Source organism: Aricia agestis, chromosome Z (assembly GCF_905147365.1).
Source record: "Aricia agestis chromosome Z, ilAriAges1.1, whole genome shotgun sequence".
Taxonomy (NCBI): domain Eukaryota; kingdom Metazoa; phylum Arthropoda; class Insecta; order Lepidoptera; family Lycaenidae; genus Aricia; species Aricia agestis.
The window spans coordinates 23,080,644-23,136,878 of record NC_056428.1 but is presented as its reverse complement, the minus strand read 5'-3'; the positions used below and the strand labels follow the sequence as shown (position 1 = coordinate 23,136,878).

General features: G+C 35.0%; 1 protein-coding gene across 2 annotated transcripts; it reads left to right on the top strand.

The window, feature by feature from the left end:
- The first annotated feature begins 1,933 nt into the window (after positions 1-1,933).
- Positions 1,934-55,979, top strand: LOC121738626 (sodium/potassium/calcium exchanger 4-like). 2 transcript variants are annotated; one of them, XM_042130812.1, is made up of 11 exons: positions 1,934-1,997; positions 17,487-17,577; positions 28,333-28,554; positions 35,263-35,399; positions 37,595-37,765; positions 42,010-42,235; positions 44,253-44,348; positions 45,722-45,943; positions 50,654-50,755; positions 54,604-55,513; positions 55,615-55,979. In XM_042130812.1, the coding sequence occupies exons 2-10, from the start codon at positions 17,514-17,516 to the stop codon at positions 54,933-54,935; spliced, it is 1,572 nt and encodes a 523-aa protein (XP_041986746.1). In that variant the 5' UTR covers positions 1,934-1,997; positions 17,487-17,513; the 3' UTR covers positions 54,936-55,513; positions 55,615-55,979. The 2 variants fall into 2 exon arrangements, with proteins under 2 accessions (XP_041986746.1, XP_041986747.1); XM_042130813.1 differs by lacking the exons at positions 1,934-1,997; positions 17,487-17,577 and adding an exon at positions 27,059-27,077.
- The last annotated feature ends 256 nt before the right edge of the window (positions 55,980-56,235 follow it).

Below are 56,235 nucleotides of genomic sequence, written 5' to 3'. Positions count from 1 at the left end.
ACAGAAATCAGAATACTTACATGATAATATTAGTTTAACAACTTAGGGTCAATCTATACTAACTTGAAACGTACAGCGTCAGAAGTTAGAATTAACTTAGTACAATTTAAACGTTGTAATGTATATTGAATTACTAACTTAAACAGTAGTTTTAAGTAGTTTAAGCATATTTTTTAAATGTTCAGCTAATGTTTCCATGCGAAAACGCTATAGAACAAAAGTCACAGAACAGACCTCATAAACAGCCTCTAGAGGTAGGTACATTATGCATATTACACCTATATTATGCTTGGAGTTCTTTAAGGGCCACCGGCCACAACCACAAAACGCCGCTACCGGCATATTTCCTGTAGTTTTCATACGATTTATATGGACTCGCCGCACACGGTTGACGCCGGTGACCGCCACACGCTACATCGATACACTGAACGATCAATAGCTATGTCCACACTGTGCACTTTCATCTGCAATTTTCGTCATCAACTTTCATATTAGCGCGTTCAATAATTGAATGTGTCAAGGAACGCAACGCCAATATTGTCATTTTTGAAGTTTTGGATACGGTCAGAGGGCATGCGTCGCAGGCATGCGTCGCGGGCATGCCTCACGTTCGCTGTTGACTGCGTTATAACGCATGCCCTTGACGAACAGAAAAAGGCACAGTGTGGACAAAGCTAAAAGACACTGCGTTTGTGGCTGTGCGTGTGGCCCGTGTGCGGCGACACTAAGAAATTCTGAGGCGGTAGTGAACGCAGAATTCAGATAATGAGTTTTCATATTATGACGGAATATCCTGGTCTCCTGGATCCAAACTCACTAAGCAGAACACATTAGTCTTTAGAAAGCCTTATAGATATTTAAAAAGAGTGAAAATATTATTTTTAACAAGAAAATAAAACCGACTCCAAATGAAAACAATATTATATGTTTTGAAGTCGGTACCGGCCCCAAAAATTTAAAATATATTGTCATAGAATTCACGATTCTGAGCTGGTACCGACTTCAAAATAATGAAGGTACAGAAATAGTTGAGATTTAGGGAAATTCTGAAAGAGTTAGAATTATTTAACACTTACTTTTTAGTTCTTGTAAGTAATGTTACATTGTTTTCACTTGGAAGTCGGTTTTAATTTTTTGTTAAAAATAATAATTACGTAAGCTTTCGATTCTTAGAATTTTGTTACATAACATTTTTAAGTATATTATGCCATAAAAATTAAGGAGATGAAAAATTCACTAAATTATCAGTTTTAAAAAAAAGTATTAATTAATTGTAAATTATCAAGTTCAGTAACATGATGTTTGCAGGGATATTAAAATTCAAATAGAGTACTTTTATTATATTAATAATTAAACCTTATAGATAAATAAAAGGCAAGGGTGATTGACTTGTAAATCAAAACAGGATACTTTTGAGGCTCAAAGTATCCTGTTTTGATTTACGAGTCAAAAAAAAAATTACACTTGTTCTTGACGTATCCACCCCAAAAATCACCCCATTTAACTCGAGGGCTAGGAATTTTTAGGGAGCAGAGGCTACGTGGAGGTTTTTTTTTCTTAGATATTAATCCTTGAGCGTTTGAAATACTTAATGAGTACCTTAATAGGTACTCATTAAGTATTTCAAACTCTCAAGGACGCCGTTAAAAGATAGTTATTTTATATAAGGCTAGAAAGCTCTTTATTTGCTACGTACAATAAAATTTTTGCGAAATATTAAAATAAGAAAATATTTTACCTAAAGTTTTGTGCAAGTGTTCGTAATTTTTCATAATTTCGCATTGCTCGCTACTCATTGTCACAATTAAAACGAATCAAAATAGATAAATTTGTCGTTTATTCATCTAATCGTTAACAACTTCTTATCAATTAAGATTATCTGTTTAAAAACCCAACGCATTTCTATTATTATTTCAGTATTGAAAATTTTATTCTCGCAACGCGGTTGTGTCAAAACGGGACAATGTATTTTAGATAAAAAGACAAAAGTGACATTTGTAAGTATAGTGATCGGTTATAATATTTATTATGCTTGTTTACTGAAGTATCAGGGCTTATAATATCTTTATTGGCGGAGATAATAGCATTTTCCTTTCGTTTCGAATACAACAGCTGAATAGTCACCTGCGGCTATTAGCAACAAAAGTGTTGTGTGTTAGTGATCAGTGCAAATTAAATCTATTGTTGTTATGCAAATAGTGAAAAACATGGCCTGTGTTATTGTGTATTGCTTATGCGACTGCTACGTTTTGCTTTGTAAAAGTAAAATAATTGATTTTTATTTGTCTGTTAATTTAATAACTTTCGCGCGGCAATGTATGGAATATATTTAATTGAGTACTGTATTGCACCGAGCAACATTTTTAATTTCATTTTATTAGTGGGCCACGTTTTTATTCATATTTGTCTTTAAATGTTTATTCCTGACGTCATAACGTTTGGTTCAAATCCAAATATTATTATACTTATTTACATTAAAAAACTTGTACTTGTAAAGCAAAAAAAAAAAAAAAAAAAAAAATATATATATATATATATATATATATATATATATATATATATATATATATATATATATATATATATATATATATATATATATAAATTAATGTGGGGTAACCGAAAAATTATCTTTATTTTATTAGGGATCCGAGATTTCAATATAGAACTTTGGGATGAAAAAATAACTGCAATTTTAAACGGAAACATATCCGTGTATTGCGAGACATAATATTATCATGACTCATAAAGATAATTAGTTATAAAAAGCTTAGTTAATACACATTATTAAGAGATTAGAGACGTCTAGTCTTTAAAAACAAAGATGTGGCATTACTCATCGAACTATAAAAATAAATAACCAACATAAAAATTGACGCTGTAAAGTATATTTTACTTAAGTAAAATGTTTTAAGAATTTTCAAAGAAAAAAATATATATTATGTATATGTTACGCTCAAGGACCGAAAACGCTCAGTGAGCGAAAAATAGCTCACAACGCGTTGTGGTCACAGTGAAACAGCCACGACGCGAAATTCGCGTTGTGGCTCTAATGAAAAGGACCACGACGCGTTCTGGTAATCACAAAAAGACCATAACGCGAAATTCGTGTCGTGACTCGTGGGTGATATGCTATTCATTTTTCTTGGTTTGTTCTTGCTTGATTAATCGTCCGTAGGTATGGAAGATTATATTTGAATTACCACGCGTACTACAAAATATTTTTTTTACTAAATCGCTGCATAACGTGTTTAACATTATTATTTATAAAATAATAATGATAAACACGTTATGCAGCCTAATATCCATAGTTCCATACTATCCGTACCAATATTATTACTGTCTGTCTATCTAGCGCAACGTGTTGTTTTTTTTAATATAAAGTAATCTGATCTCGATAAATAATAAAAATATAGTTAATCTATGTATATTAGCTCCGTGGACTCGAAAGCCACCTTTACGAGCACCATTTAGTACAGTTTACGTAATTATTTGATTATTATCTACAAATTTATTTTTGTATACCTACTGCCCATATCTGTAAGCGATATCTTAGCAATTGACGTGATATTGAAATTGCAATGATTTTATGTAGATTATATTATGTTATAGATTTTAAATAGATAATAGGATTATATGTATAGGATTGAAATATAATGTTTAATTGATATTTAGTACTTACCTAATATTTACACTGAAATAATGATTAAAATCGATAGCCTATAATCCTTCACGTGGTCTACTTCTTATCTGTGCCAAATAACATAAAAATTGCTCCAGTAGTTCGCGAGATAAGCCCTTTCAAATAATTTGCCCAGTGTTTTAAATATTAAAGGGAACAAAGGGACATGAGGAAAAAAAAGCGTTTTATAATATTACTAGCTATTTGACCGAGCTTCGCTCGGTATTCGATAAAACACGAATAAAATGACATTTTCTAAAAATGATTCCTAGCTAGATCGATTTATCGCCCCCGAAACCCCCTATATACTAAATTTCATGAAAATCGTTGGAGCCGATTCCGAGATGTACGAAAAATGTACTTTCTATCTAAATCTTTGTCCAAATCTATGTCTATCTAAATGTTTTTGGTATAAAATACATTTTAAAATATGTTTTTCTATAAATAACATACACCATTACCCATTTCTATTAAATTGTATACATAGTAAGTTAAATAAATTCAATAAAAAACATTTAAAAATTATAATTATATATATAAATAATTAACTATAAAAATATTTTGAAAATCCGTCTAATCTAGTCGTATGAAAAGTGAAATGTCCCAATTTCATATCCTTTGCAAGCAATTGATTGTATTTGTAAGGCCTTGCGGAAATTTTTGAAACAACTTATGTATTTATTTAGGGCTGCAAAACCATAAATCATTTAAAAATAATATTTGTTCGTAATAGAACAAAATTATTTAATTAATAATGTTTTTATTGTATCGGGGAAAAAGTTCCTCTTTGAACTTCCTTTTTTGTGACCATATTTTTTTTAAATTGTGCTGTCTATTTTGGTACAAATATGTTTTAGTATAGTGGCAAAATTGTTAAGCTAGATATAAATCTTATGTTCGTTTTGATATTTCTTTTACGTTCCACGTGCGCGAACAGAAGGTCATCTATTAGCGTAATGGTCCAAAAAATTTCCAGTCTTTGTTACCCAAGAAACGCAGATAAGCTCTAATATTATTATTATTTCGCCTTTAGATCCATTAAAGCTTTCAATTTTAATTTTGTAAGTCAAATCATTAAACGAGTATTAGTATTAGTTGTATGCGTATACAAGTTGAAAAGTTTATTTAACTTGATTCGTTACTTCCTTTTTTGTTACTTTTGAGTGGTAACGTAATATAAGGAAAATAAGGTAACAAAATAAAAAATTGTAAGGCAGAGTGTTGACTATGTGATTATTATTATAATAATTATGAAAATTACATAAGTCGTAGAGACCCTTTTGAAGATTTTATTAATTTGCTCATCTTGTTTTGACATAGGTAATATTATAATTTTAAGCAACATTGATATTTTTGATTATTATGTAATAAGATTAGACAAACAATATTTTGTTTCAGATACTGATTTATTAACCAAAGGATCGTAAAGAAACAGAAAAATGATACTCATATTTAAACAGATTTTTTATTTGTACTATGTGTAAACTATGTTTGAGAAATCCTAATATGTGTAGCTCTACAAAATAATTTTCGTTATAAGCCGATATCTGCAAGCGATATCTTAGCAACTGACGTGATATTGAAGTCGCAATAACAGGGGATTTAAATATAATGTTTGATTAACTATAATCGCATCTAAGGCTCAATTCACACCGGATTCCGGAATGGCAGAGGCGAGGCGAGCAGTTTCAGCAATGATATTCTATGTTACTAACGTAACTAGATTGGAAGTTTACGGTAGCAAACTTCGAAGATCCCTGCAGGCATATCTCACATACATAATGACATAACGAATATATGACTTGACATTGTCTTTTGAACAAAAAAGTGGTTACGCATTTCTGAGAATCTTTTGTAAGACATTGCTACTCTAGTATTTTAGAAAGTCATTGAGTTTCAGTGTCATATTATGATTTTAAACTTTATCTTCATTATTGTAATATATAGTATCGCTTGAGAAATCGCCGCCGCTGGCGGCCGCGAGAGGCCACGAGCGGCCACGAGCGTCCACGGGCGGCCGTAGATTTCTCAAGCGATACTACGTATTACAATAATGAAGATAAAGTTTAAAATCATATGACACTGAAACTGCTCGCCTCGCCTCTGCCATTCCGATGTGAATTGAGCCTAAGATTACAGTGTTGCTAGGCTTATTTTTGTAAAAGACTATCAAAATCAATATAATCCGTTAATGTTGGTTTTGAAATTAATATCCTTTGGGAATTGGGACTATCCAGTATCCATAGAATGAGACTGACAATAGAAATACATTTTCTGTATTGCGCGCACACATTGAGGTTGTAAAACGTGTGGCTGCTCGACCTCCCCCATATACTTTTATCATTTTTTTTAATTCCTAACAGTTGTTGCTATTGCCTATTAGAATATATTGCAACAACATTTGTACTGGATACTGGATCCAGATATATCTGGATATGCAAGATAGGATGATAAAGGTATTAATTATCAGAGATGTGACTTATCTAGAAGATACTTACAAGTATCTGAAACACAGATATAATTTACGTTTTTTCATTTTGTATATAAAATACTTTTTAATAAAATACTTTTTAAGAATTGATTTTGTATTCTTGTATTTAAATATATTTTGTTTAGTATCTTAGTATATTATAAATATTTTTTCTGATAAAATACTTTTAGTAATATAAGAAGAGAAGTTAGTAGAAATTTATAAAAAATACTAATTAGTTCAACATCACATTGGTAGATGGCCACTTGTTTTTAGAGGATTCTGATTTCTCCATTGCAAGTGGTGAAAACACGGCAGCTACCTACTGCCAGCAGTGCTGACTTAGAATCTCTGCAATACCTAAACAATAACGATATTAGCTTAAAGAGCTTAAATATACTTAGTACCTACCCTACAATAACATTTTCTTCTCTTTTACTTAAAAAGTATTTTACTTAAAAATAATATTATATAATACTTTGTTTTGTCATAGTTCAGCGATTAACGCGATTTATTCGTAAATATCATTAATATCATTCGGACCTACTTATGCATACCAAATCCAACCCACACGATGACAGTTCTAAGAAAAAGCCGTTTTTATTAAATTGTAGTATTATTTAAAAGTGATTGTTATTTTAAGTAAAGTTAATTTACAATAGTATATTTTGTAATTTATTCTATGCGTACAAACATATTATTAAACTTTATGTTACTACTAATTTATGAAATTTTTACACATTGTGTATTTCTGATGCCCGTACGGAAAAAATACTGAAAACAAAATATTATGATTAATATTTAAGAAGGGCTTCCATACAAAAAGCTGATATTATATTGGTCTATTCTGGCTCTATAACGGTAGGAATCTCTTGGTTCGTGAGTCCAACTCGCACTTGGCCGATTTTTTTTTAAATTATTAGCAGTCACGTCAAGAAATAATATGGGGTTTTTACCTATTTCCTAACTATTTTTATAAATACAAATTTAACTAAAGTTGGAAAACAAAAATAACAATCTAACTTGAGTCTCAATCACTAAAATACTTTTGAAAAAAAAAACATCGATTTTTTTTGTTTATTTTTTTATTATCGTTAGTGACAGTAATATTTATTCCAAAATGATATTATTTGTATACATAGAATATTAGGCAGTATGATTAAATAATGCTAGGGACCATTGCTACGTGGATCTTTAAAAAAATCCATTCTATTTTTAGGACTCCGTAGCCAAATGGCAAAAAACGGAACCCTTATAGATTCGTCATATCTGTCTGTCTGTCTGAAACTATAAGAGTTATACTATTGAAACTTGGTGAGTAGATGTAATCTGAAAACCGCATTAAGATTTTGATACAAAAATGGAAAAATTATTAAAAATTTTAGGGGTCCCCTAGGTACAACTGAAACAAAAAAAATTTTTTTCATCTAACCTATGCGTGTGGGGTATCTATGGATAGGTCTTTAAAAATGATATTGAAGTTTCTTATATCATTTTTTTGTAACGTTTGCGAGAGAGACTCTCCCAAAGTGGTAAAATGTGTGTCCCCCCCTCTAACTTCTAAAGTAGGGGCATGATAAGTCTAAAAAAAATATATATTATGTACATTACTATAAAAACTACCAACAAAAATTGGTTTGAACGAGATCTAACAAGTGGTTTTTTTATTCGTCTTAAATGGTAAACCTTAAATTAACTTTCATTAAATCAACTTTGATATAAAAATAAATCATAAACCTTTTAATTGCATAAAAATAAACTTTATTGCTGCTGCAGAACCCTTCATGGGCGAGTCCAACTCGCACTTGGCCTATTTTTTTCAAAACATTGGGTGACCATGCAGCTTGGTTCTTGTTTGCATAATAAACATCGGCTTATAATTAACTGATCACCAGAAATAGTAACATTTCACAGACAAAAATAGTAAACGATCACCAAAATACAGACCACCATTTTAATGTAAAATGATAACCAAAGATTTAACATCTTAAAACCAAAAATAGCAAATGATCACCAAAATAAGTAAATGATCACCAACATTATACTAGCATTTTAAAGTAAAATGATCACCAAAATTAGTAACTGATCACCAACATTATACTAGCATTTTAATGTAAAATGATCACCCAAATTAGTAACTGATCACCAACATTATACTAGCATTTTAATGTAAAATGATCACCCAAATTAGTAACTGATCACCAACATTATACTAGCATTTTAATGTAAAATGATCACCCAAATTAGTAACTGATTACCAACATTATACGTTAGCATTTTAATGTAAAATTATAATAACCAAATATATTTTTATTTAGCAAATATCCTATTAAAGAGAAGAAGATATATAGACGGACAGACAGACATTAAATTCTTAGTAAAAGAGTCCTGTGTGTACCCTTTGGGTACGGAACCCTAAAAACGGGACTCTATTCCTGAGACTTCGATATCTGTCCGTCTTTCTCTAGGGCCTAGGCTGTATCTCAAGAACCGCTCCAGCTAGACTTCTAAAAATTTGACAGATTATGTATATCTGTTGCCCCTATAACAACAAGTACCTACTAAAACAAAATAAAATTATTATTTAAGGGGCGCTCCCATACAACAAACGTTATTATTTGTATATGATATTGAATGTACCGTAACTTTTTGGTGGAAATTCATGTTTCACAGTAATAATATACACTTTTCCGGTTTCGATAAAATCATCATCAGGTGATGATTTTATTGAAACCGGTCGTGTAAAACATAATTGTTTATTAATAAAAGTGGAAAAAGTGCATGAAATATTATTACTGTTATTTTTTAGGCCGTTTTTGCTCGATATCAATAATGGCAACCGGTAGGCACGTTGATATTTTCGCAAATGCCTTGATTATATCATGTTAACTTCAATAATTAGGTAATAATAATAATAAAAAAATAATTTTAAAGGGGCTTCCATACAAAAACACAATTTTAGGTCTAATTTTGTTGTATAACGGTACGGAACCCTCCATGTCCGACTCACACTTGGCCGACTATTTTGTTAATAATATGCTTACATGTTTTGTCAATCGTAGTGATTTATTTGGACAGATATATCGCATTGATTTGCTCACAAGGATTTGGTGATCATTTACTATAATATTTGGTGATTATTTACTATATTTGGTGGTCATTTACTATATTTGGTGATCATTTACTTTATTTGGTGATCATTTACTATATTAGGTGGTCATTTACTATATTCGGTGATCATTTACTTTATTTGGTGATCATTTACTATATTTGGTGTTCGATTACAATTTGAAGTGTTGTCATGACTAAAATAGCTGGTAGTATTGCAATTTTAGACTTTATTTTTTTTGGTGTTAATTATCTTTTTTTGGTAAACAAGTGTAGGGTATCAGTGCATTTTTTGGTGATCATTATATTTGTTCCCATAAACATCTGTTAGAATGTGGGTTGGTAATTTAATTTGTGAAAATATTTTGTTCTGGTATCTGAAATACCTACTTAATTTAAAGTATGTTGCATTTTGTATTCCAGATAAATTGTACAGGGTATTTTATATATCTCTGTTAATTATGTACCTTTCAGCATGCAATTTGATGTAACGAATAAGCGTGCTAATTTTCTTTTATATAAATCGATACAATTGTGGTTATCATTGATCCTTGGATTTAGATTTTATGTATATTATTAATAAACTATTTGACTGAAAGTAAAGAACTTTAAAAATATATTCAATAAAAAGCCTCCTCCATTATTCTTTAACATGGAAAAAAAATATGCTAGATATTTTACACGAACCAAAAAAACATAAGTACAACTTCCTATTTTTCTGTACCAATTCCACGAAATTTAAAACATAATGTGCGCTTTTATAATTCTGGACCCTATGCTATCGTTTTACCGCGGACGTCCACCATATTACCGTCACGTCCAAAATTATAAATTTTGCACGTTATAGGACATCAGAACGTCTACATTCTTCTGAACGTCTTCACACAAAACGTCCGCGGTGCGTAAAATCAAAAGGGCATTTGACGTACCCCACGTTTTATTGTGCAAATCGGCGTCCACGATAACGTGACGCCCAGAATTGGGTATAATAGGTTGAGGAAAAAGTCTTTTCGCATTATAGTATGTATGAACTTGTCATAAAATCTCTTGGGCTATAATACCAATAATTGTATATTGTGGCTGATTTTAGTATATGATATATTTAGTATTTAGTTCCAAATTCAAATTAGGTAATTGTGAGATTTTCATTTGTTTTTCTTATTGTTAAAATGAGTGATTCTAATGAATAAATTCGATGCATTTTAAAATTTTATTACAAAAAAGGAAAAAATGCAACACAAGCCGCGAAAAAAAATTGTGATGTTTATGGACCTAATGCAGTATCTGTGAGAGTAGCGCAAACGTTTTCAATCCGGAAATTCTGATATCAAAGATGCACGTCGCTCTGGTCGCCCTGTTACGGACAAAACTAATGCCATTTTTGAAAAAGTGGAGTAATATCGGCATATTAGTAGTTACAATGTTTTGTGGTCAATCCCCAGCTGAAGAACTGGGGATTGACCACAAAACGGTTTTGGCGCATTCAAAAACAAACAGGAGGGTAAGCCAAAATCTTTTCGTTTTCGCTTTGTTATAGAATCACCGATGAAAATGTATGGAATTGTCATAGGCGTTCGTTAATATTATGACGTTGACGTTCGACTCGTCTTATGTCAATTCCATACATTTTGATCAGCGATTCTATAACGAAGCGAAAACGAAAATGCTTAGGCTGGGTAGGTACACAAAAAAGCTCGATATTTGGGTGCCTCATGAACTAACTGAAAGATACCTAATGAACCGTGTACCTACTCATTTGTGATTCTTTATTATAACGTAATGAAACTAAACCATTTTTGAAGAAGCTGATAACTGCCTGCCTAGCATATACGCCAACGAGATATCTCACTCTCGAGACAATTAAAAACTACTCGTCTTATAATGTCAAAATCTCGAAATTATCTCGACAAAACTCTATAAAAATGTGTTATTTCGATGATTAGATAGATCTACGCGAGAAAAAATTATAGTCATGCTAGGGTCAATAGAAATGAAGAGACAAACCATCAAACATCGAGAAAACGTGTAGAGTAAGATATCTCGTTGGCGTATGCTAGGCAGGCTGGTGATGAAAAGTGGACCACGTACGACAAGAACGTGGGAAAAATATCGTGGTCAAAGGTCGGTCAGGCTTTGCAGACTGTGGCGAAACCGGGGTAACTCGCAACAAGGTGATGCTGTATGTGTGGTGGGATTGGAAGGGCATTATTCAGTATGAGCTATTACCGCCAGGCAGGACCATTAATTCTGAACTTTACTGCGAACCACTGATGAGATTAAAGCAAGAAGTTGAGAGAAAGCGGCTGGAATTAATCCACAGAAGGGGTGTGGTTTTTCACCATGATAACGCTTTAGACCTCACACATCTTTAGCCACTCTGAAAAATTACGGGAGTTTGGCTGGGAGGTGTTAATGGCATCCGCCGTATAGTCCTTCTTGCTTGCACCTTCAGATTTCCACCTGTTTCGGTCGCTGCAGAATTCCATAGGCAGGGTCAGGTTGACATCACGAGTTTCACAAGAGGACTGCCAGAACCACTTATCGCAGTTTTTTTCATCAGAAGCCCCAATTTTTTTATAGCGCTTGGATCATACCAACCAGATGGCAAAAAGTTATCGAACAAAATGACACCTAGATACTTTAGTCAATTGTAAATAAAATTTATAAAAATCTTTTGAATTTTTATATAAAATGCGAAGAGACTTTTTCCCCAACCTAATAAATTAAAAGCGCACAATGTCTGTATGATTGATAGTCTACGTATTTAGCTATCAAGTGCTTTTTTATTTTCATAGGACATTTACTTGTGTATTATTGTCAAGAAGTATAATACGCCCGAGTTAAAAATAAAATGTGAGAGAGAAAAAAAGATAGGGCCATTTTGTCGATAAAAAAAAAAAACATATTTCATAACATTATAGGATCGGACACCGGTGTTGGGACACATTGTATAAGTGCTAATAAATTACTATTTATTTTTCTGTCTGTCTGTTCTGCGAAATAATCTGTCCCATATCCTGTAAATGGACAAAATTTTATAGAAAACTAGATGACGTCCGCGACTCCGTTGTGTGGTGTGCCAAAATTCGTTTATGGGAGATCGCAGACGGCACACACTTTTTATGTCATCGAGTCTGCGGCGCACCTAATATTACAGTCTGCATGACCGCGCCATGTCGACTGTATGTGCGCCGCAGACTCGATCACACAAAAAGTGTGTCTGCGATCCCTATTTGCGCAGGCATTTTCTCGGGATAAAAAGTACCCAATGTCCTTTCTCGGGATTCAAAGTATTTCTATACCAAATATCAATAACGACTTGCGTTGGCCGTTGCATTGTCATTTAGATACAGGGTGTAACAAAACTAAGTGATAATATTTAGGGTGTGTACGTGTTCCTTGTAGAGAATTCACTGTGAAAGTAGCAGCGCTGAAAGACCAAACTATTTTTTCACTTTTATATGTGCATGCGTCACAGCGTCACGAGTTTCCCCATACAAAAGTGAAAACAATTTTTGGTCTTTGAGCGCTGCTACTTCCACAGTGAACTTTTTACAAGGAACACGTACACACCCTATAGTATTATCACGTTTTGTTACACACTGTACATAATTGCTTGTGCTCTCGCGGTGTAGCCGCCAAACCGCTCCTTTGCGCGGACGCATATAAATCGAGCCGTGAAGAGCATAAGGGTCAATTCAGACAGCAACGCGACGCGTAGATGAATTTCTAAAGTAATGAATTTACAGATTTCGTGAGCGCGAGACGTCTTGCAAATCTGTCAAATCCATACAAATTCAGAAATGCATCTACATTCTACGCATTGCGTCGCGGTCTGAATTGACCCTAAAATCAGAACGAATTTACTATCAGACAATTGATTGACACTTACATAACGCGATCAAGCATGAGTTCTGAAATTTAACCCTGTATACTGCCCATGACGGGTCAAATCCGAGATATTATATTGGTGCCGGTGACGTATTATATTGCAACAGAGCCATATAATATACCTATTATACGTCAATGCACTGGCGTATTATTGGGAACGAATCGACAATATGCCGATTCTAGTTGACGTTTAGTACTGGCCAGTATACTGAGTATTTAGTCAAAATGCATTCGCTAGTTTCGGTAGCCAATCCAGATGTCAAAAGTTTTGAATTTGATATAGCGCTAAGTATCAAGGAAATTGCGATAAGTTAAATCTCATAAAGTTTGACATCTATTAACTTCGCTTTCGAAACTAGTAAATACATTAATAATAATTTGAGTAAGGGCTCTGGTTAATATTTCGGAACCTACCCCGTATGTCCGCCATCAGCTGCCTGAATAATTTTCTCTGATAGAATCAATGAAGCTTCATTTGCAGACATATCTCGGTTGTGGTGAAAGGGGGGGTCGACCCCCCTTTGTTTCAATATAACAAAGAACGGGAAATGGAAGTTTCGGCGTGTAATGAAACTTACTAAAGGGACGATGGATATCGATGATTGCGTCTATGATTGGGAAGCGGTTTATAGTAATCAAATCATGATAGTACTAAGTTTATTTTGCCGCTGTAAATCATACGTAATGAATGTGAAAGAATGCGAAAGTGTGTCTGTCTGTGTGATACCTTAAACCGCTGAACTGAAATTTGATATGGACATTGGACACACTTTGAGTCCCTTGAAAGGACATAGGATATTATCTTTCATCCGGAAAAAAGTGTACGGTTTCTGCGCGATGAACGCAGTTTTGGCGCGACGGAGTTGCAGACATGACGCCCGCAACTCCGTTGCACCAAAATCTCAAACGGCAAAGTGTGCGTTTGAAGTGTTTAGAACTAAGATAGCTGGTATAGTGCTAAAGGAAGTCACCAGCGAGACAAAAATTCGATGATAGTGTAAATCTCATTTGCTTAATTGAAATCTTAAATCAAAACCCATCTGAAAAGAAAATGAAAAAAAGAAACATCGATTTTCCTGTACTTGACATGATGCCACAAAAGTAACAACACTAATTTTATAAAGATTTTATAACTGCAATATTTAATATTTTTAGGGTACCTTTCTGTAAAACTAAACTCTATAAATTGGCATAATGCTTCAAGGAACCTCTTAGAATGCTGCCTTTAAATACAACTTTCAGAGTTAATATTTTTCCGAGAACAAGAAACTAGGACCAAATGATATAACCTTACCAACAATATTTTACAAAAGACCCCTTGAATTTTAACTTTGATTAATTTATCTATACATCTATACATCTATTACATCTATACATATACATATACATATAAATAAAATTGGATTGTCTTTTACTAGATGCATATGAATGTATATAGGGTACATACACCAAAACAACATTTTTTACAATTTTTGTCTGTATGTCTGTCTGTCTGTCTGTCTGTTTGTTCCGGCTAATCTCTGAAATGGCTGGAGCGATTTTGACGGGACTTTTTTTGGCACATAGCTGATGTAGTAAGGCATAACTTAGGCTACTTTTTAACCGACTTCCGAAAAGGAGGAGGATATATTTCACTTTTTTAAATTTGGTTCGCGGACAACTCCGTCGTTTGTAGACCGATTTCCAAAATTCTTTTGTTGTTGTATAAGATGTAGCCCGAATTTGGTAACATGATCACAAAAGTGATTATCTGATGATGCAATCCATGAGAAATCAACAGGACTTCTTAAAATTTATATGAAAACATATAGTGATTTTACATTTTTCTGAAGGATTTTAAGCTTTAACTACCAAAAAATAAGAATTTGCGCCGAAGTACACCCATGTTCCGAAGGTGCTGTAAAGAACTCTTGAATCCTTATAGATAAATGTTCGACAAATTTTGGCGTTGTTTAAACAACTAAAAGCATATTATTATGTCAATGTGTCAATAATACTAATCATCATCATCACTATAATCATGCCATGAATCATCATTACATTATTATCAAAAATCTTGCCTTTGATTATATTATTGTTCCACCGTTTGTAGACTGATTTACAAAACGCTTTTGTTGCTATTTAGTGTTTACTTTACTTTATAGAGGTAAAATAACCCGAATTCGGTACAATGCTTACGAAAGTGGTGATCTGATACTGAAATTCGTGAGATATAGAGGGAACTCCTGTATAGTTTTTGGGACACACATAGACGCGTCAACTATTTCTGTATTCAATCTTCATATTTTTTCAATTCGTAGCAGCTAACTTTAGCGCAATTTCTATGTGCAATTTACCGTTTTTTTGTAGTTCTAGATTAAATGAACTATAAAGTATTAAAATATAATTCATATTCTGTACTCAGTATTTCTGTTCTCAGTCTTCATTATTTTGAAGTCGGTACCAAATACCAGCTAACCTAATCGCTAGTTCTATGACAAAATATAACTGCAAATTATATGACTGGTACCGACTTTAATTATAATATATGAATATGAATTATTAATTAATACTTTTTAGTTCATTTAAGAAAATTACTATTGTCTTTATCTTGGAAGTAGGTTTCAATTTTTGTTTAGAAATAATATTTTTTCTCTTATTCGTTATCCTTAAGGTTTTCTATACCGTATTGGCGTTTTTATCTACAACTTTAGGTTCATGAAAGTGATCAGATCAACTACTTAACAACATCCCATTTTTACTATTTGGGTAAGGAAGGGGAAAATTTCTCACTTTTTCATTTTCTTTTTTTATCACTGACGCTGACGCGGACGAAGTCACGGGCAACAGCTAGTCATAAATATATTATGTGTCATTTTTAGGGTTCCGTACCAAAAGGGTGAAAACGGTACCCTATTCATGAGACTTCGATATCTGTCTGTCCGTCTGTCTGTCTCCAGGCTGTAACTCAATAACCGCTATAGCTAGACTAGTGAAATTTTCACAGATTATGTATATCTATTGCCGCTATAACAATAAATACTAAAAATAAAATTAAGTAATATTTAAGGGAGGCTAAAGTAATATTTTGGCCTTTTTTGCTCGAAGTCTATAATGGTAACAGTTAGGCACTTGAAATTTTCACAAAATCCTTAATTATACTTGTACTTTAATAATTTATAATAAAATTAAAATAAAGTAAATATTTTTTCCCATACAAGAAACACAATGTTTTGTCCATTTTCAATCTATACCGGTACGGAACCCTTCGTGTACGAGTCCGACTCGCACTTGGCAGATTTTTATAGACTTACTGCCGCACTCAATGTGGAATATTAATTACTATGTATTAGTTCAAAATTTTGACACAATATATTAAGTTCCATACATTATAATTTGTCAAACTCTTCATTAAATTGAAGGTTAATCATAATTAAATGTCTCTGAGTACGGCGGTTAGTAGGTAATTGACTATTAATAAAATAATTTACACAGCGAATAAAATAAATATTATATTCTATAGCTTATAATAGAATGTCCGACTCTTAAGTCCGCGACAGCTATAGGCAAACTTTCAGATTTAACAAAATGACAAAAGTCTGGTTGTCGCTGACTTGTAGGCCATTAGCTTTGTCCACACGGTGCCTTTTTCTGTTCGTCAAGGGCATGCGTTAAAGCGCAGTCAACAGCGAACGTGAGGCATACCCGCGACGCATGCCATCTGACCGCATCCAAAACTTCAAAAATGACAATATTGGCGTTGCGTTCCTTGACGGATTCAATTATTGAATGCGCCAATATGAAAGTTGATGATGAAAATTGAAGATGAAAGTGCACAGTGTGGACATAGCTAATCAAGGTCCACTGTATTTATCTGGTAAAATCTTATAAAAATCGTAGTGTAGCTAAAAACTGAGCTGTCAAACCCGGATGTCGCGCGTCCGGGATCCGGGTCGACCCCAGGTATTTCAAAAATGTTGACAGGTCGCACGCAAAAGGTTATGTTACTTTTTGAATAATATCATGCCAGATATCATTATAAGCAAACATACCTATATTTTTTTTTATACTTCAGTGTTTTACAGACTCCCCTTTGTAAGCATTTTTATTCGTATTTTTAATAATATATTATCTAGGATAGGTATTTGGAGTAAAACTAAAACTCTATTTTGTGCTAAATTAATGTGCACTAAAACTCATAACACTGATGCGCTGTTTACATCTTCAAGTATGTTTAACGAGTATTTCAACAATGAAATGTATAGTCATGTGAAAATTGTTGTATTATATATTTATCTTATCGATTGTAACGATGTATTTTCCAACAGTTTAAAATAATCGTGATTTTGTTCACAGTGAGCCGTGAAGAAATAAATGTGAAGAATGTTCCGGTGGACGGTTGTAGTGGTTGCGCTGTGGGCAACCACTAACGCGTTGGAGGATTTTAGTAAGTGTTTTTTTTACAAAAAAAAGTTTTTTTTTAAAGTAACTTGTATGAAAAGAGTGTTTTATATCTATATAAAAAAATCTCCAAAATATTATGTGTATGTGATGTACGGATGGACTGATTATGATGTGGTGCAGCTGGAGAAATAGAATACGGGAAGTTTAACTACTTTTATCACGGGGAAATTTTATTATTTGTGCAGGATTAGGCGTGTATGAAACCCTGGATAATGTGTGCCAACTGCTAAGCTTTCTAATAATTTTTGATTTCTATAATAAGTATTTTGGCTTCGCGAATATGAAAATATAATGTTTATTATGTAGTATCGACGTTATAATAATTATATTATCGATATTATCTGATATTAGACAACAAGTAGGAAGTATTGTAGTCTATATTGACTTTTTCGGAATGATCTCATCAAATTTCTTACTTAACAAAATCGGCCAAGTGCGAGTCAGACTCGCGCACGAAGGGTTCTGTACCATTTAAGAGCAAAAATAATATGCAAAATATTGTATTTTTGTATGAGAGCCCCCATAAATATAATTATTTTATTTTTTATTTTATTATTAATTATTAAAGTACTCATACTATTAGATATTTTGTGAACATTTCAAGTGCCTACGTAAAGCCATTTTTGATATAAGGCAAAAAATGACAAAAAAATCAAGTTTCATCAAATCATCAAACTCTCTAGGTGTCACCGTTCTCGAGATACAGCCTGGAGACAGACCGACGGACAGACAGACATCGAAGTCTTAGTAATAGGGTTCCGTTTTTACCCATTGGGTACGTAACCCTAAAAATGAGAGTACCTATATATTTTTTATTAAAATCTACTTATAATGCTATTTCTAAAACATCCAAAAATAAATGAACAAATTCCACGATTATCGGTCAACAGTTTTTGCGTAACAAAGTAGATAACAAGCAAAACTCGTATATTCCTAAAAGTTCTTTTTTTAATCTAATTATAGGACTTTATCGTAAACGATAATGCCGTCCTGATAGGTATTCAATACAAAAAAATTGAAAATCAACAATCATTCCAAACATACTATGTGGTCCAGATATATCTCTTAAACATCTCTGGGGTGTTTAAGAGATATGTCTAAAATCTTATATAGTTTTTAGGAGCCTCAGAAGATGTATTCCTAATAGTTAGAAAATATATGTAGAGTGCACAAATTATAAAAAGTGTTTTTTTTTTTTAATTTTCGAACTCTGGTGAGATTTCGTAACATTTTATTCAACCCCTCCGCCACCCCCCAATCTCACGTGAGATTTTTCAAAATGTGGATTTCTTAACGTATGTGAAGCTAGCATGACAAAGTTAGCAAAATAACTCGGGATTGCGTTATTAATTAGCTGCTAATTGAGTGCTATTTATTGCGAATTTAGTGCTCCTCAAAATTCGGAATAAATGCTAATACTGCTACCTTCGGTACCAGCGAGATGCTCCTCTTGATTTGAGTACTTTGACGAATTCCACACTCATACAAGATACATAGGAATTAAGTGCTCATTAAGTCCTAGCGATAGGCGGAGAAAAAAAATTAAATAGGCTTTTTTTTATTTTTTATACCGTATACTGCTCATTTCACGGTACCAGCGAGATGCTCCTCTCGATTTGAGTACTTTGACGAATTCCACACTCATAAATGATACATAGGAATTAAGTGCTCATTAAGTGCTAGCGATAGGCGGTGAAAACAAAAGAAAATATGCATTTTTTAACTTTTTATACCGTATACTGCTCACTTCACGGTACCAGCGAGATGCTCCTCTCGATTTGAGTACTTTGACGAATTCCACACTCATAAATGATACATAGGAATTAAGTGCTCATTAAGTGCTAGTGATAGGCGGCGAAAACAAAAGAAAATATGCATTTTTTAACTTTTTATACCGTATACTGCTCACTTCACGGTACCAGCGAGATGCTCCTCTCGATTTGAGTACTTTGACGAATTCCACACTCATAAATGATACATAGGAATTAAGTGCTCATTAAGTGCTAGCGATAGGCGGAGAAAAAAAATTAAATAGGCATTTTTTTATTTTTTATACCGTATACTGCTCATTTCACGGTACCAGCGAGATGCTCCTCTTGATTTTAGTACTTTGACGAATTTCACACTCATAAATTATACAAAAGAATTAAGTGCTCATTAAGTGCTAGCGATAGGCGGCGAAAACAAAAGAAAGTATGCATTTTTTAACTTTTTATACCGTATACTGCTCACTTCACGGTACCAGCGAGATGCTCCTCTCGATTTGAGTACTTTGACGAATTCCACACTCATAAATGATACATAGGAATTAAGTGCTCATTAAGTGCTAGCGATAGGCGGCGAAAACAAAAGAAAATATGCATTTTTTAACTTTTTATACCGTATACTGCTCACTTCACGGTACCAGCGAGATGCTCCTCTCGATTTGAGTACTTTGACGAATTCCACACTCATAAATGATACATAGGAATTAAGTGCTCATTAAGTGCTAGCGATAGGCGGAGAAAAAATTTAAATAGGCATTTTTTTATTTTTTATACCGTATACTGCTCATTTCACGGTACCAGCGAGATGCTCCTCTTGATTTTAGTACTTTGACGAATTTCACACTCATAAATTATACAAAGGAATTAAGTGCTCATTAAGTGCTAGCGATAGGCGGCGAAAACAAAAGAAAATATGCATTTTTTAACTTTTTATACCGTATACTGCTTACTTCACGGTACCAGCGAGATGCTCCTCTCGATTTGAGTACTTTAACGAATTCCACACTCATAAATGATACATAGGAATTAAGTGCTCATTAAGTGCTAGCGATAGGCGGAGAAAAAAATTTAAATAGGCATTTTTTTATTTTTTATACCGTATACTGCTCATTTCACGGTACCAGCGAGATGCTCCTCTTGATTTTAGTACTTTGACGAATTTCACACTCATAAATTATACAAAGGAATTAAGTGCTCATTAAGTGCTAGCGATAGGCGGCGAAAACAAAAGAAAATATGCATTTTTTAACTTTTTATACCGTATACTGCTCACTTCACGGTAACAGCGAGATGCTCCTCTCGATTTGAGTACTTTGACAAATTCCACACTCATACAAGATACATAGGAATTAAGTGCTCATTAAGTGCTAGCGATAGGCGGAGAAAAAAATTTAAATAGGCATTTTTTTATTTTTTTTTTAATTATCAAGAGGAGCATCTCGCTGGTACCGTGAATTGAGCAGTATAAGGTGTAAAAAGTTAATAAGTGCATATTTTCTTTTGTTTTCGCCGCCTATCGCTAGCACTTAATGAGTATTTAATTCCTATGTATCATTTATGAGTGTGAAATTCATCAAAGTACTCAAATCAAGAGGAGCATCTCGCTGGTACTGTGAAGCTAGCAGTATACGGTATAAAAATAAAAAAATGCCTATTTAATTTTTTTTCTCCGCCTATCTCGCTAGCACTTAATGAGCACTTAATTCCTATGTATCATTTATGAGTATGTAATTCGTCAAAGTACTCAAATCGAGAGAAGCATCTCGCTGGTACCGTGAAGTGAGCAGTATACGGTATAAAAAGTTAAAAAATGCATATTTTCTTTTGTTTCCGCCGCTTATCGCTAGCACTTAATGAGCACGTAATTCCTATGTATCTTTTATGAGTGTGGAATTTGTCAAAGTACTCAAATCGAGAGGAGCATCTCGCTGGTACCGTGAAGTGAGCAGTATACGGTATAAAAAGTTAAAAATTGCATATTTTCTTTTGTTTCCGCCGCCTATTGCTAGCACTTAATGAGCACTTAATTCCTATGTATCTTGTATGAGTGTGGAATTCGTCAAAGTACTCAAATCAAGAGGAGCATCTTGCTGGTACCGTGAAGTGAGCAGTATTATATTTTATTTAATTTATTGGGAAAACTTACAGCATATAATTATAATAGTAATGATAAAAATTATATAACGATATGCCAATAACAAGTTTTCGCTGGTAAGAAATAAATTTAAGCTAAAATTAACATTTCAAACATAAAGTCCTGACGAGATACAAATCACTTACTTACTTAATAAGTACTTTCATAAATTGAGGTAATCTAAAATCAATTAAAATGTAAATTATTATTTAAGCAAACTACCAAATTTGTTAAATTTTATATAACACGAAATGGTTGAGAGATTAAAAATTGTTAGCTAATGAAGCAAATAGTACTCAATATAAAAAATAATTATACATAATTAAACACACAGCAGATGGTACAATCCTTTAGTATTTTACTTTTACGATAAAAAAATCATTAAAAGTAATTCAATACACAAATTTTATTTATTTTACTTAAAGAACGTATCAGTCATAAGCTTTCTAATTTTGTTTGGTTTTAGGGAGAACATGTCTTCAAGAGGATGGGCAATTAAAAATCTGTTAGAATGTGAACTAGACCTAAGTATAAAATAATTTTTACGGTAGTTTGTACTGTAAGGTGTAACATAAAGAGGCATTAAATGAGGAGCGTTTCTACGGGGAAAATTAATATTAAATCTATTAAGTAAATCAGGGGAATCTATTTTATTACTTAGAACTTTACATAAATAAGTCAGGTCAGCTATATGTCTCCGGTGGTACAAGGGGAGAAAATGAAACTTTTTGCACCTGGCATCATAATCATTTAGAAAATGGTTGCACTTAAATTGAATAAATCTGAGAAACCGTTTTTGTATGGACTCAATTCTATCAATATATATGTTGTAAGCAGGGTTCCACAACTCCGAACAATACTCTAAGATACTACGAACATACGCACAATATAGTATTTTTACTAGGTACTTTGACAGATTGAAAATTTTTACACGACCTTATGACAAATCCCAGGGCTTTTGAGGCTTTTTTAATAATATAGTCGATGTGCTCATCAAAGATCAATTTTGAGTCTACAATAACTCCAAGATCCCTTATGGATTTCTTGATAACGAGGACCTTGTTCTGAAGTTCATAATTAAAACTTCAGAAATTATATGGTATAAAAAATGTGAAAAAAAAACACATTTATCGCCAGCTCTTAATGAGCACTTATTAGTAAAGTACTTATCAAGGAGCTAGATAATCATTATTAAGGTTTTTGGTTTTGTACACTGCTAACTTCACGTGAAGGTTAATTCGCAGTTTGTGCACTGAAAGAGCACTAAATGAGCACTTATTAGCTTAGTATTTATTACGAAGCTATATTATCATTTTAAAGGTTTTTGGTTATGTACACTGCTAGCTTCACGTGAAGGTAGCAGTATTAGCATTTATTCCGAATTTTGAGGAGCACTAAATTCGCGGTTTTTGCACCAAAATAGCACTCAATTAGCACCTAATTAATAACGCAATCCCGAGTTATTTTGCTAACTTTGTCATGCTAGCTTCCTTACGTGATCGCGTATTGTTTGACAGTCAGTAGTCTATGTATAACGTCAAAGTATGAATAAAATGATTTTCTTTCGAACGAATTAGTGAATGATCTTAATTGTATTACGATTATATATAAATAAATAAATAGAGACGTACAATCTGGACCAAAATAGTATTTTTTAACAATGAGAAAAAAAATATGAGATTTGCCGAGCCCCCCTCTCTCCAACTTAAGATTAGATGAGATTTGACTCGAGTCTCGACCCTTAAACACCTCACGTAATTTGTGGATGCCCCCAAAGAGATGTAGCAATACAAGATTTATACCTAATTGGATTGAAATCGCTGTATGTAAAGGCCATAAGCTTCTATTGTATCTTGGTTCCACGAAATTGATTTCCATCACGACTGAGAGGCCTGTGTGTAGTATGTGACTGGATTGCGACATTGCTCGGTCTATTAAGCCGATTGTAAAGTAATATTGCTAATGAGTTACAGACCTTTGATGGGATTTCCCTTTGACAACAGCTTAAAGCTATTAGGAAATTGATAGCTTTTAAAGCATTCAAAACAACAAAATACGATTTGCTCTACGGCGTCAGTTAATTTAAATTATTGACTTTGTCTGTATAGGAATAATGTAACTTGCCATTATTCAGGCACATTATTTAGGGAACGAAGAGCCTCCTGCGAATAAAAAAAATAATGGTTGTAATGCTCGGCATTACTTGTAAATAACTTCAAAGTTGTGCTTGTAAAGTGTCATTAGAGTGACAGACGTTTTACACTTACGGTTCTGATGCTAGCAGTCACGGGATGTACTGATCTGTTGACTAAGGGCCTGTTTCACTACTTTCTGATAAAGTGCCTAATAGGCTATTCACAACTTTTTTGACAGATTCTCCATACTTGATCTGTCAAGTTAATTGATGGATAGCCTTATCAGGAAGTTGTGAAACAGGCCATAAGTGTAGTTATTATAATCAGCCTCTACAATTTTTTTATGCCGTCGTTACATTATCATAAAAATAACAGCGTTATAGATAAAATACAAAGTTTCATATAGAGGCTATTATAGATAATGAGATTATTTGATTAAAACTATTTCCGTCATAATTTATCGTAAAAATCAGTTTTATTGATAAAGATTACGTTGCGACCTAGAACCTCGATTCTGCTATCTTAATCCGGCTATAGCTTCGATCTCATCCGAATACGCTGAAACAATACGACCTTTAAACCTTCAAGAAGAGAGGCTCTTCTTATGTTGCGGGTGTGCATGGGCAAAGGTAGTTGCTTTCCATCAGGTGACCCGTTTGCTCGTCTGCCCCCTAATTTTATTTAAAAAACCCGCAGTTATAGCGACCAAACCGCTCGTTTGCGCGGACGCATCACGCATATAATACAGTGAGTGCAATAACAATTAACAAGTGTAAAACGTACGGTTCCGAGTGGTTACTTAATAAGACGTATACCTTTAACCTCAGTATTTACAAAGATAATTGAAAATATATATTTCATTTAATAGTAAAAAATTAGAGTAATAGGTGCTGCCCCCCGATGCACGATCGCCGGAAAGATCTAACGTGAAAATATCTCATTATTCTGTCAAGAAAACGGAAACTAAATTACATAATTCTATTATCTTTGATAAAACAACTTAGGATTGACGTTTCCTCATAGATACAGAGATCTCTTAAAGACAGGCGTGACAATATCAACTTTCTTAACAAAATATAAGTACTCTAAAATTATATTTTAGTAATTATATTCCACTCGGGCTAACTTGTCGCTAGGGGTCATCGACTCCCTGTCAAAAACTTGTCATTTTCCGTATAAAACCACGATTGACAATATCTGACATTTCATTGTCAATCGCGGTTTATATGGAAAGTGGCAGGTTTTTGACAGGGAGTCAATGACCGCTGGCGACAAGTTAGCCCGAGTGGAGTTTAGACAATATCTGACATTTCATTGTCAATCGCGGTTTATATGGAAAGTGGCAGGTTTTTGACAGGGGGTCAATGAACGCTGGCGACAAGTTAGCCCGAGTGTAGTTTAGTAAACGTACTAATTTATGAATTTTTGAGTACATATTAAGAGGTATGTTTAATGTTCATTTGTGTAAATTTTTTGTGTTAAGTTATAATATTATACAAGATGTTGTCAGTAACTTCATATAATATATAATATAGAACAAATAATATAGTCAGGGAGCCCCAGAACATTTATTTTATTACTATCAAGCAAATTTTTTGTGAGTAGTTTCATTTTGATAAGAGCAATCATAAGAGCATAAGAGCATTCGTTCAAAAAATCAGCCCGTTAGGGTTCCATTATAATAGGGTTCTGTAATCAACAAAACTGTTGACTACTGAACCCTACAACGGAACCCTAACAAGCTGACTTTTTGTATATTGATAGGTTAATAGTTAAGTATATAATTTAAGAGGTGTCCACACCGCCCTTTTTTCCATACAAAGGTTGTCCCCTGTTTCCTCCCTGGATAATGCTAGTAGAGTTATAATTTTTTTGTCCCTATGTTTTCTTTTTTTTTCATAATTTAATTATTAAATAAGATATGAACGTTCAAAAACCCAAAAAAATGGCCAGATTTTCCGCTGTATTCAAACATCCGGAAAACAGATTTGGCATCATACAAAAAAAAAAACAAACAGGAACACAGCTCAAGCCTTTCTTTAATCTTTAATAAAAAAGTAGTTATATCGGTTAAGTTTTGGAGAAGGAATCAGGGGACAACGAATCGTTGAGTTTCTGCAGTTGTCTCCTTCGCGTTCTGCGGTATAGGCTTGAGGTAAGGGAGACAGCTATAGATATTACACGTACTTTTTTTTCATTTCTCTAGCCCCTGGTGTATCCTCTATAGAGTAACATTGTAAGCTACGCACTAAATCCAGCTTAAGAGGGCGACTAACCCAAAAAATCAAACATCGTCCTTCTCTCTTCACACTCACGCCCGTCTTTCATATGCCAGGTGAAAAAGGACGGCGCGGAATCATCGCCAAATTAGTTTTTCTCAATAACTCGATAAATATACAACATTTAAAAAATCCGCTTGGTTGGTTTCTCAATTATAGAATTTTATACAATGTGTTATTAAATTAACTTAGCTCAAAGCACTGTTATGTCAATAAATTAAAAATTCGTGAAAATTAGATGCATCTTTGCGATTGTTTTCTATCGAGAAAATTTTAAGATATCGTGTTTTTGCTCAGATTGGATTCTTGGAAATATAATGTTTTATCTAATTTTAGAAAATGAAACAACTTCGTGGCTTATTTTCAAGTATAAAAATGAATTTTAAAATTTAAATATATTGGGTTAGTCGCCCTTAAGGCGTTTCAAATCGGATTCAGATCGGACGTAGTGCAGAAGCGCTTTGAGCTTTTGTCATTTTATCAGCTCTTGTTAATTGTGTTGTTTATTAACATAATTTGAAGTATTATAGGGCCCTTACACACGACGTTTTTTACGCCCGTTTGTATCGATACAAACGCAAGTTGAACGCTCAGCAAACGGAAGGAAGCCGACCCGTTTTAAACTATATATTATCTGCCAAAACGCGATGAAAACGCGCAGAAGATGAGCGCATCAGAAACGCGCGTCGTCAGTGCGCAAAAAATACGTCGTGTGGAAAGAGCATAAAATACAAAACTTTAGTTGACAAAGCGTCCAGATTATACTTTGATTTAGCCTGGCCGCACATTGTCCGAAATTTCTGACATTTTGTACTGAGCCGAGTGAGCTCGAACTCGCCGGAAGGATATTTCGGATAGTGTGCGGGGTGGCGGTCCGGCGAAATTCAACTGTTTCTGATCATAATTCGGACAATGTGCGGCCGGGCTTAGGAGTGCCTTTACACTCTAAATTGAGCACATGTGGCATGACTCAACCCAGAGTAGGCATAACTATTTTGTACACTTTTTTGACGAATACAAGTAATAAATAATAACGTCGAAATATGATATATTATTTTCATTATAGTCATTACTCCTGTGAAGCTATAAGCCATTATTATATCGTATCAGATAAACAATATAAACAGTAGCCAATGTGCCGTGGAAACGACCTGTTGTGTTTTAACAAGGTTTCGAAAATACTCTATACGTTTTCGTTTTACTTATTGATCAATGTTTAAGAAAATATTATACAGTGTCATTATTTTTCGGTTAATACATTTAAATTGGGAGGATTATAGCCTGACTGGGTAGTTTACATTTAAATCAAAATCGAGTGAAGCGGTAAAAATCGGATAAGTGCGAGTCGGGCTCGCGCACAAAAGGTTCCGTGCCGTTATAGATCGAGAATATGCAAAAAAATGATTTTGTATGGGAGCCTCGTTTAAATATTTATTTTATTTTAAAAATAAAAAATAAAATTTAAAGGAGCCCATACAAAAACATTTTTTTAATTAAATATAATTAAATGTTTTGGAAATGTTTCAAATGCCTGTTGCCATTATCGATCACGAGCAAAAATAATCGGCCAAGTGCGAGAAGGGCTCGCGCACGAAGGGTTCCGTACCGTTATAGAGTAAAAATAGGCCAAAAATTCTTTTTTTTTTGTATGGGAGCTCCTCTCAAATTTTTATTTTATTTTAATATTATTATTAATTATTAAAGTATACATTCAATCAAGGATTTTGTGAAAGTTTCAAGTGTCTACTTGTTACCATTATTGAAATCGAGCAAAAAAGGCCAAAAAATCACGTTTGCTGTATGAGAGGAGAGAGGAGAATCGAAACGAAAATCAAATCATCTCAACAGCTTTTGCCACTTCCGACATAATATTGTATACTAGCGCGCGATCGTTCTGCGGGCACTGCGGCTCAATTTGAAACTAATTAGCCCCCTTAGATAAAGTACCCTCCCCTATTTAATTACCCTATTCCCTATTAAAAGGCCGGCAACGCACATGCAGCTCTTCTGATGCTGCGGGTGTCCATGGGCGACGGAAGTTGCTTTCCATCAGGTGACCCGTTTGCTCGTTTGCCCCCTTATTTCATAAAAAAAAAAATAAGTATACTTTCGAATATAAGACTGCAGATCTAAGATCACACAAGGATCGTGGATTTACTTTTATCTCAGCTTTTTCGTTGAGATTAAAATAAATCCTACTTCTTTATTATCGTCTAATTAAACGAGGGTCAATTCATCAAAATTAAAGAAATAAACAATCTTTTTCTCTTTATTTTATTATGTTAAATAGGTATCATGGGTCATAATAATATATATACACATAAGCTTTGTTTTAAATTGAACCTTGATAAACCTATTTTTTTATTTAGTGCCCTTGTTCACTGAGTAAAATTCATATTGATTTTTATACTATTTTTTTTTCAGATGTGACCGAAATTGACGACGAAATACTGCCTTTTGTGAACAAAAATGGCGACACGGTTTACATAACGAGGGACCTTATGAGGAAAATAACCGAGGAGTCTGAAGTGTGGCACTGGACGCCCTGGCTCCGGACGAGGACAGAGCTGCTGAACAATGTACTCACCGAAGTACCGTGCTTCCAAGCCAGCTCGTCAGATAGTTTCCCGGACAGCTTCTTTGACGGTAATTATTATTGTGTTCTATCAGAGAAGTTGATTCCTAGACAGATGGGGACCTATGTAGCTTAATCGCGTTACGTCAAACCCAGCCGACAGATCACAATTAATAATAAGTATTTATTTCGAGCACAAACAATTTACATTGAATTGACATGATCCGACTAAATGAAGTGAGTATGTTAACTGCCCATTAATCAATTTCCTCGATGTTACTTTGAAAAAGACGTCAATTAAGGCTCTGGCCACATATTACTAAATAGTTACTGCTCGGCGGGGCTAAAATGGTCACATTTAGCAATTCCTCTCAATCAATTCAGCAAATGAATTGTCAAAACTGTCAAACTGACAAATGTCAAATTAGTACGAATTACTAGACACGGATTGCAAGCAGACTTGCATTTTGCGGTTTTAAAAAAATGAATAATATTATGATTCATAATATGTTTCTACAAAGCGACTATTTTAGCCCCACTGGTAGTAAGAACTTACTGAAGTAAAATGCTTAATTCCAATAGGTGGCGTGTACCCAATCATTTTCAAATTAGGGTTAGGGAATGCAATCTTGGACCAAGATTGACATCACATAATACATATTGTTAGGTTTACCTCTACGAATAATAAAAACTAAGCAAAAGTAACTCCGTCAAAAAACATGCTCCACAGTACTTGTCAAAAAAGTGTACCTTATGCCGGCTCTTGATATAGGCGAACGCGTTGGCCAACGCGTCTGCAGACGCGTTGGCAGTGCGCTTGCAACGGCGTTTGTGAGTAATCCACACATAGGAAGGTCGTTCAGTATGCTTTGGATCGCGCCAATGTGCGGACGGATTCAAAATGGATGTTTAGTCGCTAACAGCTGCAGCTGTTTATTTATTCACAGCTTATAATTACTTTGTAAATGTGGACAAGAAAAAGTTTTTAAAGAGTATTCTGGAAATAAATAAATAAAAGGCGAGAAAACGTAACAAACAAAGAAATAAACTCACTTTTACATAATATTTTATAATATTAAAATAATATAAGTAATTATTTTATTACCTACTTATTATTTATTAAATTATTACATACAAAAATTATTACATATTATAATAATTATCATAATTATAACTCCGGGCAAACTGATCGCGCGGCCTATGTGTGGATGGAGCGCGAAGCTTGCGACAAATGTCCTTTGATCTTTTGCCGACATTTCCGACCCGCGCGGCAAGCTCGCAGATGCGTCGGCCAACGTCTAAATACCTACGGCCAACGCGCGAACGCCCGTTCTACACATTGGGCCAACGCGTCTGCAGACGCGTTGGCCAACGCGTTCGCCTATATCAAGAGCCGGCATTAGGTACATATTTCAATACATTTGCAATATTTAGGTGACCTTGAGCGGTACTAGGCTGACGTTACATGACAGACCAAAACGAACCCAATTTAAAACGGTAATAGTATGGGAGTTACGATTCCTTAGTTTTTTATTATTCTTAGGTTTACCCTGAGAAAAAGATATGAGATCCCATGTAGAGCCAACCTTCTGAATCTACATGGCTTGACTCTACTGACCCTAACTTAAACAAACTCTACTCTGCATAATATTATCAGTAAATATAGTATATACTAGACATTCAGCGGTGGCTTCACCCGCGTAAATTAGATATTTCACAGAAAAATTAGTCCACAAAAAAAACTTATGATCTTTCACGTGGTCCACTCTTTATCAATTCCAAATAACAGAAAAAATGCTCTAGTAGTTCGTGAGATAAGTCCTTTCAAATAATTTCCCCCGTTTTTTCACATTTTCCTCTATTTCTTCGCTCCTATTAGTTTCAGTGTGATAAAATATAGCTTATAGCCTTCCTCGATAACTGGACTATCTAATACTGAAAGATTTTTTTAAATAGGACCAGTAGTTCCTGAGATTAGCGCGTTCAAATAAGCCCTTTTGAATAATTTCCGCCATTTTTTCCACACTTTCCTCTATTTCTTCGCTTCTATTAGTCTTAGCGTGATAAAATATAACCTATAGCTTTCTTCAATAAATGGGCTATTAAACACTGAAAGAATTTTTCAAATCGGACCAGTAGTTCCTGAGATTAGCGCGTTCAAATAAGCGCTTTCAAATAATTTCCTTCGGTTTTTTCCACACTTTCCTCTATTTCTTCGCTTCTATTAGTACTAGCGTGATAAAATATAGCCTATAGCCTTCCTCGATAAATGGGCTATCTAACACTGAAAGAATATTTCAAATCGGACCAGTAGTTCTTGAGATTAGCGCGTTCAAATAAGCCCTTTCATATAATTTCCCACATTTTTTCCACATTTTCCTCTTTTTCTTAGCTCCTATTAGTCTTAGTGAGATAAAATATAGCCTTTAGTCTTTCTTAATAAATGGACTACCTAACACTAAAATAATTTTTCAAATTGGACTAGTAGTTTCTGAGATTAGCGCGTTCAAATAAGCCCTTTTAAATAATTTTCCCCGTTTTTTTTCACATTTTTCTCTATTTCTTCGCTCCTATTAGTCTTAGCGTGATAAAGTGTAGCGTATAGCCTTCCTCGCGAACTACTGGAGCACTTTTTCTGTTATTTGGCACAGATAAGAAGTAGACCACGTGAAGGATCATAGGCTATTTTTTGTGGACTAATTTGTCTGTGTAATATCTAATTTACGCGGACGAAGCTGCGCGGAACGTTATATTTCGCGTGGTCACGAGTCACGACATCACGCGTAAACGCCTGGACACATTTTGCTGAAATTTGGTATAAAGATACTTTGAGTCCCGAAAAAGAACATAGGATACATTTTGTCCCGGAAAAATGTACGATTACTGCACAATATATTTTATGATTTGCGCGTAAACTATTTAGTCTATTTTGATGGAATTTGGTATCGAAATACTTAGAGTCTCGGGAAAGGACAAGGAATACTAATTTTGTCCCAGAAAATGTACAGTTCCCGCACAATAAACTTTAATGATTATCGCCTAAGCTATTCAATCTATTTTGATGAAATTTGGTATGGCAATACTTTCAGTCTCGGGAAAGGACAAGGGACACTTTTTATCCCGGAAAATATACGGTCCCCGCACAATAAACTTTCATGATTCTCGCCTAAACTATTTAATCTATTTTGATGAAATTTGGCATGGAGATGGGAGATACTAATTTGAATCTGGGACAAGGAATGTTTTTTGTCCCAGAAAAATATGCGGTTCCCACACAATATACTTTTCTGATTTGCGCTTAAACGGCTCAACCGATGTACAGGAACAACAGCTATAAACTAAAGTCCACGCGGACGAAGTCGCGGGCAACAGCTAGTCCTACTAGTCCTACTAATATTATAAAGGCGAAAGTTTGTTTGGATGTATAGATGTATGGATGTATGGATGTGTGGATGTATGGATGTTTGTTACTCTTTCACGCAAAAACTACTGAACGGATTTTAATGAATCTTTACAATAATATAGCTTATACATCAGAACAACACATAGGCTACAATTTAACCGACTTTCAAAATGGGGGAGGTGTTATGTTCGTTTTCTTATGTTCAACGATTACTCCGCCGTTTTTTAACCGATTTTCAAAATTTTTCTTTTGGTATATGTATAGGGTATCATCCCAATTTGGTATTATATTTACAAAAGTGGTGATCTGATGAAGGATCCATAAGTAATCGAGGGAACTCCTCAAAATTTATAGGGAAACGTGTGGTGACTTCGGTTTCGTGAAAAGTATTCTAAGCATATGCTACCAACAAGTAAGATATTGCACCGAGGTATACCTGGTATACTCGTACCGTGGTTCGGAAGAGAGAACTCCTGATTCTTTATAGATTCAAGTTTGGGAGTTTCGGAGATTTTTTAAGAACGGAAAGCATATGCTACTATGCAAATTACATTCATCATCATCATCACTACCATATTATACCATGCATCGTCCCATGGTTATGACTTATGACTTATGAGCCTATAATGACTCTGTTATTGGTAAGTACTTTTCATAGTATTTTAGATCGAGACTCGAGTTTGTCAAGCGATAATTTAAACAAAATCTATACCTACCTATTATTATAAACCTGAAGAGTATGTTTGCTTGAACGCATTAATCTCAGGAACTACAGGTCCGATTTAAAAACTTATTTCAGTGTTAGATAGATCATTAATTATCGAGTAACACTATAGGCTAAATATTATCACGCTAAGACTAATACGACCGAAGAAACTCAGGGAAATGTGGGAAAAACGGAGGAAATATAAGAAATCACCAACTACAGGAGCAATTTTTATGGCAATATTAAGCACAGGTATAGAGTAGACCAAGTGAAGGGAGTAGGGACATAAAATATTTTTTATGGGAAAATGTACGGTTTCTGTAAATTTCGCAATTTACGCGGGCGAAGCCGCGCGGGACATCTAGTTTTCTATATAATTAGTTCATAGTAAGCTCACCGCGGCGCTTCAAATCGGCACAAAAAATAGCTGTCACTTTGTACGGCATAGCCTGTCCAGTGTATTATGAGGTCAGTGACTGGAATGCACTTTAAAAAAAAAGCGCTGGATTGGATCACAAGATTAGAATAATGTAAACTGTACTTCGCGCAATATACCTAAAAACAATATAATATTACTAAATTTTAAGCCATGGATTTCCGTAAAGTAACGCCTGATTCTATAAACTGGTTTGACAAATCAGAGAAGTGTTTTATTTTCTCGAGTGTATAGTTTTAGTAATAATAAACATTATGTGATAACAAACTAGCGATATTACTCATTAATAGATAAGATGCAATATGAATGGTACTATCAACATACTATCATACAAGTAGGGATGTTAACACAAGAACCCTACTTGAATTGCTAACTGTCAATTCATTATCTTTACTACACACCATGCCACAATGCTTTAAAATACGTATAAACATTAAGCAAAGCTATGTTTGATTCACGCTTAAATCGCTGAACCGAGGTTAGTCCAGCACGAATCTGCGCATGAGTACAACCTCTGAGCCATGCTTCGGCACGAATGGGCCGGCTCGACCGGAGAAATACCACGCTCTCACAGAAAACCGGCGTGAAACAGCGCTTGCGCTGTGTTTCGCCGAGTGAGTGAGTTTACCGGGGCCCAATTTCCTTCCATATCCTCCTCTATTCCCTTCCCTTCCCATCCCTACCCTCCTCTATTACCCTATTCCATCTTAAAAGGGCGACAACGCACCTGCAGCTCTTCTGATGCTGCGAGTGTCTATGGGCGACGGAAGTTGCTTTCCATCAGGTGACCCGTTTGCTCGTTTGCCCATTTATTTCATTTAAAAAAATACTAGTTGCTCTCCTGGAGTCTTTTTACTAGTTGCATCGACTTAATATTGGGTTGATTTGATCAGATTATTCTGGTTTTGGCCTGGTCTTCAGGGTTTTCTGACATTAAATCTATCTCCTACGACTAGAATATGCAGTGTTAAATACATTTTAGAGATTTCCTAGTAAGAAAGATACCGAAAAAAACGATTAATTGAAATCCCAAAGAACATAGGGCCTTATACCGAAGAAAGACTTAAAAATGTATTTTCGGCAAAAATACTCAATACTAATTAGTATCGAATAAAATTCATTATTATTAATTTAACTATTAGCAATAAAAATTTAAAATATTTTCTCTCATTCGACTGAAATTTTCAGTTTCATAAAACGAAGTAAAGATTTTTTGCCTTAAATAACGTTTCTGTGACCATAGAAAAGCCCAATGATATTCTATGTTACTAACGTAACTAGATTAGAAGTTTACGGTAGCAACGCGTTGCCACTTCGAAGATGCCTGCAGGCATATCTCACATACATAATGACATAACGAATATATGACTTGACATTGTCTTTTGAACAAAAAAGTGGTTACGCATTTCTGAGAATCTTTTGTAAGACATTGCTACTCTAGTATTTTAGAAACTCATTGGAAAAGCCAATGATTTTTTCATAAAAACAAAAAAATCCGAAAAGTTTTTTATCCTTTATTAAAGGCCATAAAATAATTTATAATTCTTTCATTAACTGTCTTCAAAAATCTGGATAAATTTCACTTCATTTCACATAAAATACAAAATATAGCCCTAGACTAAGTAGTTGATGTGTTTTTTTGAAAATCGACCACTTTAGAATCTCATAGCAGGGCAAAGATTGGAAGATGGATACAAAGTGTAAAAGTTGTAGTAAATTTTTAAGCTTTTATCATGTAGAAAATACTTTTTCTCTACGACGTACCGTTTTAAAGTTATTAGCAACAAACTCAAAAACGGGAACTTTAACACCCTCACCCCGCCCCGGCTCACCCCCTAGGGGTGGGGACTTTTGGTATGTTTATCTCCTAGACTTCTAAATTACTATCCTAAACACATTTCTTCAAAAATGTGTTTGAAACCTAACCTAACCTAACCTTTCGGAATACTTAAGGTTTTTTCATGAAGTTTGTGGTCTTTTCTGCTTTTGCTCATACCTGATAAGTGATAAGATACTGATAATTTTCTTGTTGGGGGATTTTTTGATATCATAAAGTAACCCTTTATCGATTACGCAACAATGAGAGAAAAAATCACGTTTGAGAATGTGGGAATATTTAATTAATGTAAGTTATAATAATAGTTAATCATACCACATCGTGGCCACACTGGGTATTGCCCGAAGAAAAATACCAACAGAAAAGTCAAGAAGTATTAACACAATTTTCTTTTCAGAGGACCAGTTGCGTCAAGGTGCTTTCTTACTGTACGTGCTCTTCGGAATTTACTCCTTCACTCTGCTGGCGATAGTCTGCAATGATTTCTTCATTCCGTGCGTGGAACTGATATGCGAGGATTTGAAAATACCCCAGGTGTGTATCTTTTGTAGATGGATTCCTAATCCGATTTTAACAGTTTGTTGATTGTTCGTAATGGAAACGACGCGTTGCATCGAATAATGCCGCTGTAAAGGAGGTTTTACTCTTACTTACGAGACGCAGGATCTAGCGATGCGTCTATACTCGACTCGGACTAACTTGTCGCTAACGGTCATTGACTCCCTGTCAAAAACTTGTCATTTTTCATATAAACCGCAATTGACAATAAAGTGTCAGATATTGTCAATCGTGGTTTTTAAAATTACAAGTTTTTGACAGGTAGTCAATGACCGCTAGCGACAAGTTAGCCCGAGTGGAGTATAGTGTGTTTTTCATAAAAATATGTTATAACACTAATTTAATTTACTATTATTGTTACAATAATATCGCATATTATATACGTGGGAGAGCCATGCTTCGGCACGAATGGGCCGGCTCGACCGGAGAAATGCCACGTTCTCACAGAAAACCGGCGTGAAACAGCGCTTGCGCTGTGTTTCTCCGAGTGAGTGAGTTTACCGAAGTCCCAATCCCCTACGGCCTACGCTGTTCCCTTCACTACCCTCATCTATTCCCTTCCCTTCCTTACCCACCCTTGTTACCCTATTCCCTCTTAAAAGGCTGGCAACGCACCTGCAGCTTTTCTGATGCTGCGAGTGTCCATGGGCGACGGAAGTTGCTTTCCACCAGGCGACCCATTTGCTCCTTTGCCCCCTTATTTCTTAAAAAAAAATATCGCCACATGACTGAAGTGACAAACCGTAACCGCGACCGATATTTTATCGTCAATTGTCAAATTAAATGAAATTCTTTTTTTAATGAAATTTATAACTTTATTCAACAATTTACTAAGACAAGAGATTGCCCAATGGTCGAAATTCGACCTTAGTTTCAACGACATTCACCTATATTTTGTAAAAAATATTGATTTTATCATTTTTTTTCAATTCTTGTCTCTGGGACTTAGATGATCTCAGACTGGCCGTGTAAGCATTGTCTAATAGTATCATAAGATTCAATAAAAAAAAAAAAACTTATAATCTATTTTCAATTTGTCAACTTGTTGTCAACCATATTGTCAACAGACTTCAACCATAAATAAAAGAGTTTAATTCGTATGTATAGGCTTGTCACTCAAAAATCTGTCAAATTCCAAGTGTGTGTGTTGTAGTGTGTGTAATGTTTTATTTGTTAAAAAAAAATGTATGATAAAAGTATAATTTCAAAATAATATTAGCTCGATGCACTACTTCACCATATAAACTATAAATGTGCAAAATTTCATTCACCTACGTTTCCCCATTTTTCGTAAAAAGGGTTACAAAGTTTTTCTCTCGCGTACTAATATTATGATAATATAGCTCCAAAGCAAAACGCATCGTGCGTTCTTCAGTCCAATGAGCTTATCTCCTTACATCCATGCGATGTAAAAGGGGATGTGCGTAGTAAGCGGATTGTCAACAGACACCTATTAGCCTGTTTCCACTGTCCAAAGAGTGTTCACTGCCTCTGTCCATTACAGGGATTACAGATGGAACGGATGGAATGCATTTCCGTTGCCATGGAAGTTTATATTGTTACATGTGACATTATTCTACTAATTGAACTCGATACATAAAGTTAATATACCTAGCGCAATAGAGCAACAATCTCGAGCTGTCAAACGAAACCGAAATTGGTTTCATCTGTGTGTAAAATATGTGTACGTATACACTTACACAAGCACGACAATTCTATGAGATTAAATTGTTAACGTGCGGCACGTGCCGACTGGACGTCAAAAAAAGAGTGGTGCTGTCATGTATCACACGTCTCTTTTTACCACGCAGTGTTACTGATAGTGACATCTCTCTTGCTCAGGCCTTTGTTTCTCTATTCCGCTAGGTATATTAACTTTATGACTCGGTATTCTGAGAAACATTTGAAATAATTTATCTGCACATAATTAATAATAGTGCAGATAAAAGTTTTTCAAATTTTCACGTAGACCCAGATAGATAGAGGCACAACTGCTTCTAGCTAAGGAAGTCGACCTAAAATAGACAGCATAGCAGTCATGTATTCAATAACAGCTCAACATAGCCTGGAGATGCGATCCGAAACTTCGAAATGTCCAATATCAAGTTTCGTAGCATCATGGCTCACTAAATATTATACTACCAATATTAATACAAATTATTTGCTTACAGGATGTTGCGGCGGCGACTTTCATGTCCGTTGCTACGTCGTGCCCGGAGTTCTTCGTGAACGTAATATCAACGTTCCTGACGCAATCTGATATGGGTATCGGGACTATCGTTGGATCGGCGATATTCAACCTCCTCGGTGTAGCCGCGATCGGCGGTCTCGCGGCCATTAGGGTAAGTTAAGGCCACACACCTATAGTGCGTTGCGTTGTTGGAATAACGTACAGTACAGTATATATATATATATATATATATATATATATATATATATATATATATATATATATATATATATATATATATATATATATATATATATATATATATATATATATATATGTATACACTTTTTTTTTGTATGTTCAACCATAACTTCGCCGTTCGTGGACCGATCGTCATGATTATTTTGTTGTTGTAATCAAGGGGACTCCTTGAAGTCTGTCTGGCTGTCTGTCGTATTGGCGATACTGGAAATAGGATCGGTATTAAAGCTGCTGTTGGCCACACAATAGTGTAGAGACGTCGCATTGCCGGTAACAATACACAGTATAGAGCATATTACATTGTTTTGTTGTTTGCTGATTTTGTAGGGATCCCCCTACAAAATTCAATACGTAGAAGTGATAAGTATGCATTTGAATTCATGTAAGTACCTATTCGTGAACGTGGCAGGAAAATATCGAAAATAAGAATTAACTAGTAGGTATCGTACAACAAAGAAAACATTAAAAATCAGTTCACAGACGGCCGGGCAAAGTAATCATTATAAACAAACTTTCGTCCCCTATTTTTTTTAACTCCTGCTAATGAGTTAAAAATATCTTAGCCATTTATATTATGAAAGACACGAGACTCGTCAGAAAACTTCTCATAAAAAGTGAAAGTAAAAAATACTCTAACCGATTTTGATTTCGCACAGTATAGGCTCAGCGGCAAACGCAGACGGAACGGAGTGCAGCAGAGATGATCTTAAAATAAACCTTTAAATTATTAAGACCGTCCCCTGAGCAAACGACCTTGACCACACATTTGCCGCGTTGCCAAGATTGCGCCAAAATACAATTTTTTTAAGTACTAATTATTTTGGTTCAAAATTGACCTAAAAAAATTTCAAACGTCCAGTATGTACTTAGTTAATGAAATTGTCGATCGATCGATTATTGTATAATCGATCGTATAGAAATTGTCGGTAGCTCGATGCACTCCTTCACCATATAAACTATAACTGTGCGAAATTTCATGCACCTACGTTTCCCCATTTTTCGTAAAAAGGGTTACAAAGTTTTTCTCTCACGTATTTAATATATAGATAGATAGATAGATAGATTTTCAAATCAGTTTTTGTAAATATATAATTGAATAATACAGATTAATAATGAATATACTGGAGACAAAAACGTCGCGTCGCGACTCGCGATTCTTCAGCTTGCCCCAATCTGACTTGAGCCTTAAAGATTACTCTAAACAAATTCAATCCGAAGTAAAATAATCTGAATAACTATAGCCACACGTGCGGAACCTCCATAATGACATTACACCAGCGTCCAGGGTGCGGCTACAAATTTATTTTTCCCAGCGGAGCTTATTAAGTATTTTCCCCTCGAGCTAATATATAGTGTAAGTAATATTAATATCAGTGGTGTTTCCACTTATATTCAAAGCAGGAGATAATTTTTATATATTATAGCTACCATTGTTTGACGTATCATTAATCATAATATAAGGACGTCGCATCCTATGCAAATATCGGCTCGGTCTTCATCCAGAAAAAATATTAAGTTAATTTTACTCTTCAAAGCTAGTTAAAACTAAATGTGGCGCTGAAAGCGATATACATAATATTTAGCAAAATTGAAGTGTCAAAATTTTCTACCGAGATGCTTAAAAGTGATATTAAAAGTGATGCAGGGCTTATATTTTTATTGTTATAATATGTGTCAAAGCGAGAAATTGAATAAAAATAATCGCTAATACTCAATTTTTTTCGATACCGGCAATGCGACGTCTCTACACTATTGTGTGTCCAACAGCAGCTTTAATACCGATCCTATTTCCAGTATCGCCAATACGACAGACAGACAGACAGACTTCAAGGAGTCCCCTTGATTACAACAACAAAATAATCATGACGATCGGTCCACGAACGGCGAAGTTATGGTTGAACATACAAAAAAAAAGTGTATACATATATATATATATATATATATATATATATATATATATATATATATATATATATATATATATATATATATATATATATATATATATATATATAAGTCTGTCTGTCTGTCTGTGAACTGCCGTCTGTGAACTGATTTTTAATGTTTTCTTTGTTGTACGATACCTACTAGTTAATTCTTATTTTCGATATTTTCCTGCCACGTTCACGAATAGGTACTTACATGAATTCAAATGCATACTTATCACTTCTACGTATTGAATTTTGTAGGGGGATCCCTACAAAATCAGCAAACAACAAAACAATGTAATATGCTCTATACTGTGTATTGTTACCACAAAGTAAATAAGAACATTACTTGATACGTAGTAACCTATATATCGTATACTATTATCACATGATAAGGTTACTTTCCGATCGTTGCCGCAAGCGACCGCGACTGACAAAACCTAAACCGTGTGGGTTGTTACTTAGACCAGTGGTTCCTAACCTTTTTTGAGAAACTGATTTTACCCCCCCTTTAATTTTGAGAGGACAATAATGCAATTAAAACTACTTTATTAATTAATAATTTGTATTGGTACTTAATTACTTTATTATAGGGTGGATTATTAATAATTATTTATTATTCTTTGAAATTCTCAAGTCTTCCAATACTCTTAAGTCTTAGGTTCAGTTACACTCAACGCGTATCTCATATCATGCTCCAATAATTTTAGACGGTTTCTGGCCTTTTTTTTTACAACATATTATGTTACCAGAGTTGAGAGGCCGCTCTCGTTTCTGTAGGTGGTAGCTAGCTAACGGTACCAACGTTTTAAGAGCTCTGTCTGTAATTATAGGGTATTCTGATTTTATATAATATTTTTTCTGCCAATTCATCTATTTTAGGTACCACCTCTGTTACCCCTATTAGAATAGCTATTTTACCCCCGCGGGGGTAATAACCCCCAGGTTTGGAACCACTGTGTTAGACCAATGCCGGTAGAAAATATATATGTGTAAAATATATTAAGTTGGTTCTAAAATAAGCACATAAATCAGTTGTCTAGTGAATGCTAATTAATTAATATCAATTTTTTTTTAACATGGGTAGGTACTTTAATTATATTTTTAAAATTTTGTTATTATAAACTCTAATAGTACCTAATTTTTGTTACTGTATTTTAGTGTACAATTTCAGCGGAAAGTTATTATTATAAATAATGAAATTAAATCTTTAAATACAATGCGAAATTGATGAGTTGTCCATTTGAAATTATGTAGTATTTCCCGATTCAAAATACAATTCAAGGGCACGAATTTTTTACGGTAATTTTTTACAATTAAAATGATTTATAACTTCACTCTTAGCTATTATTATTAAGTATACTAGACAATAAATATTATGATAATAGCTGGTGTAGTGTATGTGCAGTGTATCTACATAGTAGATACTTAACATTGTCTCATAAACACAGTGGGGATGCAGTCTATAAAAATCATCTGTCAAGTAGTCTGTAGTCAATATCTCTCAGTTGTATAGTGACAGTGATGGTGGATAGATGTGCGCTCCACAGTGGTTCACACACATTATTCCAATCCAGTGATCCAGCGCTGGATTACTACTGGAATAATGTAAACAGGTACTGAAATGCACTAGATTGAACAGAATTGCATTCCAGTGCCCGTTTACATTATTCCAGTAACAAGCGCTGGATTGGAATAATGTTAACTGGCCATAAAGGTTTAAGTAGGGTAGGTACCCTTATCCTACCATTTTAATGCAGCTCGGTTGTTTCTTTCGATTCTAGTTGGTATTTTTTGTGTCTTAATAATTATTTATCTAGACATACTTATGTAATATTATTATATGATGGAGTGGTTCTGTTTGTAATAAATAAGTTTGTACCTACGACAGTTTTCAAGAGCCTAATGATAGAAAGACAGACAGACGTCCAGATAGCTAAGTCTTAATATCCCTTAAGTTACGGAACCCCATAAAAGCATTACAATAAAACAATTTCTCAAATGTTATGAAACTTTTTACTTACCAAATTGTCGAATTGTAAATGTACCATCGACGAAATAGTTTCATAGACCGTTGACGGACCTTCGTCATTTGGAAGGAATGGATTATGTCAACTTAATGTAACTAGGTTTGCCATAACGCGACCAATTTACGTAGGTCCGCCATCTGCGAATCAAATTCTCTAATAGTTCATTTTTTGTCAATGATTATAATATTTCTTTCCAGCCAATCAAAATCAAGTGTCGACCGGTGACACGAGACGTTTTGATCTATATGTTTAACGTTGGCGTTCTGGTGGCGATAGTATGGGACGGGCAGGTGGAATGGTATGAAGCTTTGGTACTCGGGATCCTCTACATCTGTTACTTCGTACTGATGTTCAACAGCGTAAGACTGTTCCGACTCTACGATAGATTGATAGCGAAGATGTGTAATAAGAAGAATAGTGAAAGTAAGTAACATTAATTGTATATAAGTAATTGAAACCGCTTTCATACGTATGTTACGCTCAAAGATCGAACACGCCCATTGAGCGGAAAAATAGCTCACAACGCATTGTGGTCCCAGCAAAATATTCACAACGCGAAATTCGTGTTACAGCTCATGAGAACGCACACGACGCGTTTTGGCAATTATAGAAAGACTAAATAGCCAAATTAGTGGGTGAGATGTAGGTTACACGTTCAGTTTGTCCTTAATCTGGCGTCAGTCTGATGTTGACGTCAGATTTATGACTGACTAGATCATGTCCGCAACTCCGCTGCGGCAAAATTCGTTTATCGCGCGTGATCCATACCTTTTTCCGGGATAAAAAGTATCCTATTTCCTTTCCCGGGACTAAAAGTATCTCCATACAAAGCAAAATCGGTTCAGCGGTTTGGGCGTGAAGAGGTAACAGACAGACAGACACACTTTCGCATTTATAATGTAAATATGGCTTAATGGTTAAAAAGTTCATAATAAGGAAATGATCAGTTCGTCAATTGGTTAGACGTTCAGTTTCCTCTTTTATGCCAATCTCATCAGATTTATGGACTTTATACTGGCGAGAAACTGAGCATGTAACCTATGACTTATGATAAGTAGTCACAAGCGGTTTTGCTCGGTAGTTTAACTCCTATTAGCTTTGCCCACACTGTGCCTTTTTCTGTTCACCAAGGGCATGCGTAAGTCAACAGTGAACGTGAGGCATGCCCGCGACGCATGCCCTCTGACCGTATCCAAAACTTCAAAAATGACAATATTGGCGTTGCGTTCCTTGACGCATTCAATTATTGAATGCGCCAATATGAAAGTTGATGACGAAAATTGAAGATGAAATTGCACAGTGTGGACATAACTAATCGAGTAGGTAATAATTACTGCTTGGACCGCAAAACTCACTGTTCGAAGGCTCGCATCGAGCCGACTCGATGGAATTAAATATATCGATTTAGAGTAAAATTATCGAGCAATGATCGGGCAAAACCGCATGTGATGTGAGTACTTCAGCATTAGACGTAAAAGCGGTCTGTTAATACGATCCTAGAATATTATCGTTTCATAATTGGCATTTGTTGACTACCAGAAGATACATATTACATTGCAAATGTTTAAGCAAACTACTCCGCGCAACGTGAAACCACATACGCAAACTAAAGGTGATCGCACATTAGTTAGCAAGGTACGCGCCGCACGCGTCGTACGCGCTGCATGTTATACCTACACGAAATGCGGCGCGTGCGTATGGGCAAGGTTTTACAACTGTTCATATAGGTTTATAATATTATTATCTATTATTATTAATTCTAAAATGCGGCGCGTTTGGAGCGTGCGGGCGGGGCGGCGCGTACGTTGCTATGTTGCTGTTAAAATATGTGTGATCACTGATCACCTGTACGTGTACTTTGCGAGAGGATCTGAAATTGACTTAGTTATAGTGAGTCATTAGTGCAGTACAACATACTAATAATATTGCCGAGTAGGTATATAAAGCGGTGTTTAAACTTAACTTTAAGCATTTAAACATAAATCATATTATTATGTTAAGCTTAAAGTTTAAACAATTTTATTAGTAACTAATAGGTGGAGGTGAATACTGGATATTATGTTCGGTTGTGGATATATTATATTTATTTTTATTTTATGCTATTGCATAGCTTTTATCGCGGGTTTCGAGCGCGGCGACCGAATTAAGAAATTCCGTAACGAAAATAAACCGGCACGGTGTTTGTGAGCGTGAGACTAGATGCATGCGAATTATAATTGCACAAATTAATAAGAATTGCTAAGCAATAGCTTTACCGCGGCAGACCCCGAGTGCTACAAGATTTTTTTATTTTACACTGATGGCTCACAGCAAACTATTGAAAAATAAATTAGTATCGAAAAATTCTAAACCATATCAAAACTATATTTTATGATTAATTAGATCCAGAATCTAGGCATAAAGACAAACAGACACACTTTCTCATTTATGTATTTTACAGTTACCGTACCAGATCTAAAAGAAGATGGCATTAGCAACAAAGGATTCGACAGTGATGAACCAGAGACAAACAACCACGAAAAAGTCACTGACTTAGGTAAATATCTCCTATAACTAAAAATGTTATAACTTAGAGCGCTTACAAGTGCCGTTCGTCTGTAAGAAGCCCTATATCTATATATATGATAATTGAGCGCTTACAGACGGACGGCACATGTCGACGGCATTCGTCGACTGCCGTCGACAAGTGCCGTTCGTCTAAACCACTGAACGTCGGAGACATTTAAAATTATGTTGAGTCTCTGTGTATTCATGGCTTTATAGCTTCTAAGCAGATAATCCGATTTTTTTGTTTAAAAGCTGACGTACAGCGGAGCTAAAATGGTCGCTTAGTAGAATCATAATATGAATCGTAATATGATTCATTTGTTTAAAAATTGCAAAATGGTCACTCTGCTTGCAATTCATGTCAACAGATCGACAAGGCTTTATAATATGAACGTGGCGAAAAAAGGAACTAACGCTGCTATCATACAAAATTTACATCATTTTTTACAGTTCATAAAAAGCCTTGTCGATCTGTAGTAATTCGTACTAATTTGACATTTGTCAGTTTGACAGTTTTGACAATTCATTTGCTGAATTGATTGAGAGGAATTGCTAAATGCGACCATTTTAGCCCCGCACTACTCCCAAATTAATAATGCGCATGGAAGTCACGAAAACACCCGAATCTATGAAACGTAGGAGCCCCAAACAATGCACATGAATTTTGCACCTTGTTCAAAGGAAATAGAAGTAATATCATATAGCCGGTTGCTGTCCGCTGTCGCTGGTCCGTCAAGTGCTATAAGTTATAAGCATCAAGTTAATATACCTAGCGGAATAGAGTAACAATCTCGAGCTGTCAAACGAAACCGAAGTTGGTTTACATCTGTGTGTAAAAATATGTGTACCTATACACTTACACAAGCATGATTGAACATGAATTCTATGTCATTAAATTGTCAACGTACCGATAAGTGCCGACTGGACGTCAAAAAAGAGTTCTGCTGTAATGTTCCATGTATCACACGTCTCTTTTTACCACGCAGTGTTATAACTCATCATCTTGCTTGCTCAGCCCTTAGTTTCTCTTTTCCGCTAGGAATATTAATAACTTTATGGCTATAACTCACCGGGAAGCCATCGCGGCGTTACCATGGTGACGTCCAAGCAACGTCAGGCGCCTCTACGTCGCTGCAAAGCGCTGTTTTTCTTAGAGTTACATAAGTTTAAAACAGCGCTTGCAGCGACGTCTTCCGTCGCTCGGGAAATACGACCGTTGCCGAAAAATTACGAAAATTTTGTAATCCAGCGTTTCATTTATTATCACCAAGTACTTGAAGATTCGACAGTTTTTAAGTTGTTATAATCATTAGCTTTACAACGAATTATATTACACTTGTATAACCACCCACATTTTTTTAGACGAAGAAATCAAGCCAAAGAAGAGTATCTTTCGGTTTCCGAGCGAAAAGTCCATGGTGTACAAAATATGGTGGCTGTATGTTTGGCCGCTCAGGCTGGTGCTGGGCTTGACTATACCTTCACCTGTGTCCTACAGAAGGTTCTATCCGTTTGCCTTCATTATGTGCATCATATGGATCGGCGTCAACTCCTATTTCGTCTCGTGGAGTATGACCATTATTGGTAAGTTGAATTTAAATTATTTAATATGAGATTGGAAATTTTTGTTCCCGATATTTAAAGATATGAGTGGATGAACTCGATAACTAATTTTTTAGGACTTTACTAATTTTTTTCTTTATAATTTCAACAAACCTTGGAAGTTGTAACTTATATCTACTTTATGACCTGGCTAATATACAGTGTGTAACAAAAATAAGTGATAATACTTTAGAGTGTGTAAGTGTTCCTTGTAGAGAGTTCACTGTGAAAGTAGCAGCTCTGAAAGACGAAATTTTTTTTTCACTTTTGTATGGGCTAGGGCACGAGCGTCACGAGTTTCCCCATACAATAGTGTTTTTTTTTTGTCTTTCAGCACTGCTACTTACACAGTGAACTTTCTACAAGGAACACGTACACACCCTAAAATATTATCACTTATTTTTGTTACATTCTGTATATGACAATTGACAACACATAAAATGCACAGTTTTTTATTTCAAATAATAATTTGCCGGCCCTACTTAGTCTCTATTTAAGCATATAACGGCATTTTTTTTTGTTATCCCGTTCTTCTACTTACGTCTTCATTTGCGATAATATGACGTCGCATCGGAATTTGTGTACAAGCCTTTAATGACGTAGGTTACACGAATCAGTCTGCTATACTGATGGTTATTAAAAGTACATACTAAAAAATATCAGTCCATGAATCCGTGGGTTAGACAATCAGTTTTGCGTCAATCTTAACCAGACTGATTGATCGGATTGATGAAAAAGTGATCGTGTAACCTACGTTAATAAGTTGGAGACAATGTGATGGGTTTTAAATGAGCTATTCTTTGAATGTTGCTTAACGAGAAGAAACACATTTAATTGACAGACTTGCTGCCCGCGGTGTTGCGCTGCTGGTTCCGAATATTTCATATTTAAAAAAATATATGTTTATACGTGGGAGAGCCATGCTTCGGCACAAATGGGCCGGCTCGACCGGAGAAATACCACGTTCTCACAGAAAACCGGCGTGAAACAGCGCTTGCACTGTGTTTCGCCGAGTGAGTGAGTTTACCGGAGGCCCTATCGTCCCCGTAGAGCTAAAACTCACCAGATAGCAAAATAGCCAAAATTGAGTTAAGGATGCCATTGAGATGTGTGATTTTTTTTCTATTTTTCTGTGTTACCAGTTTATCGATACGATGCGTAGTTTCGGAGATAATTTGTGTAAAAACTCACTAACTTCGTGTTTTTAGATCGACTACGATAGCGAAAAAACACTTAATGGACATAATTAATTATACGAGTAACTACTAACGGAGCGCATTTTTACGTAACTAAATTGATTTAGGTACTTTTCGTCGTATGAACAAATCATATTTCAAGTAACTTAAAAGTAAATCGAAAATTCACTACATTGATTTAGTCACAACTCTTTAAATATTTGCATTGAATAATGTTAAATGAAACTAAACTCTACTTAGTGAATTTTCGATCTATTAATTTACGCGTTTAGCGGTTGTGTTAGCTAAGCGTAAATTCACTATGTCTTATTTAGTTACTTTTTGCATAAATATATTGTAGAAATTCGTCAACTAAACCATTTTAATGAGTTTTATACTTCTTTCAAATACTGTAAATGCGAATTATGTGTTCATCTAACAAGACTTAGTGACTATTGTATGCTAAATAATCATTGAATTTTTTGAAAATTTAAAAACTTTAAACGCTCGTATCTCAAAATGATGAAAAAGCTATCTGGTGAATTTTAGCTCTACGGGGACGCAATTCCCTTCCCTATCCTAGTCCCTATTACCCTATTCCCTCTTAAGAGGCCGCCAACGCACCTGCAGCTCTTCTGATGCTGCGAGTGACCATGGGCGACGGAAGTTGCTTTCCATCAGGTGACCCGTTTGCTCGTTTGCCTCCTTCTTTCATAAAAAAAAAAATCTGCGGTAATCGCGGTAGTCCGCGAGTGCTACACGTATTTTTTTATTAGCGGGGGATGTTTTTGGTAAATATACAACTCGTTGTAAGTATTTGCAAACTTACAACTCACCGTATTTTACGTCAACTTCAGTTACGTTCACGTCAGATTATTCGATATTCGAAATTTCCTTCATTTTGACGTATGAAAGGCCGTTTCATGGAATCGAACCGAATTATTATTTAATTTCACCGACATTTAAGCTTACTGTTCGTATTTGGATTGATGTTTGTGGAACAGAGCTTAATAATAATTCATATTATTTGGCGTTAAGCGAAATTTTTGTAAAGTGAATCATTTTTAGAAAATGTCGTTTAATTCGTGTTTTATCGAATACCGAGCAAAGCTCGGTCAAATAGCTAGTAAGTATTAAAAACAGAAAAATAAATAATGATAACTACGTTTAATTTTTTATGTAAATAATATTAATTAAAGTAAATAATATTGTAATTTTCTGCTTTAGTCGTACTTAAAAAATAAGCAACTTTTTTCCGAGAACATCGTAGTTTCATGATTATTTTTGGCTAAACGTCTCTACGTAATTAATAATAATAATAATAACTTTGTTAACAACTTTAACATTTGTTTTATAATTCAACAAGTACAGTACAATTTGTGAGTGGATTTTCAGTTAACTAACAGATTTTTACAGGTATTGGCTATTGTGTTACATTGGCGCCTGCACTAGGCTGAGCCTGTTCTGCAGCGGGGCTAAAATGGTGACATTTAGCAATTCCTCTCAATCAATTCAGCAAATGAATTGTCAAAACTGTCAAACTGACAAATGTCAAATCAGTACAAAAATATAGAAGTGAATTGCAAGCAGAGTTGCATTTTGCGATTTTAGAAAAATGAATTATACTATGATTCATATCATGATTCTTCAAAGCGACCATTTTAGCTCCGCAGGTCACCGAAATCTTACCTATATATAAAATTCTCGTGTCACGATGTTCGTTCCCGTACTCGTCCGAAACGGCTTGACCGATTCTCATGAAATTTTGTGAGCATATTGAGTAGGTCTGCGAATCGGTCAACATCTATTTTTCATACCCCTAAGTAATAACTAATAAGGGTTGTTCACATTATAATTCGTAAAAGAACATCATCTACAATGGTAAGACTTAGAAATAATACCAACAGTATCCTCAGAACGTTGGCTGGAAAAATTGACAGCCCGTTTCAAAAATACTGGACAAGTGTACACCTCAGTAGTAATAAGAAATAGGTTAAAGTAATTTACTAACAAATACTAACTCTTAATTATTATTATTGTATACTAACCAAGCTACTAACACATCTGTAGTTATTTTTTATTTTTTTGTTTTGTAAATGTAACTGTTAGGCTACATTATGGGCTATTTGGCCTGAAATAAAGATAAATTAAATTAAATTAAAAATTATTTATATGGCAAAACAACGTTTGCCGGGTCAGCTAGTTATTACATAAAACGATATAACCGAGTTACAGAAATAGAGCAGTTTCTTAAAAGTAGTACAGCAGTAAATTTGAATTATGCTTTATTAATAATCCTTAATTCTCCTGCCTATCCTCGTGACGAGGAAAATACAATTTTAAATTGAACGTGAAATCGCAAAATAAATACTTACCATTGTTTGCCTAGCAGTAACATTGAACTGAATAATTGAGTATCATACAAATGTAAATATAAGGTAGATAGCCGCGATTTGTTGTACAAGCTATCAATAATTTCTATAGGTTTAGATCAGTTTGAGGCTTCACTAACGTTAACGCGGATTAATTATTACTAAGTATACGACGTTTGGAGGCATTTTGGTAATGTTAGATTCAGAATTATATAAGACTAGATGACGCTTGCAACTCCGTTGCGCTAAAACTCGTTTCGCGCGGGAACTGTACATTTTTTCGGGACAAAAAGTATCCTATGTCCTTTCCCGGGACTCAAAGTATCTCCATGCCAAATTTCAGCAAAATTGGTTTAGCGGTTTGGGCGTGAAGAGGTAACAGACATACGGAAAAACAGACAGACAGAGATACTTTCGCATTTATAATTTTAGTATGGATTTGATGAAATCCCAGAAACTCTGCGAATATGGTTTTCTGCCGAATGACGTTAAGAAGTTTATGCAGAAAAATAATTGTAGCACTCGGGGACTGCCGCGGTAAAGCTATTTAATTTTTTATCAACATTTGCGATTATAATTCGCATAAGTCGCACGCACATAAACACCGAGCCGAAGTCTGGCAACGCAGCACCGACGGGCACAATTACGATGCGGCAACACCGTACGGGGTACAGTCGGAGTGACGGGTGTTAGGTTTTTCGTTACGGAATTTCTTGATTCGGTAGTCGCGCTCAAAGCCGATAAAAGCTAAGCAATAGCTTAAAAATATTGAAAACCGAAAATATTGCAAAAAAGGCAGAAAGATATTATTTAAAAATTGAAATTAAAAGGCAAAAAGTTATTGAAAATATCGAAATTACGATTTTGTGTCGCTATTGTGCCAGCAGGGCTAAAATGGTCGCTTTGAAGAATCATGATATGAATCATAACATGATTCATTTTTCTAAAATCGCAAAATGCAACTCTGCTTGCAATTCATTTCTGTATTTTTGTACTGATTTGACATTTGTCAGTTTGGCAGTTTTGACGATTCATTTGCTGAATTGATTGAGAGCAATTGCTAAATGTGACCATTTTAGCCCCATAGGTGGCGCGAGCGTTGTTTCGTCACGTTTTAGTGTCAACTGACCTTATTATGTTTTCAGGTGAAACTCTCTTTATCCCCGAGTCGGTGATGGGTATGACCTTCCTCGCCTTCGGAGGCTGCTTGCCGGAGGCCTGCTCCATATTCATCATGTCCAGAAGAGGTAACAACGGCAACCCTACCTACCTTTTCTATTACACAGGGCGTAGCAAAACTATGTGATAGTATTTTGAGGGGGGGGGAAGGATTTGAAAAAAATCTCTTCAGCTTTGTCCACACTGCCTTTTTTTGTCACGCTGACTGCGTGCGTGAGGCATGCCCGCGACGCATGCGCTCTGACCGTATCGTTTTGTTCTATTTTTTCTGGAATTTCTTGTGATCAAATAAGCCGCACATATTCCACTTAATAAAATGTTCTCGTCGCTAAAGTTACAAAGCTGACAGACACGCAACTGAACAAAAATGACAATGTTAGCGTTGAGTTCGTTAACGCATTCAATTATTGAAAGCGCCAAACGAAAGTTGAATACAAAAAAGATGACGAAAATTGAAGACGAAAGCGCATAGTGTGGACTGTGCACATAGGTTTTCAGCGCTGTTAAGTACTTCCACAGTGAACTCTATACAGATTACAGTGTGTAACAAAACTAAGTGATAATACTTTAGAGTGTGTACGTGTTCCTTGTAGAGAGTTGGCTGTGAAAGTAGCAGCGCTGAAAGACCAATTTTTTCACTTTTGTATCCAGGTTAAGCGTCCCAGCGTCACGGGCTTCCCCATAAAATAGTGAAAAAAATGTTGGTCTTTCAGCGCTGCTACTTTCACAGTGAGCTCTATTTATTCACATCCTAAAGTTTTATCACGTAGTTTTTCTACACTATGTTTAAGGAACACATACACACCCTAAAATATTATCACTTAGTTTTGTATCACACTGTATAAGAATTAAGAGGCCTGCAGCATACTGCAGGCCAATGTCCCACTGCTGGCCAAAAGAATTTACTACAGTTCATGATATCCTTTCCTATAATGGTTAAGAAAGGTAATTGTGAACTGAAATGATGATAATAATTACTGAAGAATCCTAAATACGGCATTCATATTATAATGACAGTACGCCGTACGGTAGAAGCGGGAGCTACTGTATCACACCATTCACACCAGTATTAAAAATATACAGAGTGTAAAAAAACAAAGCTAACCATCCAACCATAACCATCCTAACGTGTAATCACTCTGTGTCCCCTATTAATAAGTTCACAGTGAAAGTAGCTCTGAAAGAGTTACTTTTTAGGGTTCTGTACCCAAAGGGTAAAAAACTATATAATTATTTTATATAATAATTACTGTATTTTTATGTAAGTAGCAATTTTGTTCATCAATATTCATTATTATCTGATGTTTCTGTTCAAATTTCTCTACTTAGGACTGCCGAAAGAAATTTCTTTTTCTAATGTTACTTTTTAATTGTTTTTTTTTTGTGTGCAATAAAGTGTGAATAAATAAAAAAAAAAACGGGACCCTATTACTGAGACTTCGATGTCTGTCCGTCTGTCTGTCTGTCTGTCTCTGTAGACTTATTTTCACAGATTGTGTACTTCTGTTGTCGCTGTAACAACTTATACTAAAACAAATTAAAATCATATTTTAGGGGGGCTCCCGTATTTAAGCAAAACGTAAGTAGCAAAAAAGGCCAAAAAAAAAAAAGTTTGTAGTATTACAAACATAAATTTTTTGCCTTTTTTGCTCGTAATCAATAATGGCGACAGGTAGGCACTCGAAATATTCACAAAATCCTTGATTATTATCTATTTTGTACTTGAATAATGAATAATAAACTTTATATAAAATTAATAATGACGGGGAGCTCTCATACAAACAAACAATTTTTCATACAAAATGGTACGGAACCGTCGAACCTTCGTGCGCGAGTTCAACTCGCACTTGGCCGATTTTTAATTATTGTATGAGCAAAATTATGTCGCTGGGACATTTATTTCTCATAGAAACCACTACAAGGAATTCAAAAGTAACTCGGCGCTTCAACACAGTGAATAGTGATCTCTAATATACAAGGAGAACATAATATAGGTACACAGTACACACTACACACCCTAAATTACACTTAAGCTCAATTTACACCGCCGCAGTATGGAATGGAAGCGAATCTTTGCAACGAAACCATACACAAGCACAACGAACTTTATGTGAACAGGTAGAGAATTTAATAAGCTTTTATTTCATCATAGAATATTTTTTGGTACAACGCATCGTTTTTTATTTATTATTAACCTTTAATTAAGCAAAAATTAAGACCTTTGTCACCCTCCCTCATCTCCTAGACGTCAGGACTTTTAGTATGTTTTGTCCTTAAGAGCTCACCTGACTCTAAAAATCAAACATCATCCTTCTCTCTTCACACTCACGCCCGTCTTTCATATGCCAGGTGAAAAAGGACGGCGCGGAATCATCGCCGAGTTAGTTTTACTTAAATAAAAGACGAACTATAATGATTATGAAAAAAGTGTTTTGAGCAAATTTAGGTTTTATCAATAACTTTTTAAATATTAAAAAATATTAAAGAAAAGACAGCAAACTTCGAAGATCCAAGCAAAAACGTGTCTAAAACAAGGTTTTTTGTAAAAAAGAAACTATCGAGCATTTTTTGAGTAATCGTGTTTTCGTCTTGAGCATTTAATCTTTATGAACTGAAGTTACTTGTGTCAAAAAATCAGTTTTCTAGACCTTACAGATTTTGAGATCTAGGTTAAAGTATGTAGTCAAGTTCACATGGGCTCTTAACCACCCTGAATAAGTTCCTGCAGAAATCGCAGGTTCCCGCTCACGCATTCTACAACTACTTTATTGACTGAACTAATTAAGTAAATTTTATTATGCAATAAAATATTTACGTGTTTGCTCTGCGAAATATATAATCTATAATATAAAAATGAGTCGCTGAATGTGTTGCTAAGCGCAAAACTCGAGAACGGCTGAACGGATTGGGCTAATTTTAGTCTTAAAATATTCGTAAAAGTCCAGGGAAGGTTGTTAAGTGACACGAAGTTCACCGGGACAGCTAGTAATATATAAATAAGTAGTCTGCAATCTGCATCTACTATTAAATATTTTATTCCTTGAAAATGAAAGGCTTTATTTTGTGCTCTGCGAAAGTTTGTTCTGAATTCACGCGAATTATTTTACTAATAACATAATAATTTTATACTTTATTGAATTTGCAATGCCATGTTTTTTAATAATAATTGTATTCTTTTTTTCACGACCGCACTTACAGAGATCTATCATTACTAAATTTTATTTTTAGTTTCTGAGAAAATGTATGGAGCCAAGTCCCAAGATCATCATTAAATTAGTTAATTTTAATGTTGTTACTTAATAATCAATCGATCTCTCCGTGCCGTGATCAGGCGCGGTCGCAACCTAATATTTTGGGGGTCACTCAGTAGTCACTACACATTTTTTTTATCTGCACCCTCGGACGGTTCTGGGTTCACAGCAGCAGTCTAAGGTCGGACAAAGTGGTAGTTAGGGGATAGCTAGAAATTTCCTTTTATTATTTAGCAAGATTTTGTGATTTTACAATTTTACCTTAGATTGGGGGGGGGGGTCATGTCCCCTGTGCCCCCCCCCCCCCCCCCCTTCGGACCGTGCCTGGTAGGTACTTGAGTGCGGCCGCTAGTTTTGAGATCTACGAAATTAAAGTACCTACATTAATTATTATTAGTATTTCTAGTTTTTGATCTTATGTCTCCCCTCTTCTTGATAACACAATGTAATATTTACTTCTATTATTGTATTATAGAAGTATTTGACCCAATAGTCCAATCGGCATGACGCTAGCGAGTGGATCAGTTAGAACTGACTGTGTGTGGATTGGCATGACAGTTAATACTTGACGGTGTCAGTTTTAACTGATCTAATCGGGTAGCGTCATGCCGATTCGACGATATTAAGCACGGTGTATGGCCGCCATAAGAGAGGTTTTTTTTCAGGTGAGGGAGGCATCGGCGTATCCAACGCTTTGGGCGCGAATTCTCTCGCGATCCTCTTCGCTTTGGGCATCCCATGGCTCATCAAAACGGCCACAGCCACTCTTCAGGCCGCGGAGGATACAGTGGTGTGCATAAACTCGGCGGGTATAGACTTTGTAGTGGGTTCCCTTCTAGTCGCGGCCAGCCTACTGTGGGTTACGCTCTTCATTGGCAAATTCAAACTACGAAAATCTATTGGAGGTATATTCCTAGCTCTTTACGCTATTTTCATCACCTTCGCTATTCTAGTTGAGATAGGCATCTTTTTTGATAGAGGAATGGATACCTGTTGATGTTACGCTTTTGTAAATATTTTTTATGTGATTGAAACTGTGCGGATTTTCAATGCGTGATTTTTGCCAAACGTTCTATTTATTTTTATGAACATTTATTTGACTGTGTAAAATGTGAGAATTATTTTTTTTTCCATCTCTTTTCCAAAATTAAGAAAACTTCATGAATATGTAATTTATAGCAAAGGATATAGTTTCGAAACTTCCTTGTGAAATAGATGGGTAGAGCTTGTCTAATCTGAAATGACGCGCCCACCACTTCACTAGTTGATATGAAAAAAAATGTACTGTGGTCTGTGAATATGAGGGAGGGCCTTGTCATATTTTTAAGTTAGACAAGCCCTTCATAGCTTATAATTAAAGACAGCGATGTACAGGTTTTCGTCATTGTATAAAATCTGAAAGTTTTATTTATTTATTTATACTTTTGCACAATGTTAGTACATAGGCGGACTTAATGCCAAATGGCATTCTCTACCAGTCAACCTTTAAGTTTTCCTGTATGTGACCCCATCAGAGCTAATAACGACCAGCAACTATGGAGTTTTCTTCGCGATTACTTTAGGAGGTTGTATCCAGTCCTTCAGAACTGGATACAACCTCCTATACAACTTCGATACAACTTCGATAAAGGTAGACCTGAAGGTCTACCTTTATCGAAGTTTAGGTAGACCTTCAGGTCTACCTAAACTTCGATAAAGTATAAAGCAAATTTTTTAAATCTCACATTCTTCGGGAGAAGTGTAGGAATCTCGTGCCTTACTGCCGGACATTTACGATAAATGTTTCCAACTGCCACACCACCTCATTTAATACCAGGGGCGTAGCCAGGATTCTATATAGAGGGGGGGCATAGATCTTTAGTGGGGGAGGGCAGATTGAGATAATCCTAGACTTTGAATTCGTGATTTTAACATGAGTAATGAGTATCTCACAATTATAGTATTGAAGGTGAGTTAAAAACAAAGTATGAGCGAGCGAACTGGGATTGAATGCCTCCCCTCTCACCCCTCTACTCCTTCCGCTCCGATCGCTCTTAGAGGGGGGGGCGGGGGGAGGGCTACCCGTACCTCTCTATGCCCATGCTAAGACGATAAGAGGCTTAAAGGGTGTCTGGCAGTGGGCAGGAACTGTCAAAAATGTCCGGCAGTGGAAGTCATAATGTACGGGAAAACTTTCAGCTTTTATAAAATAACGTAAGTCTAGCTGTCGCTGCTTTTATATCACTGTGAAGGTTCCGTTTGGAGGTATTGCTTTAAGTTCCTAAAATTTAAGTAGCTTCCCTTAGAAAGATCTTAAC

Bases quoted from the DNA above. Each gene is read 5' to 3' on its own strand.
- LOC121738626 (XM_042130812.1), top strand. From the start codon at position 17,514: ATGTTCCGGTGGACGGTTGTAGTGGTTGCGCTGTGGGCAACCACTAAC. The intron at 28,555-35,262 runs GTAATTATTATT...TTTTCTTTTCAG, and splicing joins CCCGGACAGCTTCTTTGACG to AGGACCAGTTGCGTCAAGGT. The intron at 45,944-50,653 runs GTAAGTTGAATT...TTATGTTTTCAG, and splicing joins GTGGAGTATGACCATTATTG to GTGAAACTCTCTTTATCCCC.